The sequence below is a fragment of the Ochotona curzoniae genome, unplaced genomic scaffold, assembly GCF_017591425.1.
Source record: "Ochotona curzoniae isolate NIBS_2020 unplaced genomic scaffold, NIBS_Ocur_1.0 scaffold_4505, whole genome shotgun sequence".
NCBI classification, from domain to species: domain Eukaryota; kingdom Metazoa; phylum Chordata; class Mammalia; order Lagomorpha; family Ochotonidae; genus Ochotona; species Ochotona curzoniae.
The window spans coordinates 51,768,529-51,828,647 of NW_024467118.1; the positions used below are offsets into that span (position 1 = coordinate 51,768,529).

The 60,119-nt window shown below is 40.6% G+C and overlaps 1 protein-coding gene across 1 annotated transcript; it reads left to right on the forward strand.

Moving 5' to 3' along the window:
- Window positions 1–1,790: 1,790 nt before the first annotated feature.
- FGL1 (fibrinogen like 1) lies at window positions 1,791–32,061 on the forward strand. Its single transcript, XM_040965992.1, has 8 exons — window positions 1,791–1,870; window positions 16,353–16,429; window positions 18,508–18,688; window positions 25,800–25,959; window positions 26,190–26,287; window positions 29,757–29,845; window positions 29,994–30,181; window positions 31,745–32,061. The coding sequence occupies exons 2-8, from the start codon at window positions 16,370–16,372 to the stop codon at window positions 31,902–31,904; spliced, it is 936 nt and encodes a 311-aa protein (XP_040821926.1). The 5' UTR covers window positions 1,791–1,870; window positions 16,353–16,369; the 3' UTR covers window positions 31,905–32,061.
- The last annotated feature ends 28,058 nt before the right edge of the window (window positions 32,062–60,119 follow it).

A 60,119-nucleotide genomic window follows, 5' to 3' on the forward strand; every position in this document is an offset into this window, starting at 1 on the left:
AAAGACTAATTACTTTAACAGTAAGTGTATAAAATCTAACTTTGAGACAAACATGGGACATATGGTCTTCCACTATCTGCCAGTCTTATTTAGTGAAGCCCCTTTTACAAACTGTGCCATAAGATATGTACCCTGAACATTCAGCTCCTCAAACACGGGATCCAGCCTGCTCCTCTAATGTCATTTAACAGCTTTGGTTCAACTGTGCAAGGCCACAGCTTTGACCTTTCTCAGTGGCAGTTGTTCCACCATGTCTGATTCTATCATCTCTGAGAAAGCATCGTGAATTAAAGGATACTCTAGCTCCCGGCAACTTCAGTTTCTGGCTTACCGCCACCGAACATGGACCCTAGCTCCTGTCACTGTCTGATTGGATTCCAGATATCTCCAGATTTCTGAGTAATGGTGAAAAACATCGATCCTGGGCTGGATTGCCTTTGTACCCAGATTCAGCCTGTTGCTGGTGGTATGATCTTGGGTGAGTTATTCCAACCTCTGCGCCTCAGTTTCCTCATTTGTGAAGTGGGAATCATCCGAACACTGACTCAGAGCAGTTGTGAGTTATTAGAATTATTACTGTGTCCAGCACACAAGGGTGAACATTTGTCAGCCATTATTATTGTCATTACTGTCCCTCCTCTGAAAAAGTGAACATGGAATTTATTGATTGTTTGAATTAGGAAAAGGCAAAGGCAAAACAAACAGGAAAAAATTGAATTTAAAAAGGTTTCATTTTATCATAGAGATAATTATTAAATCAGCCAGATACTCCCATGGTTTTGCTTTTGAAATGTTAATGGTGTGATTTCCTTGCAAACATGAATGAATCATTTCCACTTCTGCATGTGTATCTCTTCAGCTTGACTTTCTCTGCTGTATATCATCGGGATTGCCTTTTTGACAATAAGCTTTAAAACTTCTGAATGAGTGGCAAGGTAATTTTTAACAGAAAGGCCAAATACCAGGAATGCATGAGTCTAGTAAATATCAAAGAACGGAAAGAAAATAGAACTTTGGAATCTTACTGGAAACTGAGTTAAGGCATGGGAACCACAGAACAAATAGCAAACAACTGCTTGAATTACGTCAGAATGAAAAACAAAATCGAGGGACCTAGATGTCCAGGCCAAATAATTACATTAAATGATTAATACTGCTAAGCAGTCACTGTTACACACTAGAAAAACATCTTGACGATTTTAAAATAAAAGAAATAACTTGATTAGAGTACAATTGATACATACAGATAAATAATTACACAATTTTCTACCTCAGGGAATGCTTTTGCTTTTCTTAAAGATCAAGTACAATGACTCTTTCATCTTGACAAGTATTTGCCTGCCACATTTCTATCACTGAGAAAAGATTGGCTTCTTTCCATATTTTGGTTGAAACTACCATTGAATTCATGTCTTTGTAGATAAAATTTAACTGCCCTTTGTACTTACAAAGCAAAGCTTCAGCTGGACTTTGGTATTTTGTAATCTTCAGCTGCGCATTACTGGAGTTAAAGTACAAGAATTCTCCGGATCAGTGCAATTCTGAGAGTTTTAAAATAGCATTTTTGTAAATGTATATCATTAAATCGTTTATAGAATCACACACGGGAGTATAAGAAAGAAAATAGCAGTGTTGGAATTTGCCCTTGAATCTCTTTGTTCTTTGTTTAATATTTCTTTTTTATTAACCTTCTTGTTTAGCTTATTTTCTCTTACGTTTGTTACTGGGCTAAAGCCAAAATCAACACTGCCCCCTATTTCTAATCAAATAATGGAGAAACAATGACAAATGCTGAGCCCAGTTTGAGGATTCAATGCAGCAGAGTGACTGGACCAGGCCTGAGCTGTGTCTGACTCACTTCCGACTTTAGGCAAGTTATTTAATATCTCTGCAATTGTGATATGATTTTAATAGTGCTAATTTACTTCAGGTGTGATAGCAATCAAGCAACAACATTTGGCTTTTGGGGGAGGTTAAGCCGATCAGTGAAAAGGCTGTTTTCTGAAACTTGAAAAGAGAGCTAGAATTATACTTACTTTCCATCCCCTTTATATTTTAAATAAATTAGATAGGAGTTTAATGTAAGTGATAAGATTTAGTTTTGGTGCTAGAGCTGTGCTATGGCAAGTTAAGCCACCACTTGTGATGTTGGCATTGCATATAGGCACTGATTCGAATTCCTGCTTCTGTATTTCTGAACCAGCTCCCTGCTAATGTGCCTGGGATAGGAGCAGAAGATGGCCTGGGTGCATGGACCCCTGTTCCTAGAGAGAAACCTAGAAGAAATTCCTGGCTTCAGCCCAGCCTAGTCCCAACGGTGTGGCGATTTAGGGAGTGAGCCAGTGCATGGAAGATCTCTGTCTCTTCCTCTGCCTTTCAAATAATCAGTAAGTCTTAAAAACAAATAGATTTATAGTTTTCATAGACAAAATGAAAAATAAAAGGTCATCTTACAATTTATACTCCAGAAATAAAAGTTTCAGAAATGCCATTATTTCATTCACTTGGGGATTCAAAACATTCAGCTTTTTAAGGCATTTGTTGAATATTAACTGTTGAGATAAGTAATAACAAATAGTTATTTTCCATTTTCAGAAAAAGAGAAAAATTGGAAAACAGTAGCCTTAAAGGAGTTTCTAAAACTGTTTATAGATAAATTTTAACTAACTTACACTAAGTTTATAATTCACTAATGAATACTATCCTATTAAACATGCTTCCTTTAAAACACCAAATAAACTCATACTTTTAGTGACTTTTTTCTTTTTTAAGAATATTTTGTTCTTTTATACTGGCTCATTTAAAGCATACTATTTTTGAAATTTTACATGCTGTTAATATACTTTTGTACTGTTTCAAAATGTTATATGTTAGCTGTAAAGCATTTTTTATTTTCAAACAATATTTTTTTCCTTTAGGTTTGTCATGGTTTAATTAACTAATTTAAGAAATTTGGTGGGGGAGGAGTAGAATTTAAACTTTATGGTAATCTACATAAAATAATATAGTCCATCAAAGAATAGTCGCTTAGAAACCATTTTAATTATAATAATGTAAGAAATACAACTTGTTGTAGAATAAGGAACAGCAGAACTTGCTACAACTTTTTTGTAAGACAGATTTGCAGAATAATGACTTACTAGAATGGCAGAGTTCAGGTTTTTCAAAGTAAGTTTCTTAATGCAGTACTTAAGCATTTCTTCAGTTTTGCAGGCAATGTCAGGATTACAAATGAGGGAACTGGCACTGTGGCTCAGCAGGTCAAAAAATTTTCATTGACCCCTTATTTATTTGTTTAATCAATTCTAATGCTAATCAATATTTGCGAATGCTATATGATACATGAGGATACTTTAAAAAGTTAATGGAAATGAAATTAAGAAGGTGAGTCTGAAGTAGACATTTGACATAATGGTTAAGATCCCCTTGAGGGAGGTGGTACAATGTTGTGGTAGTGACTTGTAGCACTGCTTACAATGATGGCATAGCAGTTCCTTTTTCTTTTCTTTTCCTTTTTTTTAAAGATTTATTTTATTTTTATTGGAAAGCCAGAATTATGCAGAGAAGGAAAGACAGAAAGATCTCTGTCCCATGATTCACTCCCCAGGTGACCGCAACTGTAGGAGTTGAGCCAATCCAAAGCCAGAAACCAGGAGCTTCTTCTGGGTCTCCCACATGGGTGTAGGGTCCCAAGGCCTTGGGCCATCCTCAACTGCTTTCCCAGGCCACAAGCAGGGAGCTGGATGGGAAGTGGGGTCACCTAGGTGCATGCAAGGGGAGGAATTTAGCTGTTGCTAGGTTACTGCATCAAGTGTGGCAGGGCAGTTTCTTTATCTGAAAGAACAACAGAGAAAAAGAGAGAGAGAGAAAGAGAGAGAGAGAGAGAGATAGAGAGAGATTGAGGAATTCTATCCTTTGGTTCACTTTCCCAAATGGCTGAAACAGCTAGGGCTGTGTTAGGCCACAGCCAAAAATCCTATCCTACTGTCCTAGGCACATGCCCAGGCAAACGAACCATCATCTCCTGCCCTCCTATGCACATTAGCACGATGCTGGATAGGAATTGGAACAATGGGACTGGGATGAGCATTCCAGCATCTTATGCTAGTATCCTAGGCAATAGCTTAACCTACTTCACCATGATAGTAGCCTGAGAGAAGGTTTTATGTTTTTAATAACATTTATTTATGTTAATTGAAAAGGCAGATTATACAGAGAAGGAAAGATGGTGAGAGAGGTCTTAAAACTGCTGATTCATTTTCAAATAGTTGCAGTTGCTAAAACTGAGCTGATCTGAAGCTCAAGCCAAAGAGCCTTTTCCAGGTCTTCTATGTGGCTGCAGGGTCCCAAGGGTCCTCTGTTGCTTTTCCAGGCCATAACAGAGAATTGAATGAGAAGAGGTGTAGCCAGATGACAGAACTGTATCCATATGTGATGCTGGTGCTTGCAGATTAATCTGTTGAGCCACCATGCTAACCCCAACCCCAAAGAAATTTTAAAATATACTTATTCTTTTTTTTTTAAGATTTATTTTTATTATTTTTTTTATTGGAAAGGCGGATATACAGAGAGGAGAGACAGAGAGGAAGATCTTCCGTCCGATGATTCACTCCCCAAGTGAGCACAACGGCCGATGCTATGCCGATCCAAAGCCAGGAGCCTCTTCCGGGTCTCCCACGAGGGTGCAGGGTCCCAAAGCTTTGGGCCGTCCTCGACTGCCTTCCCAGGCCACAGGCAGGGAGCTGGAAGGGAAGCGGGGCTGCCGGGATTAGAACCGGCACCCATATGGGATCCCGGGCGTGCAAGGCGAGGACCTTTAACCACTTGTGCCACCGCGCCGGGCCCAAATATACTTATTCTTATACAAGAGCCAGAATCAGTCTTTGGTACAGAAACATACTGTTTTAAGCTATTTAAATTTCAAGCCAATCCAATAATTTCTGAAAAAAAAAAAGTTTGCCCCCACAACTGCACAAGAGAACTTGATGAACTAAAATTTTAAAATATAATGTTTTCAATTAGTTATATTAAAGTAAGCTCTGGAAGCCACAAAGAGTAATGCTTTTCAATTCTAACTGAAAGCAAATTAAAATAATGATAACCTTGTTGCTATCACAGAAGAAAAACGGGACGTTAGTCTTCCTGTTTCTGCTTAGCAGTTCCCTCTGTTCCTCGAGGCGAACAGTTAGTCTCTCAGCTTTGTTTCCTTAAGTGTTGATGATATCTGAATGTTGTCACTTCCTGTGATTACGCTTTGTGTGCTGTAGCCTCTTGGAATAATTCTTATTACCTTAAAACCTCTTATATATTTTCAAAAAGCATTGTGTTTTCCAACTAGGTGGTATTTTTCTTGCCTTAATAACACATTCTGATTTCTCATTCTATGTAACATTAAAAATCTTTGATTTGATGTTGAGTTTGATGGTGATTTTAGAATTAAACAATAGAAGGGCTTGAATGAAATTTTAAAATATAACACAATTATTTTTAAATTTGCGTAAAAATGCATTTATGGTCAACTGAAAGCATGTATCAAACTAATCATTTACTGTGCAATAACTTTGGCCATGGCCTTACCCCATTTAATTCACCAAATTTTAAATATCCTAGGTACCATGTTTATGTTTTTTTTTTAGGATTTCATAAATGAAAATATGTCTTTTAAAATCTAAATAAGCAATTACACACCCAAAGTTTCTATGTAAAAAGCATGAACACTTTTATGAAAGGCATATTGTACTAAATGTTCCTGATTGTGACACAGAATGGAAAGGACGGAGGAAATTTGAAAGTAATATCTGACACATTCAGCAGGCCCAGGAACCTGGCGTACATTAATACATTCACAGGCAATAGCATTCATATAAAAATGCTATGTTGCTAAACCATTTTCTTTCATGAAATCAGCCACAAATACTTTATTTCGAAACATTGCTTTGGGCACTTATTTTTTTTTTAAAGATTTATTTTAATTTATTTTTTTTAATGGAAAGGCGGATATACAGAGAGGAGAGACAGAGATGAAGATCTTCCATCCGATGACTCACTCCCCAAGTGAGCACAACGGCCGATGCTATGCCGATCCGAAGCCAGGAGCCTCTTCCGGGTCTCCCACGCGGGTGCAGGGTCCCAAAGCTTTGGGTTGTCCTCGACTGCTTTCCTGGGCCACAGGCAGGGAGCTGGAAGGGAAGCGGGGCTGCCAGGATAGAACTGGCGCCCATATGGGATCCCGGGCGTGCAAGGTGAGGACCTTAACCACTTGTGCCTCCGCGCTGGGCCCTGGGCACTTATTTTTGGTATAAAACTTATAAAGGTTCCAAGAGTATTCTTTCCATGTAATCAATGTACGTTAATTTGTAGTGTGAAAAAGTTGCTGGTCTTGAAGTTTACAAATATTCAAACATCTGCCATTTCTTTTTTCTTTGTAAGATGTACTTGTTTTTATTGAGAAGGCAGAGTAACAGAGAAAAGTGTAAGATCTTCCATTTGCCAGTTCACTCCCCAAGTGACTATAACAGCTGGAGCTGAGCCAATCCCAAGTCAAGAGCCAGGAGCTTCTTCTGGGTCTTCCACATTGGCACAGGGTCACAAGCATTTGGGCCATCCAGTAGTGCTTTCCCAGTTCACAAAAGAGGGAGCTGGGTGGGAACTGGAGCAGGAGGGACATGAACTGGTGCCCATGTGGCTACAGCCAGGTCTGGAGGTTGATTTAGCTTTGAGTCATTGTACTAGGCCCAAACATCTGACATTTCTTTAACTCATCCTGATAAATCAAGAAAGAACCAAATCCAAATGGACACCAGGTCCAGAAGATTCTTGAAGGGTCTGCCTTAGCAGGAAGCTAGAATCAAGTACAGTGTATGTCACATCTGTTCTCTTCATTGTAAATGGGCATTTGAGTTACTTCCATGCCTTTGGTTATTGTGATTAACGCTGCCACAATGACTTCCTGTGTTTAATTATATGTTTGCTTTTTAGCATGTAGAAGCTTATTTATCCTTATTAAAATTATAATTTAAAAATTGTATTTTCAAAATATTTTTTTTGAAAGGCAGATTTGACAGAGAGAAGAAGAGAATGTCTTCCATTCACTGGTTCACTCCCCAGATGGCCACAACTTTCAGAGATGAGCTGATTCAAAGCTGGGATCTAGGATTGTCTTCTGGTATCTTACAAGGGTATAGGATCACAGGATTTTGGGTCATCCTCCACTGCTTTCTCAGGCCATAGCAGGGCATTAGATCAGCAGTGGAACAGCCAGGACACTAACCAGCACCCAGATGAGATGCCTGCATAGCAGGGCAGAAGATTAGCTTGCTGTGCCAATACACCAGCCCCGATTGTAATTTTATGTTTCAAACAATACATTAACTGAGAGAATTAACAATAGTATTCAAGTCAAAGAATACTTATTTTTACTATTTGGGAAAAAAGGGTAATCAGAAACCTGACAATCAAGCGGAACACAATGACCATGAAGATATTTATGGATTAACTAGGAAAAATACTTATTTATTAAAAATAAGACAAGCTCAAGTCCTCCATAGAGAGCTGTTCCTTTCTGATGATCTTCAGGGAACTCCATTAGTCACCTCACATTTGCTGAGAAATCAACATTAAGTTTCCAGTGAAATGCAATTTAAAATTGTTAAAGTTTTTCAATCAACAGTGTTTACAGTGACGATTTAAGTGTAGTCAATGAAATTAGCTTTTTGGCTTCCCCAATTTTTAAAAAATCTTTTGTTGTGAGAAATAAAACAGAGGCTTTTTTTTAGAGAGAGAGTTGTATTTTATTAGACTTTAACTGCATGTAATTATATTTATTTTTTAAATATTTTATTCTTTTTACTTATTTGAAGGGTAGAATGATACGAAGGGAGAGGCAGAGGGGTGGGCGAGGTCTGTCACCCCCTGTTCACTTGCCAAATGGCTGATACAGCCAGGACTGGGCCAGACTGAAGCTAGGAGCTGGGAACTCCATCTTGACCTCTGGCATGAGTGGCAGAGGCCCAAGGACTTTGGCTATGTTTCCCTGTCTCCCTAGGTGATGTAGCAGGCAGCTGGTTTGGATGAGAAGCAGTCAGGATTCAAATTTGCACAAGTAGTGCTTTCTCTGGCTATCCTATCATTCCCACTCCAAAAAGTTGATTCTTAATTAGAAGAGATGCCTCTGAAAAAGTACTTGGAAAATATATATTATGAAAAAAACTGTGTGTGAATTTCAAGACTTTCTTTGCATCAAAATAAGCTTATCTTCAAATTCAGCATTTTCATGAACTTTTAAAGTAGCCTCATAATTCTAAGATTTTTATTAGATACTATTAACTGACAGCAAACCAATTTATCTTTTATTGTTATTTTCCACTGTGTTCTTTCCTTTTGCAATTATTGTCTCATTTGAGTCAACTGCTACAAAACCACACTGGTATAATTAAATGCCATGAACTTAATTTTCTAAATATTTTAATATAAGCTAATATTTTACTATCACTAAATCTATTTAATTATTATATACAAAGGCATATTTTGAATTTCACTTGAATTTTACAAAAAAATAGTTACAAGGTAATAAGAAGAGTAAAATGTCATTTTCCTAAATTGTTGCCACAAATTATGTGGTATGAATGTACAAAAAGATGATTTATTTTAAAACATGGGTCTAGAGACATTTATTAGAGGTTGTCTGTAGTGAGTAATTATATGTGCTTTGATCTAATTTCTTTGCTCATTTAGCTGTGTAATTTACTCAGCACTTCACCTCTTTACATTTTGATTATTTTGTCTACATGTTGGGTAAAATGGTTCAGTTGCAATAAGAAAATTATCTATGTTCATGACAAATTAGGTGCTATTTGTATGGAATTCTGCCCAATATTATACCATAACAATTCAGTATTTCTCTTTAGAGCAACAAATACAAAATAAAATAAGTAAATATAAACATAGAAAGGGAGTTGAAACACTCTTTCCTTCGGAGAGAAGACCTCCTAGGTAGGAAATAAGCAGTGTGGTAACTATACCTTTCCCCTGTGCATGGTTGAGGCTTGCCAACTGGAAGGCTGCTTAGGAGAATCATCAGTTAAAGAAGGCAAGAATCCCCCATGTCAGTCTTTTCTATCAGGTTCTTTGGTTCTTCAAGAGGGAAATTCTGTGTACTCTGCCTGGGAAAGTGCTGGTGAAGCATAGAGCTGGCTGCCTGCCACAAGTGTGGAAGAAGCTGGGGGTCCTAATCTTTTAGAGTGGTATCTGTTCTGTGCTCTGCAACGTGCCTGCGGTCATGCCACCTGAGGCTGCACCTGCTCAAGCTGCACAGAGAAGGAAATCTGTGTTTTGATGGGATGGGAGAAGCAGGCCTCCTCTGGCTGCTTGGGATTCAGGTGAGGACCCGGGTGAACAGAAGCCTCCAGACCTGCACCTGCAGTGCCAGGAAGCTTGCTTCTCAGGGAGCTCTCCTCTCCTGTGACTGCTTGTCATTCAGAACAAACACCTTTGCCAGCTAACCCAAAGATTTCTTATGAACTACAGATGTGACATTGCACACCTGTTTTTTTTGCTCCTCTCTGATTCTCTTTGATTTGGTCAATAGGTGTCTTACGCATTTTTCTTTATTACTTTTCTAGTGGGGTTTTGTGAGGAGAGAAAACAAACTCATGTTTCAGTCCAACTGGAAGTCTGCAACTTAATGCTTGTTTTGAAGAATACACTTAGTCTGTTGTTTTCCCATTGACCCAGATAAACAGAGGAAAAGATGCTAAATCAAAAGACTTGTTTCACAGCAAGCAAATCGAATTTTCCCTCTTTTTGCTTAACCTGGGGATAATTTCTGCAGAGGCAACAACAAATTTTTGTTTCAGTCATCATAGTGAGTTTCTTTTTAAAAGTTGTATTTGTTTATTTGAGAGGCAGAGAGAGAGAGAGAGCTCCAATTCACCAACTCCCTCCTCAGGTTCACTCAATGGCTGGGGCAGGCCAGGCCAGATCTCCATCCAGATCTCACAGGTGGGAGGCAGAATGTAAGATTGCAAGTGTTGACTTACCCCACTGCATGACAATGCCTGCCCTTCAAAAATCTTATTCTAGTATCCAATGTGGTTGCCTAGTGGCTAAAGTCCTTACCTTGCATACACCATGATCCCACATGGGCTCCGGGTCATGTGTTGGCATCCCCACTTCCCATTCAGCTCCCTACTTATGGCCTGGAAAAGCAGTTGAGGACAGCCCAAAGCCTTGGGACCTTGTACCCACCTGGGAGACCTGGAAGTAGCTCCTGGCTTCAAATCAGCTCAGCTCTGGCCATTGGGGCCATTTGGGGAGTGAATCATTGGATGGAAGATCTTACTCTCTATTTCTTAGTATATCTGCCTTTATAATAAAAATAAATAAATAAATCTTTTTAAAAAATTTATTCTAAGCCAAGCAGCAAGGAAAAAGGAAACCAATTGTAGAAAGACCAGTAACAACCTAGACAAATGATAATCCTGTCCCGTGGAACCATGCCTGGATCACAGTAGGTGTGCAATGCTTGTGAAGTGACTAAATGCTATATTGGTCTGCATATGTAATATTATGGGAAAGAGAATAAGAGAAATAAGAGAAATAAGAGAAATAAGAAGAGAAAGTAACACTAATAAGGGAAAATTATTAGCCGTCTTGGGGAGTTGATTATGAAAGCTTAATTTTATATTTAATTGCATATGATTCTGTGCATAGTCACTTATCTTATCTTTAATTTCTGTTTTAATATTTACTTTCCCTGTTTCTCTGAAACCATGACATTGTTGAGGTAACTGCCTGCTTCTTCCACAACACGTCTGGTGTCTGCAGACGCTGCCATTCCCCCGCGTTGCTTTGGGCAGTGTCTCCTTCTCTCTGGACACAGAAGCCTGAAGTGAAGCCCGAGTCCCGGCGTGTAGCAGAGTGAGGAGAGCCCTGGAGGGTACTAACTGAGGGCCCACTGACGGCTGGGTTTTCCATGTACCAGTTGTGTGATCTTAGTGAAGTGATTTAACCTCTCATTTATTCTTCTATATGCACATGCCTTATTTAGTTATTTAAAGATCAAATAATATGTTTACAAAATGCATAGCATTGTTCTAAGTAGGTCTGTAAGCATTTTTTTTTTTTTACATTTTAAAAGATTTATTTATTAATTTTGTTGGAAAGGCAGATATACAGAGAGGAGAAGAACAGGAAAATCTTTTTTTTTTCAATATTGTTTCCTTCATGTTTAAAGGGGGGTATTAAGGGAGAAGGCCCACCCAATTTCCCAACCTCCTCAGGTCCCGGATGTAGGGTATGCTCTGAGGTTCTTGCTCAAGTGGCTTTGATATTTCAACAGTTATGAATCGCTGCCAATCTTGCCACTCCAAGCCCTATGAAGTCCTTGAAGAATCCACTGATTGACATATTCCATCACAGGGTCTCTGATTGCCCCGTATTTCGTTTGTAAGCATTTTATAAAACTCAGAAATAGAAGTGTGTTAAGCAAAATTATACAGCTACACCTAACAAGCTGTTTGTAACTCTCCAGAATGCCCAACTCACATATTCTAAAAATTCTGGCTATATTTTGATTTATAATGCTTCTAAAAGTGGTGTTCTTGTTTTTTTGTTGTTGTTGTTGCTGAGTTCTAGTTAATACACTCATGTTCTGGAACTGTTTGGCCTCAAGATGGGAGAGAATTAACTATCTGGACTTTTTAAAATATAATTTATTTATTTTTATTGAAAACACAGATTTATGGAGTAAAGGAAAAACAGAGAGAAAGATCCTCCATCTGCTGGTCACTCCCCAAGTGGCTGCAAAGGCCAGAGCTGAGCCAATCCAAAGCCAGGAGCCAGGAGCTTCTTCCAGGTCACCCACATGGCTGCAGGGTCTCAAGGCTTTGGGACAGGCCCCAGTGCTTTCCCAGATCACACATAGGGAGCTGGATGGAAAGTGGAGCACCCAGGACACAAACTGGCACTCCTATGGGATCCTGGCATGTGTAAAGCGAGGATTTAACCAGTGAATCATCACACTGGGCCCCTGTCTGGAAATTTAGCCAGATCCATAATTTTCACTCAAAGTAAACCAGCCAGTCAAACAGCTTATGACACAATTAAAGTGCAATTTCCAAGTAAAAAGGTTGGGGTGATTAGTTTGCAAACACTCCATCTAAAAATAGTTGACATTTGCAATAATGATGATGATGATCGTTTATATGTACTTAAGCCATACCAGACACATATTACTTGGTACTTTACAAGCATTCTTCTGTTTAATATCAATCAAAATCCTATGACATGCTAACTTTTTAAACTCCATTTTACCAATGAGAAAACCAAGATTTAAGAGTCCAAGATTACACAGCAATTTCCTGGCAAAGCTGACATTCCACGCCAGGTTGTTCTGATTGAAGAGTCACAGTCTAATTTCCCAGGCAGCAAAGTTTAGGAACCATTTCTTTTACAATAGGACCTATTTATTTGTTTATTTACTTATTTACTGATTTACTTACTTGAAAGGCAGGATGAATGAGAGAGGGAGAGAGAGAAAGAGGGGAGAGGAACAAAGAGAAAGGGGGGGGAAGAGGGAGAGAAAGAATTATTCTCCAGATAGGAGCCAGGAGTCAAAAACTCAACGTCGGGCCCGGCGCGGTGGCGCAAGTGGTTAAAGGTCCTCTTCTTGCACGCCCGGGATCCCATATGGGCGCCGGTTCTAATCCCGGCAGCCCCGCTTCCCTTCCAGCTCCCTGCCTGTGGCCTGGGAAAGCAGTGGAGGATGGCCCAAAGCTTTGGGAACCTGCACCCTGTGGGAGACCCGGAAGAGGCTTCTGGCTTCGGATCGGCATAGTATCGGCCCGTTGCGCTCACTTGGGGAGTGAATCATCGGACGGAAGATCTTCCTCTCTGTCTCTCCTCTCTGTATATCTGCCTTTCCAATGGAAAAATAATAAAAATAAATCTTAAAAAAAAAAAACAACTCAACGTGGGTCTCGCATAGGGTAGGTTCCAGTTACTCACACGATGGGCCATGATGAGCTGCCTCTGAGGAGATAGAGTGGAAGCCTGGAGCAGTGGGAACTTGATCAGGCCCTCTAGTATAGGATGTCTGTGTCCCAAGTAGCAGCTTAACTTGCCATGCCCAAGGCCTGATCTTTGCTACTTCTTAAGTCAGATAAACATGGAGAACAGGATGATACACATAAACAATTGGTGTTCATGGGCGCTTGGAGAATACAGTTGGGTAATAAATAAACAATTTGATAAATTCCATTTTTTTAGGTGAAGCTATAGGTATAATTCTTTTTTTTTTTTTTTAACCACAGATATTTCTAGTCCTTCTAGGCTTCTTAGCTTTTAAAGTTTGTGAAAACTCAAAACCATGGTAGCACACAGTAGCTATTTTAAAGGTGAGCAAAAATTTTCATTAAAATTTACTAATTTAGGGCCCGGTGTGATGGCACAGTGGTTAAGGTCCTCTCCTTGCACACCCCGGGATCCCATATGGGCGCCGGTTCTAATCCCGGCGGCCCCTCTCCCCATCCAGCTCCCTGCCTGTGGCCCTGGAAAGCAGTCGAGGATGGCCCAAGGCTTTGGGACCCTACACCTGTGCGGGATACCCACAAGAGGTTCCTGGATCCTGGCTTCGGATCGGTGTGAATCATCAGAGGGGAATATCTTTCTCTCTGTCTCTCCTCTCTGTATATCCGCCTTTCCAATAAAAAATAAAAATAAATCTTTTTTAAAAATGTACTAATTTAAGATGATTTTTAAAATAATCTCAATTGGGCCCGGCGAGGTGGCGCAGTGGCGCAGTGATTAAGGTCCTCTCCTTGCACGCCCGGGATCCCATATGGGCACCGGTTCTAATCCCGGCAGCCCTGCTTCCCTTCCAGCTCCTTGCCTGTGGCCCGGGAAGGCAGTCGAGGATGGCCCAAAGCTTTGGGACCCTGCACCCGCGTATGAGACCCAGAAGAGGCTCCTGGCTTTGGATCGGCATAGCATCGGCCGTTGCGCTCACTTGGGGAGTGAATCATCGGACGGATGGAAGATCTTCCTCTCTGTCTCTCCTCTCTGTATATCCGCCTTTCCAATAAAAACTAATAAAAAATAAATCTTTAAAAAAATAATAATCTCAATAAATAATCTAAATAAAACATCAAAAAATGTTTTATTTGAAAGAATAAGAGAGATTTTCCATCTGCTGCTACTTTCCCTAGATGCTCACAACAACCCGGGTTGGGCTACACTGAAGCTAGGACCAAGAACTCTGTCTGGGTCTCCCACATGTGTGACAGAAACTCAAATGTTTAGGCCATCCTCCTGACCTTGCAGGCACATTAGTGGGAAGCTAGATGGGAAGTGGAAGACCCAGACTCCAACAGGCACATCAAATGGGGTGTAGAAATCCCAACAACAGCTTGATCCACTGTGCCAAAGCACCCATTTCATCTCATCTTTCACAAGTGAAAGCAGGTCTCAACATTGTGTATTTAGTTGCTTGTCTAAACACTAAGACATTGGGAAAACTTCTTGTTATAACTTTCTTTTTATTTTTTTAAAAATGAGCTATCTTGGGCCCGGCACCGTCGCTAGCGGCTGAAGTCCTTGCCTTGAACACACCAGAATCCCATATGGGCGCCAGTTCTAATCCTAGCAGCTCCACTTCCCATCCAGCTCCCTGCTTGTGGCCTGGGAAAGCATTCGAGGGCGGCCCAAGGCTTTGGGACCCTGCACCCACGTGGAATACCTGAAAGAAGTTCCTGGACCCTGGCTTTGGATCGGCATAGCATCGGCATAGCATCGGCTGTTGCGCTCACTTGGGGAGTGAATCATGGAAGATCTTCCTCTCTGTCTCTCCTCCTCTGTGTATATCTGACTTTCCAATAAATAAATAAATCTTTTGGAAAAAAAATGAACTATCTTAATTCACTGAGCATAATGGTCCCTAGTTGGGACCATTTATGTTTTCTCTGATATAAAGCAACCTTCATGCAAATTAAAGTAGTTCTTTCAATACTGTTTTTGCTACAACTCACGGATTTTGGTATTTTTGTTCCATCTGCTGATTCATTCCCCAAGTGGCTGCAAGACCGGAATTGAGCCAAGCTGAAGCCAGGAGTCAAGAGTTTCCTCTGGGTCTCCCATGTGGGTACAGGGTCCCAAGGCTTTGGGTCATCCTTGACTGCTTTCCTAGGCCACAGATAGAGATCCGGATGGGAAGCGGGGCTGCCAGGATTAGAACTGGCGCCCATATTGGATCCAGGCGCTTGCAAGATGAACACTTTAGCCACTAGGCTACCACACTGGGCCCTTGTTTTTTATTTTTATTTCTTCAAAATAGTTTCTTTCCTCTCACTAAATTCTTCACTAATTCATAGATCATACAGTGGCATCATTTTCTCCAAGAAGGTTTTTTCATTTTCATTTTGTTTTTCATGTCTTTATCAACACATTGGTTATTCAGTGGCATGTTGTTTTGCTCCATAGTATTGCCAATTTTTTAAACTTTATTCCTGTTGTTAATTTTGTTTTATGGCTTTTCATTTGAAGGAATGTATAGTAACTGTATAATAGAGACTATCTTATCCAGATGTGAAAATACAATGCAGTATGTATCTCTACTTCCAAATCAAAGATGGACTCCCAGTGAAACTGGCAACTGTATCTTGACAATAGGATGCTGGACTCTCTGACATTGTCTATACCCACAATGTCAGGATACACTTAAATAGCAGAATGATGGACAATGACTGCCTGTGAAGGACTCTACTGTTGTAATAATATGGAGGAAATCAGTTGGTGAGAGAGTTATTCATGGAGGAAAGGAAATCTTAGAGCCTATGAAATTGTAGCACAAAATTAAAAATAAAATAGAAAAAAAGAGAAACTATCATCCAGATGCACAGAAACTATTCATTTTGTGCATCTGTCAATCCATCTAAAAATATTATCCCTAAGTTCCCACAATCCTGTAAGGCAGGAATTATCATTTCCACTTTACAGAGCAGGAGTATGTTCATAAATTTCCTGAGGTCAAATACCTAGAAGTGACTCAGCCAAAATATGGACCTAGGCTTGCTGCCATCACAGCCTGTGCTTTTCCACATGGCATACCCATGGCACATTTATCGTGACCAAGAAAGGAAAGCCAGAGTCCCTCCTCTTTGTGGTGAATGCGGTCAAATTGAAGACATCGCATTGAGCAGCTGAAGGCCAGGCAAGTTAAGATTTCTCCAGTGACTCTTGGGCTCAGCATAACTTGTCACTGCATCTAGCCTCGTGGAGCTACTTATCTTGAAATGCTGCTCTGCTCTCATGAAAAATTCAATGTCAACAAGTTAACAAAATTCTTCTTGCTCTTGCAGTTTTTACAGAGGAGAAAATGGCTAAGATGCTCATTTTCGTCCTTGTCACTGCTCTGGTAGTGGACACAGATGTCTGGGTAAGCTTCTTGTAAAACCTCTTGTTGAATTTACAATGCCTGCTTTGGTATGGATTTTCTATTATTATCTAACTCTAACTGAATGATTGTTAGAAAGTCTAAACAATGATCATGTGAGGCAATTACAGAATAAAATTTCTAATTTCTCAGGAGCAAGCATTTTATCAGAGAACACCATGACACAAGTTGCAAATAGAGACATCAAGGTAAAAATGAGAAAATAGTAAACAAAACAAAACAAAAACAAAAAAGATGTCCTATGTTCCTTTTTCCCTTTGCCTTGTTTCTGTCCCAGGGCTGAATACCCAAGAGCCTTTATGAGCCTTCTCAAAACTCAATTCACTTGCCAGAGTCTCATTCAAGAGCTCTGTTCTGCTCAGTCCGACACCACATTACAAAAGAGCTTATAGGCTCAGGAACGTGCCACATGCTTGGGTTATTTGTTTTTTAAGAAAAGATCAGTGATTTACTAGGTTCAATTTGAAGGATCTGAGGGAAAAGTTAGGAGTAAGCAAAACAATGTCAGTGAATCCAGTAAAATTTCCGCAACTGGAAAGTGAATGGAAAATCTGAGGGAGGTGAGGGTTTAAATTGGAATCCCTTATAAAGATGCCATACATCATCAGATTATCCCCATTATATTTAAAATTTTTTTGAAGTTTAGTATTTATTCTTTTACTGGAAAGGCAGATTTACAGAGAAAAGGAGAGAGAGAAAGAACGATCTTCCGTCTGCTGGTTCACTCCCCAGGTGGCTGCAATGGCTGGAACTGAGCCGATCTGAAGCCAGGAGTTTCTTCTGGGTCTGTCATATGGATGCAGGATCCCAAGACTTTGGGCCATCCTCCATTGTTTCCCCAGGCCACAAACAGGGATCTGGATGGGAAGTGGAGCATCCAGGATGTGAAATGACAGCCATTTATGATACTGGTGCTTGCAAGTGGAGCTTGTTGAGTCACCATGCCAGCCCCAGATCTTGTTTTTAAAACATATTTATAATCAGATCATTCTAAAATCTCATTTATTTGGGGTATTAAAGAACCAGTAACATAATTAACTTCTGTAAAGCGTTTTACAATTTGTTTGCTTATAAATTTTGTTTATTTATTTGTGTTCGTTTAAGAGAGAGGAGACAGAGAACTCCCATTTGGTGGTGCATTTCTCAAATACCTGCAATAGTCACATTAGGACCAGGCTAGAACTGGGAGCCAGAAATTCAATCTATGTCCCCCGTGTGGGTGGCAGGGATCCAAACACTTACATTACGCCTGCTGCCTCCTAGAGGGTATGTTAGCAGGAGGCTGGAGTAAGAAGCAGAGCCAGGACTCTAATACGACACACAGGTATGTCAAGAAGCACTTAACCACTGTGACAAATGCCTGCCCCATTTTACAGAAAAATTACATTATGAAGAGGTTGAGGACTCCTCTCACATTTTCAGGGTATCTGTGAGGAAGGCTTTTGCATCAGGACATAGCCCATTCCTTCCTCAATGAATTGTTATGAATATATAATAAGAAACAAATAATAAAGCTCTTGGTACAACCATTCTGGCTGTATTATTTTGTTTATTGAGTTCATGTGCTTTAGCATCTATTATAACTATTAAATTTTTAAATTATAACTATAATTTTAAAAAAGATTTATTCATTTCCATTCAAAAGTCATATATACAGAGAGGAAGATCTTCCATCCATTGATTCACTAGTAGCCCAAGTGACTAAGATGGCTGGAGCTGCACCGATCTGAAGCCAGGAGCCTGGAGCCTCTTTCAGGTCTCCCACGCGGGTACAGGGTCCCTAGGCTTTGGGCCTTCTACTGCTTTCCCTGGCCACAAGTAGGAAGCTGGCTGGGAAGCGGGGCCACCGAGACATGACCCAGAACCCACATGGGATCCCCGAGTGTGCAAGGTAAGGACTCTAGCCATTAGGCTACCGTGCAGGATCCTATAATTTTAAAAACTGCTTCCTTAGTTGGAATGTTACTCTAAAATGGCAGAAACAAAACTGGATCATTGAGTCATTCAAATTAATAGCAGCATTTATCTTTTGCCAAAACAAGGTGTCCATTCCTTTGTAGGCTCTGGACAACTGCTTCCAAGAAGTAGCACGGCTCAGAGCTCAAGTGCATCTGCTGGAGACCCAGATCAAACAGCAACAGATCAAAATTGAACAGCTTTTGCAAGAGAACGAAGTCCAGCTCCTTGACAGAGGACAGGAGAATAGTGTCTTCGACATTGGAACCAAGAGGCAATATGCAGGTCAGAGTTGACTTTTCTTAACTGTGCCAATAACTTACATACCCATATGCAATGATGCTGCTGGAATTTGTTCACTTCAAGTCTTGCTAAGGCGCTTGTGAAGTGTTTTATCTGTATTAAGTATCTTCTATCATATTTTGCCCTTTCTATTGTCTCTTCAGGGGATATTTAACACAGTACTAAATACGTGAGAATTTCTATTAGTTCAGTAGGAAATTGAGGTCATAGATGATTTAAATAGTGTATAAATAGCAACTCTTAATGGTGAAATTTTAGGTTTTCATTTGTGTATCTTTCTGACATGGTTTGCCTTTCTGAAACCCTGTTATATCTTACGGTGGCAAATAAGGTAAGAGAATAAAAGAGCATGAAGGGGAAAAGGACCAGAATTATTCAACAAAATAAAAGTGCAGTTTTATTTTTTTTTTTATTTTGACAATCTTTACATAGTTAATTAGGGTAAAAAGGTTCAAGGGCTACAGGAAAGTGGGTAAGACTAGTATGTTCTCCATATTGTTACCTTCTTGTTTAAAGGGGGTATTAAGGGAGAAGGCCCACCCAGTTTCCCACCCTCCCCAGGTCCCGGATGTAGGATATTCTCTGAGGTTCTTGCTCAAGTGGTTTTGATATTTCAACAGTTATGAATAGCTGCCAATCTTGCCACTCCAAGCACTATGAGGTCTTTGAAAAATCCACTGATTGACATAGTCTATCATAGCTGAGATGGTTGGTTGACCTGTTCTGTCTTCTCTCTTTTCTTGGTTGGGGTTCTGAGTCCAGCATTTAGATTAGGAAGATCTCCAAAGAAACTTCTTGTATGTTCTAGCAAGTACAGGGCCCAGCACAGTCCATCGCCCTGATTAGCTGGTGGTTATAATTGCTGGGTTGGTTCTGTTTTCACTCCCGACTTCCACTAGAACCAATGGGTGTTGCAGTCCAGCCTGGTTCTGCTCAGCACATACTTGGCCCTCACATAAACCAGTGGGAGCTGCAGCCTAGTTGGAGCTACCCGCAATAACCCGCACCAGGCCCACCCCCTACCCTGGATTGCCAGTATGTGCAGCAGTAATCCAGTCTGTCCCACACCCCATTCCATCCCAGCCGCTGTCTTAGTTTTATGTCCTCCCGTGGAAGTGGTAACCCAAGAGAGATGAGCCCACTATTTCCCTCCCAGGCCTCTCCCACTCCCAGATTACAGCTGATGCTGTGGCTAAGCCCAAAAGACCCTCGCCCACTCTAATTTTGTTTGTACCAGTAGGAATAATCAGCCCAGCCTGGATTTTCCCTGATCCAGGCCACATGAGGCACACAGGTGTGGTAGCCCTAGTCTGGTCTGACCCAATCCCAGCCGGGAGGCTGCTGGAAGTTTAAATTCCCAGGCCCAAGGTCGCACCCCTCCCAAATTCCATTCACCACCCAGTGAAGGCAGCAGGTGGGTCCTGGACCTGCCCAGTCACGGAAACTTCCCCTCTCGGTGTACTCACCCCGAAGGGAGCAGCCCCCAGAGCCCAGGCAGGCCAGGGAACAGCTCACCATGTGCACATGGTGGCTGTCTGGGATCCAGGCATGAGATGCCCCGTCCTGAGACCCACCTAAAAGCACAGTTTTAAATGTGCATAATTTTTAGTTTGGTAATTTTACATTTGATTAAACCAGTATTTTTTCCCCAGAAACTAAAAGATCTTTAATGCCAACTTGTAACACACATCAATGTGCACATCATTGTCTATAGAAAACTGCTTCTGGTAGCCATCAGTTTAAACAACCACTCTTACTTCTGGAAGAAGTGAAGTGAACAGGAAGAATGCCAGCTGCAGCATTTTGTTCATATGTCCACTCTAACATTACCATAATGTTATGACTTATCTGTTTGTGAGTCTATCTTGGTCAATTAACTGGCCACTTGGCAAGGTCTGAACATTTAGTACTGTTTACTTCCTTGTGGACTATGAGAATGTCGCAGGCAGAATGAATTGTCATACTTATGAATGAAAGCAAGGAAATAATAGAAACAGGAGCAGTGAAGAAAAAAAGCACATTGAGAAGTACATTTGACAGTAATTAAAGGGCTGAAGAGACCAAAAAGATGACAAATTTTTGGGAATAAAGACATCTATAAACTCAGCAATGTGCAATATAATCATTGTAAAAACCTTAGAACTGTGCTTCAGTATAACGCTCTTTCTTTTTTAAAAAAATTTTACTTGTTTTTGTTATTATCATTTTATGATACAGTTCCATAGGCCCTGGGATTTCCCTTATCCCTTCCATAATTCCCTCCCCACTCACTGAGTTCCCCTATATCATTACTGTAGTATAGTTCTTCATATATGGTCATATGTCCATCATTGTGGGCATGGACAATGGCAGAGAGTCCAGCATCCTGTTGTCAAGATACAGTTAACAGTTTCATTGTAAGTCCATCTTTGTCTGGAAGGAGAGCGGTATACTGCATTGTATCCTCACATCTGGATATGATAGTCAACATTGCACAGCTACCATACATCCCCTTAAATGAAAAGACACAAAACAAAATCAACAACAGGAAGAAAAAAAAAGAAATTAACAACACCATGAAGTTAAATAATATACTACTGAATGACTAATGTGTTGCTGAAGAAATGAAAATAAAAATCAAGAAGCTTTTTGAAGAAAATGATGCTACTGTATGATCTATGAGTCATTGAAGAATTTAATGAGAAGAAAGTGTTTTGAAGAGATGAAACTAACAAAAAAGGTCAAAATCCATGAGATACAATTTCCACAGATCTTTGTTGGTGAAATGCGTCTCCTGTAGGGAACAAATAGATGGCTTTTGTTTTTTAATCTACACCACTAATCTATGACATAGGATTGATGAATTTAAGCCGTTTACCTTCAGGGTTAATACAAATATGTGGTAATTTAGTTTTGTCATTTTAGCAATGGGTTGTTCATTGATTAAGTCTGCTTTTGTTATTTTACTGGAATGTTCTTCACATTTGTCTTTGGTTTTAGTGGGCACTATTCCTTTTCTCTATCAAGAGAACATCTTTAAGCTGAATGCTGCTGGGGTATCAGTCACTGCAACACCATACCATTGTGTCTGCTTCTTTCCTTGTTGGTCAGTCTCCAAGTACTCCTCTGCTGTTGTTCTGTCCTCTCCTATTTCCTAGAATGTGCCCTCTTTGCTTCACACTGTCTAATATTTCTCTGTGTTTAAACGTGTCCTTATCCTATTCTACCATCTTGATCCTATAATACTCTTTCTTTACTAAGATTCTAATTTATTTCTGTCCAGACCCCTTATTTTGGGCTACTGGCCTTTGTTATATAATAAATTGATAATTTCTTTATTTTCTTTTTAAGAAAAAAGATTTGTTATCTTTATTGGAAAGACAGATATACAGAGAGAGAGGAGATACAGAGAAAAAGATCTTCTATCTGATGATTCACTCCTCAAGCGCCTGCAATGACTGGTGCTGAGCTGATCTGAAGCCAGGAGCCAGAAACCTCCCTCTGGGTCTCCCACGTGGATATAAGGTCCCAAGGCTTTGGACTATCCTCTACTGCTTTCCCAGGCCACAAGCAGTGAGTTAGATGGGAAGTGGAGCAGCCGGGATACAAACCGGTGTCTGTATGGAATCCCAGTGTATGCAAGACGAGGACTTTAGTCACTAGGCAATATGCTGGGCCCCTAGATTAATAATTTTTTAGGAGTGATCATCTTTATCAGAGAAGCCCAAGATTTGAGTTACAAATATAGATATCAAGGCTAAAAGTGGAAAAAAAAAAAACAGTAAAACAAGAAAAATCAAAGATGACTTTTCATTACCCCTAGGAGGTTGCTGTCCAAGGACTGAGTGTCTGGGCTCACATTCAGCTTCCTGTCCTCAGAACCCTGGTAGTTCTCTATCTTGTGTGTTGTAATTTTGTCTCCATTAACTAGCATCCTCATTGTGTATACTTCATCCCTGGAGTTCCATTGCTGCCTCCACTCCCCAGTTTGGGGATCAGAAGTGGGCTAAAGCCTCAGGCCTGCTCAAGTGGGGACAGGTAGAGGGTGTAGATGAGATATGGAATGAGGAAAACCCAAGACTGATCACGTAGAAATGGGCTTGGGATTGAAGGTGATTGTTTGAAGTTTGCAAGGACAAGCTAGTAGGAGTCAGAATGGGAGAAGAGAACTATAGTGGATAGAGTCAAGCCTCCTCCATCTGTCACGTATGAACTCAGTAAATCAAGAGATGTGTTGAAGCTCAGAAAATAAGGATACTGAAAGTCCTGGTAGACAGAGAACATGGCTCAGCTCTCACACTACTGAAGCCATTTTGCTGTGACCTCGCATTTGGCCGTTTTTAAGTATAAGGGCTAAGAAAAGATGACGAGGGATGAAATCAAGAGATGATGGATTGCTTTAGGCAGCTGGGTGCCAGCAGTGGTCTCTGCCCTTGGTAGGAGGAGTTCACAGACAGTGGCCTGATGAAGCTGCTTCCATAAATCCTTGACAAAACAATCATTACATCTGTGCATGTAATGATTTATCTTTATCTTCTTTGGGGAGGCAAGCTGCCAGCAAGTGCCTGTCGGCAGAACCCCCAAGCTGCAAGCAGGATCCTTCTCATGACTAACATGATTACATGCAAGACTGGGCAGAAAGCAGTCTAACTCCGAGGGTCAGGCATGGAGGAGATAGCTCTGAAACAAAGGCAGAGACATGAAGTGTTTGCATCCTGTTACATGATGCAGATTGTTAGGAAAACTGTGAAAGAAGGTCCAGGAAGCAGAATCAGTCTGGATTCCTCGGAGAACGTGAGGCCCAGGCACTGTGACTCGTTAGAATCACCCGGAGATGTTCTAACATACTGCTGCTTGTCAGGAACTGTGACGAGTTCTATGTCAGCATTCATGTCTCCTGACTTCCACTACTCAGATGGAAGAATAGACTGGTTCAGGTGGAAGATTTGCAAGCAGAGAACTTTGTCACAGCTGAGGAACTCTAAGCTTGGGACATTTTAATGTTTTGCAAATGTTTGTGGAAAAAATCTGTCCATCTGGGACTCAGACGGAGATATTATTGTTGTTAGGATGGACAGTAAGCAAAGCTGCTGTCTGCTGCAGAAGGAAACACTATATCATCCAAGGCTGTTCACTCTAAGAATATTCTTCAAAAAATAGTCCTGGACTATAAGACTGTGAAAAATGTCAGTTAGATATGCTACAGGGTAAGAGCTCATTGACTTAATTGAATCAGTCATTGTGGGTGATTCAAGACAGATGCATGAAAAATTTTGGTTCTAACCAAAATCCTCACGTTGAAGCCCTAAACCCTGTCCCTATGAATGTGACTATGTTTGGGGATAAGGTGTTAGAAGAGGCAATTAGGCTAAAACAAAGGACAAGCAGTTCGGGCCTCACGCTACAATTATATAAGTTCCCAAAACCATTTCTAAGTTTTTGTTTGTTTGTTTGTTTGTTTGTTTTTATACTCATGGATACCGTACTCGGTAATCTACTATTGTTTCTACTTTTTTCACAAAGGAAAAATGATTGAGTGGGTTGAAAGGTTTTTATTATGTTAATGTCCATATGGTATTTTTAACTCCACATTGTTCAAACTTTCTGTTATCATAGTTTAATTTCCCAAGACTGGCTCTTTAATTTGATCACTATAAGAAATTGAACTACTGGGTGTGTGTGTGTGTGTGTGTGTGTGTGTGTGTGTGTGTGTGTGTTATCCTTAAGGGATTTATTTGAGCAAGACCATATGTTATTGATGGAGACATTATGACTTGAACCTAGTTTTTCTGATTTGAAGGATAGATTTGCTTCTATAATTCTGCATCAGTCAGAATATATCTAGCGCCTAGCACATTGGTTTTTTTTAAGATTTATTTTTAAATTTTTATATGAAAGGAAGATTTTTACAGAGAAAGAAGGAGAGATGGAGAGAGAGGTCTTCCATCCACTGGTTTGTCCCCACAAATGGCTGCAATGGCCAGAGCTGAGCCAATCCAGAGTCAGGAGGCAGGAGCTTCTTCTGGGTCTCCCACGTGGTTGCAGAGGCCAAAGGACTGGAACTATTCTCTGCTGCTTTCCCAGGTCATTAGCAGTCTGCTGGATCAGAAGTGGAGCGGCCAGAACACTGTGAAGAAACACAAAATGATCACATGAGATTAGTTCAATATTGAAATTTTTACATTCTATAGTCAAATATGTAGTACACCTTTGCCATTAAAGTCAGCAGACTTTAACCTCATCAGAAAGGAAGCTCTTGGCCTGCATTTAATTTTCCAGCAAAGAGCTGAAAACTAAAAGCTCACAAAGTTCAAACTCTTCTCCAGGCCAATATGGACATGATTAGCTGTAACATTTGCCAATGAGCAGTTTTGTGAATATAAATATTTCTGCCAAAATTTTCTGTTTGTTCTCATTTTGTGTGAACTCTGAGTTGAGTTTTTGTTCATGTGTTTGCAGTTTTCCTTTTCCCCAGGAGAAAGTGCCAAATGCAACTTAAGATCCAGAGGAATTTCAATGAAAAAAGAAAAAAGCAAAAACTAACAAAAATTCTGGATTAAAAAAAAAAAACTCAACCAATAGGTATAAAGGGATTTCAAGAAGGTTGTGGGGGAAAAAAAAAAGGAATTGAAAGGTTTATTTTGAAACAAAATAAAGTTGAAATCCACATTTTCAAAATCCACATTTTCATGAACGGTTTAAAGACTTGCTTGAACACATCAAAAATACAAAAAACTGGAACTGGCACCATGTAGTTGGCTATCTACCTACAGTGTGGGCATTCCCTATGGGCTAGTGTTATTATTAAGGCTAAATATTCCACTTATATGTTTTGTAACTAACAGAACACATATAATTCATACTTTTTGTTTTTCACAAAATTTATAAATGAAAAACCAGTCCCTGTTTCAACTTATTTTTTCCATCACCACATCATGAAGTCAAACAATAATTAAATTTTCTAAATTAGTCCCTGGAAAAGAAATAAGAGTTTTAAAGCCTGCTCATCTATCTATACCTTGTATTTATCTGTCTGCACTGGCACTGAGTAAAATAATTCAGAGGTTTCCTTGTAAAAGTCATATAAGAAATATTATCACTGTTTTACAAGCAGACTGTTCCGAGATTTTCAATGATGGGTATAAACAGAGTGGATTTTACAAAATCAAGCCTATCCAGAGCACAGCGGAATTCTCTGTTTATTGTGACATGTCTGATGGAGGAGGATGGACAGTGATTCAGAGACGATCTGACGGCACCGTGAACTTTAACAGGTATGCTCACTATGACATACAGGTGTATCTGTGGGAGCAAGTATGAGAATGAAACTCAACTATGAGTCTGAGGTCTACTAACATGACAGTATTTCACTCTCTAATTAATAATACTGAGTGTGAATTAACTGATCATGACAACACTGGCAGCAACATGGGAAAGCATCTTGTCTATCTCAAACATTCTTTTGGAGTTTGCTAAAATAAGCTTTCATTTTTTTTGTCTGTAGAGCCTGGGAAGACTATGAAAAGGGTTTTGGAAATTTTGTTCAAAAAAATGGTGAATATTGGCTGGGTAATAAAAATCTTCACTTTTTGACAACACAAGGTAAGTTTGGCCTGATGTCAAATTCATTTAAAATGCAATAAAAACAAAACACAAACACGTTTTTCACTAAATCATAGGCAATGGAACTAATTCAATAGCTACTATAATTTGCAGATGGTACTGATATCTGTTACAGAATAATCCACTTGGCAAAACCTGGCTGCTTAAATCTAGGAATAGAGGAAAGAAACTAGAACTGAATTGTGGGCAGCATTGTTTTCTCATATATATTTTCTGTGGGAAAAAAAGTAATGTTACAAATATTCTTTGTGTAATACCTGAAAATTATGTACACTATATCAACAATCTATATCATTGCAACAGTATGAAGTCATGCTACTTCAAAACTTGAAGGCTTCATAGCAACAACCGTTTATTGCTCCTCATCAATCTGCATGCTAGCTGGATAGTTTCGTGGGTCAGGACTGATTTCTGCTCATCTTGGCTGGGCTAGCTCGTGGTTCCATAGTCAACATTCTGGTTAGGGAGAAGCTGGCTGCTCTCAGCTGGCCTCAGATGAAATGGTACAGCTTTGCTCCATACAGTCACCCACCTTCCAGCCGGCTGTCTGGACTTACTCTTGCAGGAAAGGCAGAGTTGCACAAAGAACCAGCAAGGCACAGGAATCTCCTGAGACTGAGCCCCAGAAGTGGCCCACAGTCCTTTTCCTTCTGTTGATGAAAGTGGCTCAGATTCAAGGGGAAAGGAAATTAACAGGAGGGGTTTATAAAGTAACAAAACAGAGGAGTGAATGCTAGGAAAAGTGGAGCTGTTTTTGGAATCAGATACCAGAATACATTAAATGTCTTTATTTTTTATACCTTCATTTTTTTTATTAAAAAAAACCTTTCAATGATACAGCCAAGTTGAAAGAAGCTTCAGCACACCACCTAGAATTTACATTAATGCTCTTATGCTTGTTTTGTCACATCTACCCATTACTCCCTATTCTCCTCACCCATCAATCCATCTTTTAAAACATGTTTTTTTTTTTTCAAAATGGTAGACATCTATGCAGTTCTCTCCATAGCGATGCACCTGACTTAACGATTGTTGGACGTAACAATTTTGTGACTTTATGATGTAACAAACGTAATTTTCAACTAGTAGAAAAACTTATTTCAAATTCTGAATTTCTGATTTTCTGCAAGGCTACTAAGAACCACTTCAAACTTTTCATGAAGTAGGACAGCATCCGGAAAACCCCATCATTACAAGGAAAACAACCAATACCCCACAGTGTGCTGTGTTGCTGAAGTGTATTGGTTAATGGATTAGGTGTTGTAAAGGCATTTAAAACCAATATTTTAAACTTTTGATGGGTTTATTGGCTGTAATTCAATCATCCGTTGAGAAGCATCTCTGTATTTTTTTTTGCATTTCTATTTTTAATCAGAACTCAATATTGCCTAAGAAATCATTAGTGTGGTTAACTTTTCAATGTGTGGGTCTTTATTCTTTTGTTGCCAGCCATTGCCTTCCTTGTTTGAATTGTAGTGTGTGACCGCATTGAGTTCTACTTGGATCTGTTTTGAGTACCTTATAAAAGGCAATTATGTTGCCCAAGAAGTCATGCTAAGTCACTTTGGCAGCGCCTTACAGGAGCAAGGATTCAACTGTGCACTCAACAATCGATACAGCCATCAGTGTTTCCATATGTGTGACTGTCAGTAGGATTATGATTATAAGGTTCTTTGAGACACATGGATAATAGCTAATGGGATGGATAATCCCAGGAGTCTGATGTGTTGTTTTTCCATCTAGTAATCAAAGAGTGCTAAATTTACATGAGGTTTCCTAATCAACTTATTTATGATCCCTACCAAGGGAGGCGGCTAATGGACAGCTCTGATTATGGGTGTGGACAAAGCTTACCACTTGGTGTGTTCACAGCCCTTTGCCAAGCTTAATGGAGATGAGGATGACAAAGAAAGGAGGCTGAGCATGGATGGGCCTTCTCCGTGTTCAGGAACTCCCAGGAGAAAGAGTCTCTAAAATCCAAACTGGCCAGAGAGGTCCTTACGAGGATACATTCAAAAGATGGTGGGAAAATCTAACTAAAAGATAAGTGTAATCATGGTGAATATTGTGTCATAGTGAACTAAGCCATCACTGGGATTTTGTCATCCCACATTGAAGCCCTAGCTGCTCTGCTTCCTGTTCAGCTGCTCCCTGCTAATGTACCTGAGAGAACAGCAGGGGATGGCTAATTGATTGGATCCCTACAACTTACATGGGAGACCCAATTTGAATTCTGAACCAAAAGATGGAAAATCTTTCTCTTCATTCTGCCTTTCAAATCACTGAATAAATAAAGCTTTATAATAAAAAAAGTTTATTCTGGTGAAAAATTGTTTTGCAATCAATACATGGTCTTTTGTGTTGTAGTTCACATTTTCCATAGACTATTGAAAGATAACATGATTTCAAAAAACTTTTACAACAAAATAAGCATCTTTTAATTCCATTTTCTTTTTCTAATATTTATTTATTCATTTGAAAGAGTTACAGAGAAAGAGAATGATACACACAGGGAAAAAGAGCTTCCATACACTGGTTTACCACCACCCCCACCCCCGGCACCACAAATGGCCACTGTGACCAGAACGGGACCTGCAATGGCTGGAGCTAAGCTAATCTTAAGCCAGAAGCCAGACGTTTCTTCCAGGTCTCCCGTGTGTGCAGGGTCCCAAGAGCTTGGGCCATCTTCTGCTTTCCCAGGCCACAAGCAGGGAGTTGGATGGGAATGGAGCAGCTGGGACACAAACTGAGCCCATATGGGTTCCTCGTGCATGCACGGTGAGGACTTGAGCTACTAGGCTATTATGCCAGGCCCATTCCATCAGTTTTGAAGCTAAGAGTTCTCTTCTATGAGCCAATATCAAAGAAAAGTTCACAGAAAATAAGGGAGATTCAGATTTCTTCCTCAAACGGTCTTTAAAGGGTTTGCTGACAGATCTCTTACACAGCCAGGAAAAGCAAGCAAGTTCATGTACTTGCATGCAATTGCTTCTATATCATAAAACTAGTGGCTGGCTGGCTAGCTACCAGAGATTATAAAATGTTAGTAATAGTCATTATTTATCTGTAAGATCAACATTTCTGTTAAAATTAAGAAAAGGAAGTAAACTGTTAAATTACTGTCATTACATTTCTTAATTTATTAACTAAATCGTGAGACTTATTTTTGGTTGCTTTTTGCCAAGAAAGTGCACTAACTTTTACCTATGGAAAATCTAGTTGAAATTTTCTGCTTTTAATATTATGTTCTTTGGGTCTTTCAAGTAAGATATAATAAAATGTTCATGTTATAAATACAATGGAGTTATTAATTCTATGAAAGTTGAATTTGGCAGAAGCAAATGGTAACAGCAAAATAGAACTGTTAATTACTTTTAAAACCTCACTAGTCAAGCTTACATTGCATATTTTAAAAACTTGTTTCTTCTTGTGCTTTTTTTTCCTCCAGGAGACTATACTTTGAAAATTGACCTTGGAGATTTTGAGAAAAATAGTTGTTATGCACAATATAAAGATTTCAAAGTTGGTGATGAAAAGGTAACAAGATTTTCACATAAGCAACACCCTCAAATTAACCAAAGTCAGTGGAAATAAAAAATATACAGAAGGGTTGGTGCTTGGCTTCTTGGATGAACATGCCTTTTGCAGAGTGCCTACTGATCATGGCACTTGTCTCTCTCTTCAGAGCTCCTATGAGTTGCACATCGGAGAATATTCTGGAACAGCTGGCGACTCCCTTGCAGGGAGATTTCACCCTGAGGTGCAGTGGTGGGCTAGTCACCAAAGAATGAAATTCAGCACGTGGGACAGAGATAACGACAACTACGAAGGGAACTGTGCTCAGGAAGATCAGGCTGGCTGGTGGTTTAACAGGTCAGATGATTTGTGAAAGCAGTGGTAATGGCATTGATGTTATCTCACTGTGGGCACTCAGTAGGATAGATGAGGCAATGCTGGCTTTTTTTGTAATACTATTAGTGCACAGTCATCCTTATGAGACTTCAGCAGTGAAGTGTTTTTGAGGGTCTGGTCACTGTAAACATTAGTGGAGAGCTTTTTCTGTGTTTGCTCTATCACTGGGTCTTTCAAATAAATAAGCAAATCTTTAAAAAGAAGGCAAATTACAAAGCTGGTAGGTGACCTAAGCCAGCAGCTTTTCCTCTATGGGTAGATGTGGATTATTTTCATAGAATTTTTTTTTTTTTTTTTTTTAGAAATAGCCCCATGGGGAAAGTCTCCTAATACCCTAATGTCTGGTCTATTCTAACTGTTTATATAGCATACTTAAAATATGTGATAATGAACATAACACAAGACAGAAAATGGTCACATACTCTTAATTGTAGTTTATATATAACAAGTACAAATTTGCAGACTCCAAAGAAGGAAGAGGAATATTTTAAAAATGCATAACAATCTAACCACTAATCTTTATGATTAGTAAAAATACACATAAAAATTAATCCAGCTACTCAGACAACTCATTCTTGGTTAAACTTTGGGAAAACCTTAAGCAGTGATTTAGGTTTTGTTTGCTTACCCTTGAGATTAAAATAATTGTTGTGCTAGTGATTTAGAGAGGGGAGAAAGGGAGGTTGAATTCTGAAAACCGCGCCTTGGCAGCAGAGTGATGAACATGCAAGTGGAAATTCCCGGGAAAGCCACAACAGAGCACCTTGCCCCACACCTCGCGTTGGTGACCTGTGCAGCCCTTGCTGAGGACAAGGTTCAGCTGCCGTGAGTCAGGAGGATGCAGAGCTGCAGGCTGCCAAACTGGGATTTTGTTTGCTTGATTTGATTTGTTTTGCTTAAAATCTATCCGGAACTGAAGTGCTTCTTTTTTCAATGCTATAAACAGCCTTTGTTGTATCCTTGGATGTGTGTGTATGTGAGTGTGAATTTGTTTACTTGGAAGGGCAGAGTTGCAGGAAAAGAGAGAGAGAAACAGAGAAACAGAGACAGAGAGAGACTGAGAGATCATCTCTCTACTGGTTCAGTCCCCAAATTCCCTCAACAACAAGGTCTGTGTCATGGTGAAGCCAGGAGCCACAAGCTTCCCTGGATCTCCCACATGGGTGGCAGGGCTCCAAGGAGTTGGGCCTCGATGCTTTTCCAGGTGGATTAACAGAGAGCTGAATCAAAAGTGGAGCAGGCTAGACTCCAACCTGTGCTTATATAAATGCCAGCATTGCAGATATCCTGACCCACTGCACCTCAACCTTGGCCCCTGTAACCTTGGATTTGCTATGGCAGTAAAAACCACCAGTTGAAAGAACACAGCCATTGCATAAATCTCTGCTTTTGGAGGCTTGTAATCATGTGCCCTCATGACAGAAGCCACAGTAAAAAGGCTTTGAACACTTGCTAGCAAGATGAAGGGTTTCAGAAGGATGTGGTTCTAGCCTGACTTTCTGTTTTCTTTTTTCATACCACTAGGTGTCACTCTGCAAACCTGAATGGTTTATACCACGGTGGTCCCTACACGGCTGAAACGGACAATGGGGTGGTCTGGTACACCTGGCATGGATGGTGGTATTCTTTGAAATCTGTGGTTATGAAAATTAGGCCAAACAATTTCATTCCAAATATTGTCTAATTTTCTCTGAATCTTGCTGTTCATCTTGAAACATCCCTGTTTGAAAACAGTGACATTGAATATACACACAGAAGATAATGTCAATTGTATGCAATACTTTTCATTCTCATTTGCTTATTACTTATATACTTTCAGTAAAATAAACATGCAATACACACTAAATAAACATATTTCACATTAATATTTCTTGAATTTCCTGTGTAAAGGGCTATACTTGATTATGTTAAAAAAAAGAAAAAGCATAGAATTATATCTTAGAATAACACAAGCATTAATGCATAGTAAACTAAGCATTAATGCTGTTGACAAAACATGATAAAATTCAGCAAATCATGGGTTTTGAATCAACTGTGTGCACAATAAATATGCATTGGGGGAGCCGGTGTTCAGAGTAGCAGTTGGATGCCCATGTCCTAATATGTGTGTCTCATATTGGAGACCCTAGATTTGATGCCCAGAACTGGTTCCTGACTCTAGCTTCTTGCTAATGCATACTCCGAGAGATAGCAATGATGGCTCAAGGATTGGCTCCCTGAGTTCTCAATACCAGTTTCTGGCATTTGGAGATTGAACCAATAGATAGAATCAATCTCTGTGTTTGTATGTGTCTCTCTTAAATAAGTAAATAAAGCATTAATGCACACACACACACCCCAATAATACAAGTTAGCATTTGAGCTCAAGTGTTGCACTATAGAGCTGAACCTAAAGCATAACCAGGCTCTTAATCACTGTGAAGCTCTACTCAAATCGTTAGGATGTTTATGTAGGTTAGATACTATTTCACAGGCCTCATTTTCGTTCTTATGCTGATCCTATGAGATGTCATGAGCTCTATTTAGCAGAGCTGAGAATTTCCCCGGAGAACTAGCTTCTTTTAAACTGGATGCAGTGAGGAGATTCTTGCAGGTTGAGACAATCATCTGTGTAAAGTGCACCCAGCAGGAAAGCACACAGGAGCAGAAGATTGAAGAGGCAACATCACTCAGTGATCCTAAAGCCCTTAAGCAAAAATTCTGCTCCTGAAAAGCTCTGTGACTTGGGGGAGGTTACAAACTTTTCCGAAACTCTCCTACTGCTTTGAGGATTAAGCAGGTGAAGCACTTAGCATGATGCCCTGCACAAAGTCAGCACTCAGTAAGAACTAGGTGTGATTATTAGTAAGGCAAGTGCTAAGAGGCGTGATCTTTGAGATCATGTATCACACATGGAGGTGTTTTTATAAAGTTCATGCAGCAGGCTTTCGGTGCTGTGATTGGAACACTGATGTTGCAGCACAGCGAGTCCCCACATGTGATTCTGGCATCCTGTATTGAAGTGCTGGTTCAGACTCTGGCTGCTTCAACTCTTTTTTTTTTTAAAGATTTATTTTATTTTCATTATAAAGTCATATATTACCGAGAGGAGGAGAGACAGAGAGGAAGACCTTACATATGATGATTCACTCCCCATGTGAGCGCAATGGCCAATGCTGTGCTGATATGAAGCCAGGATCCAGGAACTTCTTCCAGGTCTCCTACACAGGTACAGGGTCCCAAGGCTTTGGGTTGTCCTCGACTGCTTTCCCAGGCCACAAGCAGGGAGCTGGATGGGAAGTGGAGCTGCCAGGATTAGAACCGGCGCCCATATGGGATCCCGGCATGTTCAAGGTGAGGACTTTAACTGCTAGGCCACGCCACCAGGCCCCTCCCTTTTTTTTTTTTAAGATTTATTTTATTTTCATTACAAAGTCAGATATACAGAGAGGAGGAGAGACAGAGGAAGAGCTACTTCAATTCTGATATAGCTCTCAACTAATGCATTTGGAAAGGCAGCAGAAGATGGTCCTAGTGCTTAGGCTGCTGCCACCCATGTGGGAGACCCATATGAGTGGATTACAAGCTTCTGACTTTGGCCTGGACCAACTCCAGCTGTTGCAGCCATTTGGGGAGCAAACCTGCAGATTTCTCTCTCTTTCTGTAATTCTTCCTTTCAAATAAATAAATAAATCTTGGAAGAGGGAGAAAAAAAACAGGAAAGGAAAGAAAGAAAACTAACTGGGACACCCACATTCCCATGTCAGAGTTCCTGGTTCGAGTCCCCGCTGTGTTTCTGCTAATGTGTACCTGGGAGGTAGTATGACGCAGTTGTTGTGTTCCTGCCAGCCATATGGGAGATGTGGATGGAGTCCTAGACTGCTGATTTCAGCCTAGCCCCAAGCTGGCTGTGGTAGGCGTTTGGGGGTCAAGCTGCAGATGGAAGATGTCTTTCTAGCTCTGTCTCTTTCCCTTTCAAATAAAAAGATTTTTTAAGTTTGCGGAAAATGAAGAAATTTCATGGATTTTAAAAAATTTAAAGTTTCATTTCTTATTTAAGAGAGAGTGAACTAGAACAAGCTCTCCCCTCTGTTAGTTCATTCTGTTAGTTCATTCTCCAAGTGCCCACAACAGTGAGGGCTGGGGTCAAAGTCAGGCTGGGAACTCAAACCGTGGCAGAAACCCGAGTGTTTGAGCTTCACCTGCTGCTTGCCAGAGTGTGCCTGAACAAGAAGCTGGAATCCAAAGTGAATGTGGGGCTTGAATCCAGGCCTTGGGATGGGCTGCGGATGTCCCAAGTGGCACCTTAGAGTGCCAGACACCTGCCTGGATTTCAAAATTTTCTCACACCAGTAATAAAATAAACATCTCTGTCACTCCCACTTTCCCATGAACTCTTCCTGAAGTCCTCTCGTGAACAAAAGAATTCAGGTTAGTTGTATTTTATTCTCTACGCCAGTGCTTTCCAGAATAGTGCATCTCAAATGTAATTAATCCAGATCACCTGGGAATCTTGTTAAATTGTAATTTCTGTTTCTCTGGTGGGCCTTAGGTACTGATTTTATCTCAAGTTTTCAGGTGATGCATATGTTGCTAGTTTAGGAGTCCCGCTTAGAAGAGCAAGAATGTAGAGAGCCATAGTTGTAACACTACAGAAAGAAAAGGGCTCCTTGATTAAATACATTTAAGAGACCATACATTAAAGCTCAACAGATTTCTTCTCTCTTAAAAAAAAAAAAAGGTTTATTGGTTTAAAAGGAAGAGTTGCCCATGTGTGCATACACACACAGAAATATACCCGTATTTCCCATATGGTGGTTTACTTCTCAAATGGCTCCAATAGCTGGGGTTGAGTCAGCCCAAACCCAGGAACCAGGAACTCCACTCCAATCTCCCAGGCAGGTGGCTGGGACTCAAACACATGGCTATTGTCTGTCATTTTCCAGACACAATAACAGGGGTGGATTGGAAGTAGACGTGCAGGAACTTAAATGTGCACTCCAGATATCAGGAGCTCAAGCTGTTAGTGGGTTAGCCCACTGTGTCGTGATCTCCACCTCAATAAAGATAGCTTTTCTTGAGCATTTAAATAATGTGATTGTGCATTCTGCAGTTCCAACCAGGAGAAATAAAATGAAAAATCTCAATATCTAGTTAAGAGTATGTTCAGCTGCCAGATAGAAGTTACCTCATTATAGAAGCCCAGGTGAATTTGGATTTACTCATTTTACACAACCAGGATTCAGGAGGGAGCCGATAGCTGGCTTCGGTTCAACGCTCTGCTGCACGGAAGCTGACAGCTCTGCAATTTGCTTAGACTTCTCCTCAAAACTGTAAGTCGCAGTTCCTGCTTGGATCCATGTTAAAAGCATTCAAAAAGGTCAAGAAACAACAGGCTTGCATTTTTTCGTCTTATTGGCAGGAGTTCTGATGTGTTTTCACTCCATTTGGAAGAATGATCAGGAAAGAAGATTTTTAATTTTATAATCTCTCTAGAATGTACAAGGGAGAAGTGTTTGCTCTAAATGCTGGGATTTTAAGGTAATCCTATGGCAACAATGTTTTTAAAACTCAATTCAAGGAGCTGGAAAACTAGTGGTGATTATAAATACGGGTATCACCTTGCTTAAGTAGTCACCTAAATAAGTCACATATTTCAGAGATCAAAAGAAAAGCTTTTAATAGAGAAAGAGGATTCCACAGAGCAGAAGGGAGGCTAAACAAGTGTAGTGTTACATAAATCTCAGTGTAATGGTTTTTCTAATGAAAGATTGCTAGACTTAGTGAGAATGTCCTTTGTGTTCTCAAGTACATTTCAATGGAATGAAATGCTAAGAGCCAGAGGCCAAGAAATAAAAGCAGTTAGAGAGAAGAGATAGGTCACTTGGGAGTTTGGATATAAAATACAGAAACTGAATGATGGGTTTCATCTGATGCCAGCATACCAGGAAGACTCCAGACTAAACTAAATTCCTCTAAAGTGCTACCACTTGAGAGTTATTCATTATGCTTTATCACTCTTAACGATGCCAAATACTCAAATTTGGATCTGCTGATTATGCTTTGGGAACAACAAATTCTTGAATGCTTTGTCTTTTTTATTTAATTTTTATTATTATTATTTGATAATGCAAAGGATAGAGGAAGAGAGCTAAACCATGTTAACATATTGGGAGGACTCTTGGATGCTGATGTTCTTTGAATTTGCCAGCAATAGTTGGGAAACCAGATCAAGTGTTGAATTTCATATTTCTTTGTTATGATTTAGCTATATTTTTGAGTTATTTAATTATTTTCTTATGCCCAATTTTGAGACTCCTATAAAATTTCTCCATATGACTAGTAATTTTTTTGGCCATTCTTCTTAAAATAGTCCATTTCCAATGGTTTCCTACAATAAATAATGACATAAAAAGTGTATTTCTACTGACAATTCTGTGCTTATATACTTCTTGAAATATTTTTTAACTTGCAAAAGGGAAATTGTCAAATTCCCCTTTCAAAGGGTATGCTAATTTGTTTTTTGTGACATTTAAGAATTTGGTTTATCACAAGAGTATCTTCATCCCAAATGTTAAAAAACTGGTGCTATTAGAAATAATTTTTAAATTGCCCATTAAAATTTTTTAAAATATTCATTTATTTAAATTTTCAATTAAAAAAATTTAAAATATATATATTTATTTATTTTGTTATCTTATGCTATAATTCCATAGGCTCTGGTATTTCTCCTTCCCCCTACCCAAATCCCCATTACCCCTTCTGATTACCCTGTATCATTTCAGTCTTTCATAAATAGTTATAAATTTGTCATTCTGCTATTTAAGTGTATCCTGACATTGTGGGTACAGACAATGTCAGAGAGTCCAGCATTCTATTGTCAAAATATATTTACCAGTTTCATTGGGAGTCCATCTTTGATTTGGAAGTAAAGATGCATACTGCATTGTATCTTCACATCTGGATAGATAGTCTCTATCATACAGTTACTATACAACACCTTAGATGAAAAGCCATAAAATAATATCAACAACAGGAAGAAAAAAATAGAAAATTTATAACATAGCCAAATAACATGCTACTGAATGACCAATATGAGCATGAAGACATGAAAAAGAAAATCAAAAACCTTCTTTAGTCAAACGATGCTACTTATGTGACCTATGAATCAGTGAGAAAATTAATAAGAAAAAAGCTTTTTTGAATGAATGAAAATATAAACAAAAATATCAGACCCTATGAGATATGGCAAAAACAGTATTGAAAGGGCTAGTGATCTTGTATTTTGCATGAAGTTTGCCTTATGTCAAGAGAGAAAATATAATATTTGTCCTTTGGGGATTGACTTATTTCACTGAGAATAATGGTTTCTAGTGGGACCATTTGGTTGCAAATGGTAGAATTTCATTCTTTTTAATGGTTGAGTAGTATTCCATGGAGTAGATGTACCACAGTTTCTTTATCCACTCCTTTTTGATGGGCCTCTGAGTTGCTTCCATGTCTGCTATTGTAGATTTTGCTGCTGCAAATATAGGATTACAGATTATTTTCTCATATGCAGATTTCATTTCCTTTGGATGTACTCTCAGAAGTGGGATAACTGGTTCATATGGCAGAACAATTTCAGCTGTTTTAGCACGCTCCATAGACTTCCATAGTGGTTGTACTAGCTTACACTACCATCTACAGTGAAGGAGGATACCTTTCTTCCCACAACTACAACAGCAGGTAGTGTTGAATCTTCATGTTGTTGTAACTAGCATTTTATTTATTTGAATAACCAAAGCAAGTTGTTTTTTCTTTTTAAGCAATCATAGTGTCAACTTGATCATTCAACAATTATTGAGTACCTACTGTGTGTATCTGTTGCTGTGTAAGGTGATGGTGATACAGTGTTAAATATTGACAGTCTATACCCTTTTAAGAACTAACAAGCCAACTTGTAGAGAAAGACAACTAAACACATAGGTAGTTACAGATGATTGGGGTTTAGCATGACTCCAGAAGACTAGAGTCAGATGGTTTGGGGGTTATTTATTATTTCTCCTATACTTTAGGTGGTAAATTCTTTACATTTCTGTGGTAACTTTTTTGCCCTTTAAAATAGGCATAATGCAGCCATCCCATGCTGGGATTCTGAGGGCTAAATTCTCGGGGTTTAGGCCTGCCAGCCGGCCCTGGGGTCACCAAGGGTGAGGCAGACGATGGCCTTTGCCGCAAACCACTGAGGACAAGCTGGTGAGGAATGTCTGCGTTATTACGCACAGGTTACAGATTTTAAAGGGTAAGAAAGTGGAGGGCAGGATGGAGCCTTCTGGCAGACCCCCCACCAACACCAACAAAGATACTGTAATTGGCTGTGTGACACATCTGTTTCCCTAGATCTTCTGGTTATGTCAGAGGTCATGTTCCACGTATACTCCCCTTGACCTTCTAGTCATGTTGGAGGTCACACTCCACTATAGGCCAGAAAGTTGTGCCCATTGGGGAGTAAGCTTTAGGCCACACTCACCAGGCAGCAGGGCAGGGACCCAAAGCGATCGCCCACACTAAATGAAGTAATATTGTGTCTGCATGTGCTGAGTGCTCCAGATGCACTTGCAATGACAGTGATGGAAATGGAAATTAGGAAAATGGGGTGCAATAATGGTGGATTGAGTTGCTGAGTGACTTTCACTAGGAATTGAAAGTGTGAGAAGATTTGACATGGGTCAGAGATTGTTTCCAGGGAAGATGACATGTAAAATGATTTATGAGTCTGGGTAAACTCCATCTTCTACAAGAGTTCAGAGGCCAGGGTTTTCACGTGTTTTGTATTTAGAAACCTGGGTTAGAGATCATCTGGCCCAGTAGACTCTCAATTGGGCTCAGGGAGGCTTTGGGTTCTGATGAGCTGTCTTGTGGTCATTACGGGGAACAAGAATATCTTCCCTTTCTCCTGTCAGTGCAGCTGAACTACATCTATTTTATATATTTTAGGTCCACCTGGCACTTTGTTGTTTAAAACAAAGAAAACTTCCCATTTTTAAAAGAATTTTTACAGCTCTCCACTTGCTAGTTCAAGATGACATTTTTGAGATGACAGGTATTTCTGAGGATGAATTTTCTTAGCGTCTTTTGACTTAGCTCAACCGCCTAGGTTTATAAACCTGAGACTGTACCCAATGTTCCAATTAATGTCAGCATTTCATTTAGAACATCTGCCTAAAAATGTAGATATACCTGGTGCAGGGGAGGGAGGCAAGGAGTGGTTTCTATATAAGCTTTAACCATCCAGATAAGACTGAAGAGTTAAGTCTAAGAAAAAAGAGTTAAGTTTTCAGTCATAATAAGCTCTTTGATTCTCAGGGAGAAAATGACACATGTATTGTCTGCTTATCCTAACTCCTGGAGTGCTGGAACCATTGGTAGTTTCTAGGCCTTTCTAATTATAGATGTGCTGTGTAACATTGTCTCCACCTGCACCTGTACAGATGATGCTATTCAGCATTTAATATTAGCAAAGACCTTTCCAGATTGAACTAATTAATTCACACAATTCCAACCTTCTGGGACAGATAGTATTATCCAGGTTTCATAGACACAGAAAACTTCAAAAGAGGTTTCTCCAAGGTCACATTAGTTACTAGAACAGGGCTAGGAGTTTTTCTCAGAAGAACTAGGCATCTTAAGATGACAATCTAACACAGACTGTTTAGATTTGGGGATAATTCACTTTTTTTTTAATCTAAATGTTAAACAGACATCCCTTTGTTGGGTCCTAGCTTATGAGCTTCTGCTGTGGCTTCCCTCCTGGAGGAATGATTATGGTCTCAGGAGTTATCGTGCACACCAAAATTCTTTGGAGTCCCAGGTAGTTTGGGCACTCTTAAAGGTGGCTAACATAGGCAAGCAGTGCTGTCTCTTCACTCTCCTTCCTTGCACCTGCACTCTTTCCAGTTGAGTGATGTTTGCATGCAAAGCTCTTGAATTGTCAAAAGAAACCTTAGAAAAGCCAGCTGGTTATAAAGCCTTCTCTGTCCTTTCCTGGTGACCAGCTAAATGAGATTCTAAGAATCTCATACTCCTCATAGAAAGCCTTTTATAGCTTATACTGCCCTAATTCACTACTTTAAAAAAAAAAGATTAAAAATAGACCACAATTTCCTGGTGACAAGAAAGTCAAATTTGAAACAATAGTAAGTTCATTGGTGATTTTTCCACTACTCCTTTTTGACTTTTGCCCTATTCTGATGTGAAAGAATCTATGTCCTATTAAAGTAAAACTGTAGGAGACCAAGGCCATGGAAATACACTGGGCAGCCATACTAGACCCAACAGACCAAACCAACATAGTGTTCGATTGTATTAATGGGTGTGTTCATTGGTTGCAGGAAAGGAACTAATTAAGCTTTTGCCAGCAAACAAGTTGCTGGACTAAGCTGTAGTCAATTCAGTTGTGTCTCTACTGTGTCCTTTCTGATCATGTTGCTGGCTGGAATTCATAGAGCCTGTTCTGGGAATAGCCCAATTAACAGATTATGCTTTATTGTTGTTGTTGTTGTTGTTGTTCAGGTGAATTCTAGGAGATTTCATTGGTTTAAGGAAGTTACTTCTTTTAAAAATATTTACTTTTATTGGAAAGGCAAAGTTGCAAAGAAGAGAAATAGAGATCTTCCATCTGCTGATTCACTCACTAAATGGCTGTAGTGACCAGAGCTGATCCAGGCCAAAGCCAGGAGATTCTTCCACTCTCCAATGTGAGTGCAGGGGCGCAAAGACTTGAGCCTTCCTTCGTTGCTTTCTTAAGCCATAACCAAGGAGCTGGATAGGAGGTGGAGCAGTTGAGACTCAGACAGGTGCCCAAAGGGATGCATGTGGGCACAGCATACTATACCACCACACTGGCCCATGGAGAATTTTTTTTTAACACTCTTCATACCTTTACTCATGTTTAGCAGGAAGAAAATGTGTGTGTGTGTGTGTGTGTGTGTGTAAGAAGAATACCTATCTAAAAAAGTAAGACCTGTTTTTATTTAGGGAATAATTATGCAAAATAAAACAATACCAAATTAAAATGAAATTTTAGCAATAGTTCCGTATTGACTCAAAGATCAGCATAATAATAATAATAAGAAGAAAAAGAATTTAAAAACAGTTCAGAAGAGGTCAAGAATATGGTAAATATAGTTAAGAAGGTTTTCTAAGTACTTTGAAATTCTAATTCAAAGAACATCTGTCATGTTGTCTGTGTGTGAGTCACCAGGTACAATGAGTAACTTAGATGGGCCAGCAGTTGGAAGAATTATGTGTTTTGCTCTCAAGGCTGTTTTTAATACTAAGTTTTCCTTTTAAGCTACTAAGTTTCTGACAAACCCCGTCAGTAAAGCTGATTCATCTAACCCTGAAGGAACCTCAGTGTCATTCTTCAAAGTTCTCATTCAGCAAAGCTGAGCAGTTTTGGCATCTTCCTTTCAGTTCAAAGACAATCTTCCAGGATGTGTCTAATAAAAGTTGATGGAAATACTTTGGATGTGTATTCTCACATGGTTTTCAGAGACACAGCAAGAAAACAGAGATTCAGTGGTTACAACACACAGGTGGCTATCAGTGTGCCCCTCTCCATGTGTCAGCAGCCTGTTGGGTATCCCTTACTTGGCATGATGCTCAGACAGCTGGTGGGTTTTTCACATTCCTTCCTTCTGTCAGTAAAATGGACTATCTGCTCAGGGGCCATGAATGCTGGCTGTTGAATAATTTTGAAACACTGAACCCTGGAGCTCGCTGATCACTCTAATTTTGCCACAGGAGAGTAACCATCAAAGCTCAAGTCAGGGTGTCACACCACTTCTACCAACCTCACTGCTGCCCAAAACTTCCTCAAAGAGTTTATTTACAGACTGAAACTTTCCACACTGGACCTAAGCCCAGAACCAAGTGTAAGGCTATCTATTGGTCCATGTTTGGTTATTCTTTTTTTCCTAGACCCATAAATAAAAGCTTTCCAAACACAGAGTCTTCAATACCAAGATCTAACAAGTCTTCCATAAAGAATACTTTGTGAGCTGGCAAATATTTGAAAACATAATTTTTTAAAACAAATATTTGCATATTTTACCTGAAAATATTTTGTTCAAGTTTCCTAAAGGAACAGACGGGAGGTATAAGAAACTGCCTTCTGTGTTGGGAGCAGATTTTATTCAGGGATTGATCCCAAATACCCCAGCTGTGATGGACTACAAAGACACACTTGTTAGCCTTTTCCAGCACTGGTGTTTATGAGGAAAGGAGGTACCAGTCTTGAAGCCTTTTTCAGGGTGTCCATGGCCTCCAAGCTGTCGCCTGGGTAAGATTCTGTGGTCACTCTGCAAGATGGGCCTCAGCCAGTGCCTCTTCCCCCTGCCTGAACAATGAGTGTCACATAGACCGACTACTTCAGGTTGCTGCCTGGCCATGTTGCAGGTCTCCTCTTGCTGCTTTACAAGTCAGATTTCACCTTGAACTGAAGCACACCTTTGTATTATAGCTGTAAATGATGCAGGCCATGAACTGCTTTCCCCATGGATTAGATCCTAAGGGAATCCAGATTTCTTCTTCTGTTTATTCAGCCCTGCCTCCATGAGATGCCAGCCCAGAAAAAGGGGAGTCCCTTGACTTTGGCCTTTTATGCCCTGCTCTGGGCTTATCTTCCTCTCCACCAGGGTGATCAGATTTGTCACTGGGTTGAGGTCAGTTGCTGCACACTTGCTCCTGGGTGTTGTCTGGCATTCCCCCTGGTAGGTTCTCTCTGGTACCTTTCCAGGTGCTGCTTCACCGGCATCTCAAACAGTATTAGTAGGGGAGGCCTAGAAGAAGGTCTTCCCTTTCTTTTCAGCTAAGGGGATGTGCCTTGACAATAAAACAATAGCTTTGCTTATTGTGGCTCTTAACTCCACTGATGAGCAATGCTGGACAGAAATGAAGGCAGTTGTAGTCAGATGCACCTTGGAAATCAAATATCATCACCCAGTGCAAACAAGGCCTCGTTGTCCAAGGAACTTGCTGGAGGATTTTCCATCTGCTGTCATTTGGAAGGATTGTTATCAACTGAGCTGGAAACTGAACTTTCAGTTTGCAAAAGTTCAGCAAAATTAAGGTCTTGTTCCTCTGTGTTCAATACAGCAACTATTAGCAAGGAATAAGTGGTAACCAAAGATCAGTTAAGGAAGGCTGCGGTACACAAAGAAACATAAACCATATATGAAAATACTTCAAAAAGTTTGTGGGAAAATGAAATTAAAAAGATAAATTTATTTTGATGCAAAAAGAAGGCCATGTGTTCTTTTTTTTCATAACATATATTTAGTATGAACTTTTTGAAGAGGCCTTCCAAGCATGGATTTCAATATTTTGCGTCAAATAAACTTACCTTTTAATTCCAATTTCTACAAACTTTTTAGAAAGGTTTATTATCTCTTTAAAAGTCAGGGTTACAGAAAGAGAGACAGGAGAGAGGTATTGGTTCACTTCCTAGCAGAGTAGTAGAGTCTGTGCCAGGCTGAAGCTGGGAGCCTGAGCTGCTTCCAGGTTTCCCAGGAGGATGCAGGGACTCAAGCACTTGAATCATCCTCCACTGCTTTCCTGGGGGATTAACAGGGAGCTGGATTGTAAATAGAACAGTGGCGACAGGAACTTGTCTCCACATGGGATTCCGGTGTTGCTGGTAGCGGCTTTACACCATAACACCAGCCCCTTCTACAAACCTTTAAAGTAGCATCACGTATAGGACCATAATCTTCCAGGCCTTTAGTGTTCACTGTGAGGTCAGATTCATTTTGGTCTCCTAAGAGGCATGCTTGTTAAATGTGCTTGCTCCACACCGTTGGGTAACCTGTAAATGCCAAGGCAGCAAAATTCACTAAGAGGTCCCAGTGTCAGATTTCCTTGGAACTGACTGGTACGCGGCTTCAACCTTCCAGAGCTGATTACTCTGCTCTGGTGGGTGCTGACTCTACTCTGTAATTTATCCTCTTATGTAGTATTTCCAATGGTTGTAGAGTTGGAGGCATACATGGGACATGCACTTGACTGGGCTATTGGATTTAATAGTTTCTTTCCCTAAGGTTATAAATTATGCAGCTCCTCAGCTGAATGGGTTAGGTATAGCAAGCCTCCAGAAAAGGAGAAGGGTACGGTCATCTCTGTTGGCCTCTGATAGCAGCTTTCTATATATTACAGGATAATGATCTTTGTTTACTTGAGTTGCCTTGAAGAAATGCTATCAAAGGACAGGCCGTAAACCTGGTGCTGGAGATGCTGCTTGGAACACCTGTTTCCTTTGTTAGAGTTCTGGATTTGAGTCCAGGCTCTGCTCCTAATTTCAGTTGCCTGTGAATGCAAACCCTAGAAGACAGCAGGTGGTAGTTCAAGTGGCTGGATTGCTGCTAGTATGATCTTGGAGGTCTATTAATAGAAATAATACATCTGGAAGCTAGAATAGAAGATGCAGTAGTGACTGCTTTGGACTGTCTTTGTTTTTTAAGAAAAAGATTTTACTTATTTATTTGAAAAGCAAAGTTACAGAGAGAGGGGGGAGAGGGAAATCTCTCATCCATTGTTTCTCTCCTAAATGGCAGCAATGGCCAGGGCAAGGTCAGGCCAAAGTCAGGATCCTGAAACCCCATCTGAGTGTCCTGCATGAGTACAGGGCCCAAGGTCCTTGGGCTACTATCTATTGTTTTTCCAGGCACAGTTGAAGGAAGCTGAGACTTAGACCAATGTTCATATGGGATTACAGCATCACAGACTGTGACTTAACCCATTGTGCCACGATACCAGCCCCACAGCTTTCCTAAACATGTGTGACTTTTGTATTCAATTTAAGCTAACACTTAAAAGGCTATTAATGAGCCATGAATTCAAAAGTACCTTCTACCTTGGAGAAAATGAGCAATATGTAGAGAGAACTGTGGAAGATGCATGCTCATAGCAAATAGCTGGAGAGTTGTTATGGAATAATGTAAAATATTTACTCCATACGAAAGAATATTAAACATGTGACAGATGGAAACTGTGAGGGCACTAATTTTCACTGAGTTCTGAAAGAAATTTTCTAGTCTCAGAGCCATGTAAAAGAAAACCTCCTTCTTGGGTTTATAAGATGGTTACAATGGGTGTGCCTCACTGAAGCTGGACCTACGGCAGAGGATACCTGAAAGGCATACCGGCATGGCCAGGGTGGTTTGACTAAGTGAAATGTTGTGGTCCCTTGCCAGCTTTGATGATTTGGAGTTGTGGTTTTGGTAGGGTACATTATTTCCAAAACACTGCTACTCAGGTAGTTGAACATTCTTTTTATGTGTTCCTTTCAACTGTCTTATGCCAGTGATGGCTAATAAATGAGTCACTGAGCAAGTGATAGTCTGAACAGGTGATATCAAGGTCTTGAGGAAGTTTAGAAAATGGTCAGTGTCCCCTCATTCTTTACCACCTAGACAATATAATTCCAAAGTTGGGGAAGGGGAAGCAGACACCAAGTCAGAACATTGGTATAGAGAGAAGGTTTAAGTTAAGACCGGAAGGGAAACAAGAAGCTTCAAGAAGATACAATTATGGGGTAGAAGCTACAATATAAGCCTTGAGCAAGAGCAGGACACAGCTGGCCCTTAATATGCTGGTTACTGAATCTGACCTGGTTCCAGGGGTGTCTTCTCTGCTTACTCATTCAGCCTCCCAAGAGCCTATGACCTCGTGTCACAATGATCACCCTGCCTTGATGAGTGAAGAAACATGGGCACAGAGAGGTCATGCAGTGAAACTCGGTTCACAGCTGAATGTGAATCCTAAGCCTCCTGGTTCTGAAATCCACTCCCAAGATACCTATGCAAAAGGGTTCTAATCCTAGGGAAAAACAAATGAGTCAGGGAGGAAAAACGTCAAGAGTGTAGATTCCTCTTTTTAAAGAAAGACGAGTAGCTACTACACGCGAATATTTTATGTACAACCAGTCAAAAATGTGTAAACATTTAGCATAATTCCAATTCTTTGATAGAATTATTTGACAAACTCGCCTTTAAAATATTTATTTAATTAAAAAGACAGAGGAAGAGAGATTTCTCATCTGCTCCTATTCTCCCCCAAATGTCTGCAACAACCAGGCTGGGTTGGCTGAAGCTGGGAGCTCAGAAACTCAGTCTGAGTGTCATGAGTGCTAGGGACCCTTTTACTTGTGCTATAACCTGGTGCCCCCTCAACGTGCCCCGTAGACAGGCATCTGGAGTCAGAAATGGAGGCAGGACTCCAACCTTGGCACTCCAGTAAGGAATATGGCCTTCCCATGCTGTATCTTAACAGGTGTGTCAAATGCTCACCCCCCAAAATTCACATTGTTGTTTTTTTTTTAAAAGCAATTTACCGTTTGTGGCTCTCTGAACTGACCTAACACCCAAAGATAAAAGCCTGAAAGAATTCCATTGCAACCGTCTGAACAGCTAGAGGGAAGAAATCACATCTTTTCATCATTGCCTCAGTACCAAAGTGCAATCTTAGTGATGGAGCCTTCTTTAAGGAGGTCTCCAAACACTCAGATATATACGTTTTTAAATGTGTTCTGAATGTGACTGGTGGTGAGCAGTGGAAGAACATTACAATCTCAAAATGATGTTCCATCTTTTAAGTGCTAACCTGGACTGTGATGCCTGTGGGTCAGAACAACACCAAGGCCTGATTCTTTCTCTCCCCTTAATCTGCTTACAGTGGAGAGAAGAAAGAGCTCATAAACATTCTTCACCATTTATAATGTGCTGGCCTTGCCGGTGTTTTAGTTAAGCTGCTTTGCAGAGAATTTCAGTGGCTTCCTTTTGCCTCTCCACCAAGATGAATCTTTCAACCTGAGCATGGGGGCAGTGGAATTCTACCATTACCAGTCGTGTCTGATGTGTCCCAGTTGAATTTTATGGAATGTAGCACATAACACACCCACAGATTGTTAGCATTCCTAGGAACATCTCCCCCCCGCCCACCCCGCCACCAAAACCTTACTTTGGTAGGTGTGAGCTTTCACACAATTTTTGCAAGTTTGTTAAATTAAATCCTGCAGGCTGCACCCCAATCAAACCCCACCTTAAAGCCATGGCAGCAACAGGCAAATCAAACTCCAAAGTAACAATTGCAACTGTTGTGTGCCAATTCTGGTCGTGGCACCCAATCTGTGTTACATTGTGAATGGAAGGGCCAATGGGTAAAAAGGTGGGAACTGGCCTGCAGTGAAGTCTGAACACAGCTGAAAGCATCTGCAGGCCTTCAGCACATGTCATTTACTTACACAAGTTGTATTTTAGAATATGGAAAATCATAAAGCCTGACAAAAAGCCCCCAAGGAGAATCAAAGCCTGGGATTTGTGGTCAGCAGGGTGCCAAGTGAAGAGGGGAGGGGAAAGGCTCCCCTTTCCTTCCTCCAGGGTCTGGCTCACAAGTTTAACGCAATCAGAGAGTAGCAGTTCTCAGCAGAAAGCATATCCATGGCATGGAAGTTGCTCTGCCTTCTCCCTCAGATGTCAACAGAGGCAGCACCACATGTAATACTATGAAAGAAGTGGAATTCCTGCCATGTCAGGTCCCTATTCTGCAGATTCAGCTGGATCCCTCTGGCAAGATTTATAACTTGGTATTTTCTCAGTCTTTTAATCTGTTAGTGCTGGATATTATTTAACATAGAAATATGTATTTCACAAAATCAGCCAGGGAGATTGGTTTCTTTTTTATTGAAGCCTAATACATATGCAGTGATATGTGGAAAACTGTACAGATTGATGTACTTTCATACATATTCCTCTGTGTGATACATACCTTTATCAACATATAGGACATTGCAGCACCCCAGGGCTTTGCTGCAACCCTCCCCAACGACTGCCTCCCACCCTCCATGCTCACTAATGTATTCTCTCATTATACTTTTGCCTGTTCTCCAATTTCACTCTCTCTCTCTCTCTCTCTCTCTCACACACACACACACACACACTAGAAAACAGTAAGAGTAGGAAAATTTGTGCCTGAATTTTCTTCCTAGTCATTTTATCCCTGAGATTCACCCATTTTGTAACATGTAGTAATAGCTTATAGCTTTTTAGAAAATATTTATCTAAAAGAGCAGAGAGAGAATCTTCTATCAGCTGCTTCACTTCCAAACAACTACAATCATCAGGGCTGGGCCATCAGAGCCAGGAACATGATCTTGGTCTTCAGTGTTGGGGGCAAGGTCCCATACTCACTTCTGGGTCATCTTCCGATGATTTGTCAGGTATACTAGCAGGTAGTTGAATTGGAGGTGGAGCAGCTGTAATTCAAAAAGGCATTCAAATATAGGATGCCTACACTGCAAGTGGTAGCCTATCATGTCACCCCAAAGAACCAGCCCAATAATTCATTTATTTTTGTTGCTTGTAGTTGTCTAAATATACACCAAACAAACCTGGCGTGGTAGCCTAGTGGCTAAAACCCTCATCTTGCATGTGCCAGGATCCCATACCAGTCCTGGTTCATATCCTGGCGACCCTGCTTCCCATCCAACTCCCTGCTTGTGGCCTGGGAAAGCAATTGAGGATGGCCCAATGCCTTGGGATCCAGTACCTGCACAGGAGATCTGGAGGAGGATCCTGGCTCCTGGCTTCGGATTGGCTCAGCTCTGGCCATTGCAGCCATTTGGGAAGTGAATCAACAGACAGAAGATCTCCTCTCTGTCTTTCCTCCTGTCTATATATCTGACTTTCCAATAAAAATAAATAAATCTTTAAAAAATAAATATATATCAACTTATCAAATCCTATTGCTGAGTACGAAGGTTATTTTCAGTTTGAATCTACTATGAATGTATTCACAATGAACATTATTAAACCATTCTTGTATAGGTTTTTGTGGAACAGAAATATTAACTTCTCTAAATATGCACCTAGTTCATAGGGTACATGTATGTTTAGTAAGTCCTGCCAGCCTACTTTTCAAAGTGGTTGTTCCAATGTGTGTGTGTGTGTGTGTGAAAAATCTAGGAGAGTTCTGTTTATTCTGACTTATCTCCAGCAGCTGATATCAGAATATTTGCTTTGTTTCATTTTTAACCAATCATTTTGTTGGGCATGTGATAGTATCTCAGAAGGACTTTAACAGGTACTTCCCTAAAGAATAAAAGGCTGAGAACCTTCTCATACATGGATCTCATTATGATCATCTAGGCTTATTTGATTTCTTTGAAAGCAGACTGACAAAGAGAGAGGAAGAATACTTCCATCTGGTTCACTCCCCAAAGGCCACAATGGCTGGCACTAGGCCAAGACAAAGCCAAGAGCCTGCACCTCCACTCAGGGCTCCCATGTGCTCCTTGGGTCCTAAGCCCCAGCACTTAGGCCATGTTCTGCTGCTTTTCCCAGCACACTGGCATGGACAGTTAGCACTATACCATAGCATCTACCTCTACCAGCATCTAAATATACCGTTTTTTTAAAAAAGTTTATTTTTATTTGAAAGGCAGAAATACCGAGAGAGCAGTAGAGAAAGAGCCTTTGTCTGCTGGGTCTTTGCCCAAGTGGCCCCAATGACCAGAGCTGGACCAATCTGAAGTCAGAAGCTCCTTTTAGATCTGCCACATGAGTGCAGGGGCCCAAGCACTTGAACCAACCTCCACTGCTTTTCCAAGCACGTGAGTGGGGAGCTGGATCAGAAGTGAAGTTGGAATTCAAACCAGTGCCCATATGGACTGCTGGTCCTGCAGGCAGAGGCTTAACCTGAAACACCAAGACACAAACTTCAGAATATACTAGTTTAACAAGAATTTATTTAAGTATTTTTAAAAATAAATTTATTTTTAAATAATGATTACATGGTTGATTGGGATGGGAAGGATCAAGGTTTAGGGAAAATTGGATGAACTCATTGCTTCCAAATTTGCTATTTCTTCTTTTTGTTCCTGGGGGAGGAAAGAGACAAAGGGGGAAACCACTCATGACTTTCCATATGTCCCAGAACCCAGGGATAAGGAACCACCACCTCATATCAACCCAGAGTCTTAATGTGTACATATTCTGAGGGTTCTGTCCAAGTGGTTTGGATGGTTCTGAAATGTTGCTGATTTCACCATTCCAAGGATGATGTCACCCTCCCAATGTCCATTGGCTCCATTCACTGAGATAGTTTGGTATACTTGTCCAATTTGTTCTGTTCTCCTTCTGCTACAGCACCAAATGTGCTGCCATATTCTCCTTTTACAACAGGGCCTGTGTCCACTGCTCTGTCTTTTTCATTAAGTAGGACATGTTCTTGCAAGTGAGTCCAAGTACCCAGGCCAGGTGACTCAAGCCCTGCCAGATCCCCCACCCTGGGGCTCACAAACCTGACATTCACCTAGTAGGCAAGCCCCATGGCCCGGGACAGAAGACCATGCCTCACGAGATCCTGTACCCATGGGGCTCATGAACCCAACACCCACCTATCAGGTGAGCCTCCAGACCCAGGTCAGGTCACCAGAGCCCTGCCAGATACCCCACCCTTAGGGCTGAGTAACCCTGCTCTCCCCACACAGGTGGGCATCAGGACCTGAGCCAAGCTACCCAAGCTCTGTCAGATCCCCTGTCTCTGGAACTCATGTACCCAACTCCCAATGGGCCCAACTGGCATGACTCATTTCACCTCAGTGTCTGCAGTCTTATTGTGCAGCCTGGCCCAGTCTAGTCTTTACCCTATTTCCAGCTCCTGTTGGTGGTTGCTACAGCCTATCCCAGCCCAGCCTGATTGCTGGGATATCCCAGTAATAATGTGAACCCTTCTGGCTCCTCCTGCCCCCTGCCCTGGTTCTCAGTTCTGCCAGTGGGTATTATGTGCTGGCCCAGACTAGTCTGTCCCCAGACCTGACCCAAATGTATGCCAGCAGATACTGCAACATGGCATGGTCCGGGCTGCTCCTTGCCTTGCTTCTTGTGCTTACCTGCAAGGACTGTGTCCTAATGAAGGAGTTTCCCAAGCTCCTCCATCGAGTCTCCTCCCAGTGGCAGATCTTGTGCACACCAGTGGGTCATTGGTTGACTTTGTCCACCTCCTGACCTGACAGTGGCCTTGTTCAACCAGCCTTACCCATTCTGGTTCTTGTTGGGTGTTACAGTCCAGTAACACCTGGTCCACTCCCTAACACAGCTTTCACGTAGTTCAACAGGAGTCAAGACCTAGTCTGATCTGTTCTATACCCAACCTGGCTCTCACGAATACCAGTATGGGTTGGAGTCTAGCCCCATCTGATGTGCCACAGTCCTAGTGCACACCCGTGCCAATACATGTACAGCCATGTATAGCCATGCCTGCTACCCTCAATCCTGCTCTCATTCTCAGCAGTGGGAACCCCAACCCAGTTGCAGTGCCCCTTTAGCTGCACAGCAAGGCCTTATCTCATCCACAATTTTTGAGTGAGCCAGCAGAAATTGCAGTTCCATAGGAGTGAGCCCACATCCCCCCCCCCCCAGTTTCTGCTATCAGACCCACTATTCTCACTCTTGTTCTCCCCTCCAAACCACTTTGGTGTCAGTTCCACACATACAAACACATATTGTGGGCTTATTTTTGGGAGTACTTCAGCTGTAATTCCTAACCTAGGCGTTTCTCACTACCACCTGTGCGATCCCATCATCCTCCTCTAAGTCAAGACCCTCTAACCATGAGGGTACACCCAGACCCTTCCAGGGGGAGCCAAGTAGCCTGGTTACAGGTACTCATGCAGATCAAATAACCTAATGTCCAGGATGGGGTGGTCCTGGAAGCCCACTGAGCTTCCCTTCCTCCCTCCCCAAGGGAGCCAGTGTGCTCAACTGTACGTACCTGTACCAGGTTCAAAAAACTTCCAGACAGAGGTTCTTGAAGGCCTGCTATGCCCCACCTCCCCCAAGGCAGCCACACAGCCCGGCTACAGGCACTTGTGTGGGTCAAAAAAACCTAACTAACTTCTACTCAAGTCTTTTGTCCATTTTAAAACTCAGGGGTTTATCTTTTTCTAAGGATTTATAGATTGTCTTTATGTGTTCTAGATATGACTTTTGTGATATTAGTTTATAAATCTCTACTCCCAGTCTATGGCTTGCCTTCTCATTTAAAAAAAGAAAAAAAGAAAAAAATGGAAAGGAAGAATTATAGAAAGAGAAAGACAGATTTTTTTTCTACCTTTTGGTTCACTCTCCAAATGGCCCTAATGGCTGGAGCTGATCTGATCTGAAGCCAGGAGCCAGGAACTTTTTCTGGGTCCCTGACATGGTACAGGTGCCTAAGGACTTGGGCCCTCCTCTGGTGCTTTACCTGATCATTATTGGGGTACTGGATCAGAAGTGGAGCTGCCAGGACTTGAACCAGAACCCAAATGAAATGCTGACACTACATGCATGAGTTTAGCTTGCTATGCCACAATACTGGCTCCTTTCTCACTGTTTTGATGAATAGTTTTTAATTTTTTATTATAATTTATCAATCTCATTTTTATGGTTAGTATTTTTGTGACCATCTTAAGAATCCCTACCTATCACTAGAAGATGAATTAAGTGCAAGGGTAATCCTATCAATCTGAAATTATAACATTCAATAGATCATTTCATGCTTGTATTCCAATAAAAGAATTTTTAATAAAAATATAAAGTAGCTAATACTTTGGTTGGCTAAATCTTTGAAATTGATAATTGGTTTCATGATAAACATTCTCAATTGTATTATTTGGATGAAAATATTTTTCTTTAATATATTTGGGGAGGGGTGTGCAGCACAATGGCTCATTGGCTGAATCCTTGCTTTGCGAGCACCGAGATCCCATGTGAGTGCTGGTTTATGTCCCGGCAGCCCTCCTTCCCATCCAGCTCCCTGTCTGTGGCATGGGAAAGCAGAAGAGGATGGCCCAAAGCACTGGGACCCAGCACTCATGTGAGAGACACAGAAGAAGCTTCTGGCTCCTGGTTTTGGATTGGCTCAGTTCCAACTGTTGCAGCCATTTGGGTAGTGAACCAGTACACGGAAGATCTTTCTGTCCTTATCTCTGTAGATCTGCTTTTCCAATAAAAATAAGTAAATGTTTAACATATATGTGTGTGTGTATTTAAGCATAGGGTTATGGGGTAAGAAGGGATGAACAAACAGAAAGAATGGAAGAATTTTAAGGGAATGAAACAGTTCTTAGTCACACCACAATGGTCAATACACGTCACAAGGCATTTGTCAAAACTCATGGCATGTAATATGTTCTCTTAAAAAATAGACTATTCAATCAAAAAATCATAGCAATACAAAGTCATGGGCAAACCCTAAATTATGGATTTTGGATGATAATGATGTGTCACGGTAGGCTCATGAATTGTAACAGATGTTCCATTTTAGTGTGGGAGGTTGATAATGAGGCATGTGGTGTGCTCACGTGACTCTGAACCTAAAACTACTCTAAAAAGTAAAGCCACTTGGGCCCGGCGCGGTGGCGCAAGTGGTTAAAGGTCCTTGCCTTGCACGCCCGGGATCCCACATGGGCGCTGGTTCTATCCCGGCAGCCCCACTTCCCTTCCAGCTCCCTGCCTGTGGCCTGGGAAAGCAGTCAAGGACGGCCCAAAGCTTTGGGAACCTGCACCCGCGTGGGAGACCCAGAGGAAGAAGTTCCTGGCTTTGGATTGGCATAGTATCGGCCGTTGTGCTCACTTGGGGAGTGAATCATTGGACGGATGGAAGATCTTCCTCTCTGTCTCTCCTCTCTGTATATCCACCTTTCCAATAAAAAAAATAATAAAACAAATAAATCTTTAAAAAAAAAAAAAAGTAAAGCCACTTTACCAAATTTCCAGGAACTAGAAGAGTATAGTACTTAATAAACATTTACTATATATACGTCTTTTTCAAAAATCAGGTGTTTTCTTAATTTAACAGCTTTCCACAGTGGTCTGATAAAGCATTACATTAGGGGCATGCTAAAAATCCCTATTACAGCATCTGATATGTATATGTGTTTTCTCCAAATTGCTGAAACATATATCAGGACATTTTACTTAAAGAAAAACATAGGGCCAATTGCAAGTTCTAACAAGTTCAAGTATTTAAGATGAAGACAGACTGATATTGTGTCATATCAGGTAAGCCTCCAAACACTGGCATCCTGTCCAGTTCCAGTCACACTACTTCTAGTCCAGCTCCCTGCTAATATGCATGGGAAGGCAGCAGAGGATGACCCACATGCTTGGGCCCCTGCACCCACGTGGGAGACCCAGAAGAAGCTCCTGGCTTCTGGCTTTGGTCTGGTTCATCACTGACTGTTGTCGTTCTCCCTCTTCCTCTCTCTGTAACTCTGAATTTCAAAGAAAAAACGAAAATAAAAAATGTTTTAAATGAATAAGAGCTTACTTTAATTCAACTTTTAAAAATGCGATATGGTGATTAGAGAAGAGCACAGGGACTGAATCATTTTACTGTGCTGCTAATGGGCCTCACAACATTTCTGAGTTTTAAATCTTTTGCCTGGAAAATAGGGATAATCATATTACATCTCTCATAGGGTTGTTGAGAATAATACATCAATTAATGAAAACTACATATAGTAAATGTTCAATCAAAATTAGATTTTATTATTGTTATAGAGCATAAAACTTGAGATATTTAGATATCTCAAGATATTTATATATCTCTCTTTTTAAAAAAAAAAAAAGATTTATTTATTTACTGGAAAGTCAGTTATACAGAGAGGAGGAGAGACAGAGAGGAAGATCTTCCATCCTTTGATTCACTCCCCAAGTGAGCACAACGGCCAATGCTATGCTGATCCGAAGCCAGAAGCCAGGAACTTCTTCCGGGTCTCCCACACAGGTGCAGGGTCCCAAAGCCTTGGGCCGTCCTCAACTGCTTTCCCAGGCCACAAGCAGGGAGCTGGATGGGAAGTGGAGCTGCCGGGATTAGAACCGGCACCCATGTGGGATCCCGGCATGTTCAAGGTGAGGACTTTACCACTAGGCCACGCTGCCAGGCCCTAGATATCTGTGTGAGAAAAGTTCAACTTAATATAACCTTAAGCAATGCAGCTCACCTTTAAGCCCACAGCTGTATTTTATGGAGTTTCAATCCATGTAAAACTCCAAAATGTGTGGCCTGCAACGCATTGCAATCCCATGAGAGTTGATTTGATGCTCTGTTGCTCCACTACCTGTTAATGTGCCTTGGACAGCAGTGATGGATGGTTGAAACACCTGGGTCACTTTCTACCCAGGTAGGAGGGCCAGATGGAGCTCTAGAATCCTGGCTTCAGCCTGGCCACTACAGTCATTTGGGGAGTGAGCCAGTATCTGGAAAACCTCTCCCTCTGCCTTTCTAACTCTGCCTTTCAAACAAACAAATACATTGTTTTAAAAACCTGCAAATTAGTTACTGTTCATTGATCATTGATGTATCTGAGTCTGGGAAAAAAAGTTAAAGAGAAATAAACAAAATGGTCCCTAAAACTTGTCACAGTATTGGGACAAACAGATTTATATGAAAACAGATTAGCTCTCGGAAAGGGAGTCTCGTTTAAACTAGATCTGAAACTTGCTGATAGCAGAGCAGCATCTTCTATGCCACTGTGTTATTCATCACTAATAGCAGAGTGCTGGGCGTGGTGCTGATGGATTGATGCTTGAGGCTTTCAGAAGCACTTACTGTGAAGGTGATTCTTCAGATCCTTGCATATGTTAGGTGTATGAAGTTTTGCATGTTTTCTATAGTCTGGTGATTTCTCTTTCTTAAACATTTCTTTATTCTTAGTTATTTACATGGCAGAGCAACAGAGAGAAGGAGAGAAAGAATTTGGAAAGGAGGGGGGGGGAAAAGAAATCTTTGTTGGTTCTGTCTTCAGATGCCTGCAACAGCCAGGCATGCACCTGGCAGAAGCTAGGATTCAGGAACTCCATTTGAATCTTGCACATGAGGGCAAGGCCCAGAGCTTGAGCCATCATCTGCTGCTTTCCTAGGGTACAATTTCAGGAAGCTGCAACTCAGAAACAGGGTGCAGGCTTCCCAAGCAGAACTTAAACTTGTCAACCCCACACATTATTTTAAAATTTCATTTTTTTCTGTGAGCTTTGTGAAATACCCTCATACATATGCCAGAAAATTGGTGTGTTTCTTCTTTGCCTTCCTTTCTATACAAATTGTCATACACTCCATACACAGTTCAAATGCAGCTATCTCCAATGGCCTTCAAATAGACATACTTTGAATATTAACTTTTGTGGATTTTTCCATTTTTTGCAAAAAGGTATATATTTTCTAGAAACTTTCTAAAAGAGATTTACTTTGGACTTTTATGCTTCAATTAAACCTTAATTCTGTGTTCTAGCAATGTATTTTTAATTGACTTTAGAAAATGTCAAATGATCAAATATTATCATTATCAGCTATGTTTCCTCAATCGTACTCAAAAAGGTCACACTCCCACAAGTGTCAGCTTTTCATCATATATGGCTGATTTATTGTCAAAGCAGGATTAGGACATGTGTTATTTACTCAGAAATGCTGGAATGTATTCTATGCTGAAGGCCACTTACTTTTACCTTCCCACGAAGAGTTATAATGAAACTGCTTTTTGAATTAACTTCCATTCCATTCTTCTACATCTGGGATAATGTTGATTCATTTTTTCCCCTAAAAAATTACAACCATATTCTCCTTTTTGACTCTCTGGGCATTATTATTATCTTGACACTCAGTGTCTGCAAACAATTATTCCATGTCTCTATGTCTCACTTTAATATTCTTTAAAGGAGATGAAGCATTTAAAATAGCCTTTTAGTCTGTGCCAAAATTCTTCCAGCTGTCTCAAAATATGAACCAAATTATACCAAGAGACTTGTCTTTTAAAAATAAAATCCCCGGTAAGTGCTTCCCTTAGAAGCCAAAGCCCACCAGACTGTGCTTGTTCAGAACCATCACCCTCAGTTGTGCATCCAGCTCTGTGAAGATTCATTCCCTGGACCTTTGTACTGTAGTGCCCCTCCCCTGACTTCATGAGGTTAATTCTCAGTACTTTTCTCTCAATGTGGCCATTGTTGTGGCACAGTGAATTAAACTTCTACCTACAGCATCAGTATCCATATTGGAGCACTGATTTGAGTCTCAGCTGTTCCACTTCCCATATAGCTAGCTCCCTTGCTAATGCTTCTGGGAAAGCAGAAGATGGCCCATGTCCTTGTGTCCCTGCCACATATATGGGAGACCAAGATGGAGTTCCAGGCTCCTGGCTTCTGCCTGCCCAACCTCAGTTATCGTAGCCATTTGGGTAATGAACCAACAGGTAGAACATCTTGTTTCTTCTGTGTGTCTCCCACTCTATTGTTCTACATTTCAAATAAATATTTTTTAATTGTACCAAAATAAACTTATTTAATTCCATTTCTCACAACCATTTTGAAGGATCCTCCTTTGCTCATGGTTACCCCCGTGACAGGTGGTTATGTGGGCTTTGCCACTCTCAGTTCCTCTGCACTGCATAGCTGCTCTTTATTGTCTTGTAATAGTATCTTTGTGTATGTGAGTGACATCACAATTGAGTCTTCTTAAGCCATCTCATTGTTCTTCCTGTTTTACCCTGTGACTGAACATGAAAAGAATACAGTTAAATATTAGCTTTTCTTCTTGTTAAAATGAAAGTTATAAAACTTTGAGCTAATTGTGAGCCTTATAGTTCCTTGAATGAATACTTGTATTTCTCACAGAGGCTTGCGAGTCGAGGAGATTTAAGCAGATTCAAGATAAAATTACATCAATTTAAAACATTACTATTTAATGACACGGAATGTAAAATTTTAACGTCTTAAGCTCAATCACAACATAGGTTCTCAAGATGGACCGTGAACATTCACACCAGCTCCACAGAAACATCGGTTTCGTCACGAGCTGTTGAGTTCCAGGGTTGGGGGGCCAGGGCATGAATGCTTTTCCTGTGCTCCAATTTCTGTTATTTCTTTTTTTTTTTTTTTTAAAGATTTATTTTTATTATTTTTTATTGGAAAGGCAGATATACAGAGAGGAGAGACAGAGAGGAAGACCCTCCGTCCGATGATTCACTCCCCAAGTGAGCCGCAACAGGCCGATACCATGCCGATCCGAAGCCAGGAGCCTCTTCCGGGTCTCCCACGCGGTGCAGGGTCCCAAAGCTTTGGGCCGTCCTCGACTGCCTTCCCAGGCCACAGGCAGGGAGCTGGAAGGGAAGCGGGGCCGCCGGGATCAGAACCGGCGCCCATATGGGATCCCGGGCGCGCAAGGCGAGGACTTAACCACTTGCGCCACCGCGCCGGGCCCAATTTCTGTTATTTCTAATGAAAGACTTGAGAAGCTTAAAGTGCAACCCTAATTGACGTCTGGAGAGGATAAGCAAACTTCTCCAAATTACATATTTATCCAACCAATATTGATTCTATTGTTAATTGTGCAAATGTCAGAGAAACAATGGTCAAAATGGACAAGGACACTGACCACAGGAAGTCTGCAAGCAAGGAGTGGTGGGAGGGGACTCAGCCATTAAATGAATATTCCATGTGCCGAAATACAACTGCTAACAGTACAGCAGAAAAGATGAGATGAAAGCAACCCAGATTTCTCTTGCTGCCTCTCTGGAAATCACCCCAGTGACCCTTCTCCCATCCAAGTACTAACCAGGCCTGACCCTGCTTAGCTTCCGAGATCAGACGAGATCGGGCGTGTTCAAGGTGGTATGGCTGTAGACTGACAGTGACCCTTCTAACTGCACACCAGGAGGTCTTTAAGATCTATTTCCTCTACTTCACATTCTCAGTACTACTCTGAGCACCTTCTCATGGTATAAAGCAATTTGTCCCAAAGCTCTTCCTGGCCCTCAGCCCTACCTTTTCCTCTTCTTCCATCTGTTTTATCCTCAGTATAAATGAGGATATGTTGGGGTATATTAATATGCCTTTTGTGGATAGTTTTTCATTGTTTGAATATACTACAATTTACTTATCCAGTCATCTATTAAAGAATATTTAAATTGTTTCTAAGTTTCCATAGTTATAAACATCCTTGTTCTTGCTTTTCTGTGGACATACATATTTACTACCTATGCATACCAAACATTTAGGAGTAGAATTTCTAAGCAAGGTAAATAATTAACTTTATATGAAATTACCAGATCTTTTCTGAAAATGATTGCATCATTTTGTATCTGTTGGCAATTCATGAGAGTTCCACTTGTTTTACATTTTGACCAAGATTTAGTGTTTTCCATATTTCTATGTTTAATTACTCAAGTCGGGCATGTAGAAAGAAGTATCTCAATGGGATTTTCATTGTGTCTGATGACTAATATTATGGGAGACTTCATCACATGCCTATTAAGCATAAATGTTCCCTTTGTTGTGCGTCAAAATTTCTTACTAAATTTTTGGGAGGGCATGTTGATTTGTGCCTTCATTAATAAACTGTAGCAATTATTTCCATATCTGGAAACATGTTATTGTCAGATATGTGGTTTCCAAACATCTTCTCTCGGTCTGTGGCTTCCAATTCATTTTATGTTTTATAATTTTTTAAAATTTTGTTGAAGTTTTAACTTATCTTCTTAAAAATTCTGTGGCACTTTCTTTTCCTTTTTAAGACTTTATTTACTTATTTGAAAGTTAGAGAAACAGAGAGAATGCTCCTCATTCTGCTGATGCATTCACTAAATAGCCATAATGGCTATTTAGTGGGGTTCCTGGGATCTCACACATACACACACAGGTCAGAGGCCTGCAGGCATCTGGAAAGAGTTAGAGGATTTTTCTGTATCAACTTTCTTTATGGAATTTCTGTCTTGATATTCCAGCTATGTTGTCAGCCCCATATTGTCCTTTTATCTTCAAGAAATTAAGATTTTATTTTCTGATTGAGTTTTACATTCTCTGTACTGTTCAGTCTGGGCTGTACCCTCTATTAAAACCATTTGAAGTTT

What these genes read in the sequence shown, in the direction of transcription:
- FGL1 (XM_040965992.1), top strand. Translation starts at nt 16,370, where the DNA reads ATGGCTAAGATGCTCATTTTCGTCCTTGTCACTGCTCTGGTAGTGGAC. An exon ending in TAGTGGACACAGATGTCTGG is followed by an intron (nt 16,430 to 18,507) that starts GTAAGCTTCTTG and finishes ATTCCTTTGTAG; the next exon opens with GCTCTGGACAACTGCTTCCA. An exon ending in AACCAAGAGGCAATATGCAG is followed by an intron (nt 18,689 to 25,799) that starts GTCAGAGTTGAC and finishes TTTTACAAGCAG; the next exon opens with ACTGTTCCGAGATTTTCAAT.